This window comes from Henckelia pumila, chromosome 4 (assembly GCF_033568475.1).
Source record: "Henckelia pumila isolate YLH828 chromosome 4, ASM3356847v2, whole genome shotgun sequence".
NCBI classification, from domain to species: Eukaryota; Viridiplantae; Streptophyta; class Magnoliopsida; order Lamiales; family Gesneriaceae; genus Henckelia; species Henckelia pumila.
The window spans coordinates 206,873,769-206,945,857 of NC_133123.1; the positions used below are offsets into that span (position 1 = coordinate 206,873,769).

The 72,089-nt window shown below is 36.9% G+C and overlaps 5 protein-coding genes across 6 annotated transcripts; all 5 read right to left on the bottom strand.

Annotated features, from left to right (window-relative positions):
- Positions 1-3,245: 3,245 nt before the first annotated feature.
- Positions 3,246-4,975, bottom strand: LOC140867689 (WRKY transcription factor 22-like). The gene is made up of 3 exons (XM_073272732.1): positions 4,590-4,975; positions 4,404-4,517; positions 3,246-3,867 (listed from the first exon to the last, which is right to left on the bottom strand). The coding sequence occupies exons 1-3, from the start codon at positions 4,973-4,975 to the stop codon at positions 3,339-3,341; spliced, it is 1,029 nt and encodes a 342-aa protein (XP_073128833.1). The 3' UTR covers positions 3,246-3,338.
- A 9,773-nt stretch (positions 4,976-14,748) lies between these two features.
- LOC140862669 (uncharacterized) lies at positions 14,749-16,491 on the bottom strand. Its single transcript, XM_073265701.1, has 4 exons — positions 16,106-16,491; positions 15,353-15,602; positions 15,146-15,259; positions 14,749-14,988 (listed from the first exon to the last, which is right to left on the bottom strand). The coding sequence occupies exons 1-4, from the start codon at positions 16,489-16,491 to the stop codon at positions 14,749-14,751; spliced, it is 990 nt and encodes a 329-aa protein (XP_073121802.1).
- Positions 16,492-28,734: 12,243 nt separating this feature from the next.
- Positions 28,735-29,160, bottom strand: LOC140862670 (uncharacterized). Its single transcript, XM_073265702.1, has one exon. It carries the CDS (start codon positions 29,158-29,160, stop codon positions 28,735-28,737), a length of 426 nt encoding a protein of 141 aa, XP_073121803.1.
- A 29,494-nt stretch (positions 29,161-58,654) lies between these two features.
- On the bottom strand, positions 58,655-61,421 carry LOC140863861 (protein SAR DEFICIENT 4-like). The gene is made up of 2 exons (XM_073267611.1): positions 60,095-61,421; positions 58,655-59,008 (listed from the first exon to the last, which is right to left on the bottom strand). Exons 1-2 carry the CDS (start codon positions 61,106-61,108, stop codon positions 59,003-59,005), a joined length of 1,020 nt encoding a protein of 339 aa, XP_073123712.1. The 5' UTR covers positions 61,109-61,421; the 3' UTR covers positions 58,655-59,002.
- Positions 61,422-63,589: 2,168 nt separating this feature from the next.
- On the bottom strand, positions 63,590-66,864 carry LOC140863859 (uncharacterized). 2 transcript variants are annotated; one of them, XM_073267609.1, is made up of 9 exons: positions 66,694-66,864; positions 66,357-66,606; positions 66,139-66,285; positions 65,773-65,824; positions 65,429-65,603; positions 65,149-65,231; positions 64,660-64,869; positions 63,838-63,955; positions 63,590-63,718 (listed from the first exon to the last, which is right to left on the bottom strand). In XM_073267609.1, the coding sequence occupies exons 1-8, from the start codon at positions 66,746-66,748 to the stop codon at positions 63,845-63,847; spliced, it is 1,083 nt and encodes a 360-aa protein (XP_073123710.1). In that variant the 5' UTR covers positions 66,749-66,864; the 3' UTR covers positions 63,590-63,718; positions 63,838-63,844. The 2 variants fall into 2 exon arrangements, with proteins under 2 accessions (XP_073123710.1, XP_073123711.1); XM_073267610.1 differs by lacking the exon at positions 63,590-63,718 and having other exon boundaries at positions 63,877-63,955; positions 64,671-64,869; positions 65,149-65,324.
- Between the last annotated feature and the right edge of the window lie 5,225 nt (positions 66,865-72,089).

Here is a 72,089-nt window from a genome sequence, read left to right on the forward strand (position 1 = left end):
AAGGAGTCCTTATTTGGTGAAAATAAGTGGAAAATCAGATCCGAAACGTTCGAAAATGGTGGGGTAGGTCCCGGGGGTCCAAAAATAACTTCGAAAGGACCAAAATAGTTCGGAGCACACGGACCACTTTGGGCCCTCCGAACCCGAGTTCAGACCATCCGAACTCAGCAGAGATAGATGTCTTAAAGGCTCGGACAAGTGGCAGTTCGGACCGTCCGAACTTCGCCTATAAATAGGGGTTCAAAATCCTCATTTTCCGAACTTCGCCTATAAATAGGGGTCCAAAATCCTCATTTTGAAGGCATAATTTTCCTCTCCTCTCCCGGTAATTGCTCTATTTAAGGGCTTCGGGACTCTTTTTTTAAGAGTTGGAGTAGGAAATAGTATATTTTTTAGCGGACAGTGTCCGCAGTAGCAGCCAGGCGACGGAACTCTGGCGAGGCATCCAGGGGTCATAGCTAGGCTATGCCCAGGCTCTGGGGCATGCAACATCAGCGGGCTGACGACGGACGAAGGTATGGCTTTGGTTTCCTATAGTAAATAGGGAGTAGGCTATAGTTTAATTAAGGCTTTTAGACCCTAGTAGGTGATGTTTGGCATGCTAGGTAATGCATGGGTATTTATGTTGTAGTGTTGCATGGTAGGCTTGGACCTAGATGGAAGCTTCTAGGATCTGCCTTAGAAAGGTACGGAAGTATTATTCGAGATATCCAGATTGAGTATGCATGTATTATGTGTTTGCATGGATTATGTGATTGCATGTTTTATATGCCTTTATATACAGCATGTCATGACTGTATGATGCATACATGAGCATATTGAGCTTTTACCTTAGAGGTATCCTGTAGTAGGGCGCTCACCCTACGAGTTTGTGGATGGTTGGATACGTAAGTTTTGTGTCAGGTCACCGTGATGGTTGGACACATGTAATAGTATCAGGTCACCATTATCCACTAGGTATATGAGCCACCTCTTGATGCGACGGCGCAGCGTGCTATATACCCTGGGCCCGGTCTTTGAGCATGTTTCTTGACCTGAGAGTCTTGGTATCCAGATCACTTGCATACATGCACACATAACACCGTATACTCATACTCTCGTACTGAGTATGTTAGTCTCACTTCCGGTTATTTTCTGTTGGCTGGATGTCCTATTCCATGGGGCAGTTGCAGGTAGTTCTCCCGGAGACAGGGAGGTTAGGTGGTGACCAAGGCTGGATAGCAGGGTTGACCATTAGGTTTTGCTTACCTGGTATTGGACTTACTTTAATTCCGCAGTTACTCTGATTAAGATTATTTTATTGACTAATTGCATGCTTAAGTTCTGATTAGTAGTGATCACGGCGCGGGTCACTACAGCTTCATTCAAACTTCAACAACAAGGCGCAGATGCGCTAATTCAATTTTCTTCAATTTCTGCTATCTTCCATCTTTTTATCTTTTTTATCAACTTTTCTCCTCTGTTCCTATATCAAATTACAAACTACCATTAGGAACTATAAAACCAATTTAATCTCTCCAAATTCTATTAATCACTCCAATTAACTCAAATAAATATAGGAAAATATCACCACATCACTCCCATACCATAAAATCGTGAAAATATTTGGACCCAAATCCATGGAGTTATTTTGAGCTTGCATTTGTTTTTTTGTGGAGTTATTTTGATTGCATAGCAGACAGAACTTCTTCCAAAGTCATTGTTTGTTCTCTCCCATAAAGTAATGCATCTATGAAGTTCTCACATATTCTTGGGAGAGCATTTAAGAGGATTATTGTCTTATCGTCTTCGAGTTTCACTTCAATGTTCTCAAGATCATCCATTATCTTGGTGTATTTCTCTATTTGATCTTCAAGGTTTTTATCATCTCGAATTACAAAGGAATACAATCTCTGTTTCATATATAATCTGTTGGCTAATGACTTTGTCATATAAATGCTCTCAAGATTATTCCACACAGTAGCCGCAGACTTTTCCCGAGCAAGTACTTCTCGAAGTGGTCTATCACCTAACCAGAGTATTATGGCGTTGTGTCCTTCTTCAACATTTCATCATTGTCCTCGATCGCAACAGACATTTCTTAATTTTTCTTGAGAGATTCTACTAGCCCCTATTGAATCAAGATAGCTAGCGCGCGCATCTTGGTTCTCCAAAGTGAGAAGTCGCTCTTTAATTCCGGTGAACTTCTCTATATTGCTTTGTGTTTACCACAGATGGCACCAATTGCTGGTGATATGATATTGAAGATTACACAATTCTATTAAAGTACTCGACCAACCAGTAAATACAATCAAGAATAAAGCAACACAATAAGTACCAACTCAAAATCCAACCGCATTAACACTTCACAAAGTATGCAAATCAAGAATATAATCAAACCAATTAGTACAACACCTGTATTTACGTGGTTGAGCTTTTAATCCACACCTACTTCACGAGGGAAGAACAATACCTTCTTTTATTGATCAACAAGGTGATATACAAGAGTATTCTTTAAAAAGATTACAATCAAGCTTATTCCCTTGATTTCACCCTCTTTGTAACTTTCCTCTTGTATTATTCTTCTGTCTTTCTCCTTTTTTTTCTTCGAGTTGGTTATCTTGTCGTTTTTTTCTGAGTCCCGGTGTCTTCTTTGTTTTAAAACTAGTAGCCAATTAATACATGTATATCTTTACCATGCACGGGTTATATGCGGCAATCATCACCTGGTACTATTCCATCGCTTTTTTTAACGATGCTACAGATACAACGAAATTTGTACACCAAATTTTACATCACAAAATATTCAATATAATAATTTAATTTATCAAAATCTCACGATATATTAAATATAAAATCTCGCGATAAAATAACAAAATATCATGATATTATTATTATAAATATCATTGTACACGATATTTGTTTGTACCTCTAGCTAGCATTTTTCTTTTTTTTTTTTACAAACAACTTTAACAACCGTTATTGACATCTGGAGTCCTTGACCCAACTTTATATCCCACAAGACTTAAGGACATGGCTGCTAATTCTTATATACGAAGCCCAAATGAAGAGACACGTTAATTTGTAACATCTTCATTACATTTCAAATATTATTACAAGAGTTCTATAACTTTTAATAACATAGCTTTACATTAATATTAAACTGTGGACTTCGAATAACATAAAACTACAACCAAATTAAAATTAATGATATTATATAGTTCTATAATGTTATAAAAAAAAATTCCTTGTGATGGAGAGGGATACCCTCAGATGCAGCCTTAGCTTCTATAAAGGTGTAGAAGTACATAAAAATTAATCCTCCATTTTCCGGCGACTCAGGCACCTCTTCCTCCTCCTCATCCGCGAAATATTGAGGTGGTCGCGACGGAGTTGTTGGGAGCCCATGGGGGTGACAACATCAAGTCGCCGCCGCCCCCGAAGTCATGATCATCAGAATCTTGAACCATTAATGTGAAAAAATCTTCTTCGTCGTTCATCGAATCAGAAGGAATATCAGCATTGTTTTCTTCATCCTCATAGTCTCCGCCATCCTCCTCCCCCCTCGTCACCTCCGCAACATCGTTTTGAGCCACGGTTCCGCCTGACGGCAATGGAGTATTCTGAGAGAAGCCGGAAACAGAACCAGCTGGCGAAGAAGAAGAGAGCAAGGCATTTGGCTGCAGTAAAGACGTTGTGTTCTTGTTAGAGGCGGCGGCCGGAGAGATTTTGTTCCGAATACTTCCTGCATGTGAGCTCCGGTGAGTTGGCCGGGGATGAGTGTGTTCGCCGGTGTAAGAGACAATGAAAATGTTTGAATCATTTGGACTTCGCTCCACTTGTTTTCTAGCTGCACAACCTTTTGATGTGCTGCACCTGTAGTAGTTCCTGTAATATAATTTGGAAATCAATTATTAATGTTTTTCAATCAATTATATAGTGTTTACATAAATAATTTCTAGTTACTTTCAAAGTACAGAATAATTCATAAAAACAGTAAACTGAAATATGTTTGTTTATTAATTAACTTTAGACTTCGTGAAAAAAGTGATTATATATATAATGATTAGGATATGAAGTGATAAGTTATATATAAAAATGTCCACGAAGATTCAATCAATACATGATTTCCAACCCGTGGAAAAGTATTAGTTTTTATTATAAGTATAAATCAAACTTATTCATCTCACAAATATAGAGATCTATGTGTCTAATGACTCATTTACTCATAAATCTCATGTATACATGAGCTACCTATCTTAAGAAGATATTTATACAAAGAATTCAAATTTATTTTACGTTTGAGATACATCGTGTCATGTGTTCAAAGGAAGCTCAAAGAAATATATATAATCTTTTAAATATATCGGTCAAATGAAAGTTTTGTTGGATTTCTAAAAATGTAGAAGGCAAGAGAAGAAAACCTTGGATATGGGGAACCTTTTATTGGCTTTTGGCCGTACTTTCTCCATGCCCACGAGTCCGCCGAGAGCTCCTCCTGCGTCATCTCACGAACCATTTTCGCCTGCTGATTTTTCCTGTTCCATTCACATTTTGCATTTTAGTACTTCTGTTGTAACATTTAACACAAGAAAAACATCACATCACACCTTCTGCGGTGGTTTCGGATTGTCGGGGAATCAGCCGCCGGAATTATGAGAGAATGAGAAGAACAAGAAGAAGAAGCGCAGACAGAATTCATCTGCATAATTTCTTGAGGGTGGTTAGCCGCCGGAGCTGGCACTAAAGCGGAGGCGGCGGCGGCGGGTGGGGAGAACTGTTGGTCGACGCAATATTTTCTGTATATTTCATGTAAACCCTGAAAGGGGTCATCTCTGTCATCCACTAGATCATCAGAAAAAGCATATGAGTTTTCATCGTTATGTAAGGCCAAAGAAGTAGAACTAGGAAAAGGGCTGTCAGCGGCGGTGGTGTTGGTGGTTCCGGTGGTGGCGCAGCCTCTCACCACCGCCTGCAAATCCCAGTCATCATCCATCGGAATCAAAGCTAGCTAACCAAAAAAGAGAAATCAAGGGTTTCTTGTTTTCATGATCGAATATTGCTCGGATTTTCCTGTTATTGGCCAGAAAGGAGGGCCTACACCGGGCGCTGACTTTTGGTTAATATATACATTTATTTTATATACATATATCTATGTGTGTGTATAAACATATGGTTTACTTTGTGATATGGATAGTTCTATATAAATAAAGAAGTGGATATAGAGAGTGGAGCGCAGTATTTGGAGTTGATATTTTTTTTCCTTTTATCATTCTAGTGCAAGATTTGTTAATAATTCACACACAAGAAAAGCAAAGGTACTTGCCCCACACTATTCATAGGCAAAATGCAAGTGGTTTCTAGGGTTTAATGATTTCGGTGACTACCATCCGCGTTATATATAATAAATTTTTTTTACCATGTTCGAAAAAATACAAAAAATATTAAATTTTATACGCAACTTTTATAAAAATTAAAGAATTTTTTCGTCGATCATCGTAATTATATTTTATCGTAATTATTTTATTGATCCGTCCCAAGATTCTTGCATTGTTTAATTAATATTGACTTTGGAATAACGTCAATTGGGTGATTTTGCATGCAACTATTGCTATTCCTTTTCTTTAAAAGGGGTCCATTTTTTTTTTAACAATTTGACATAGTAAGTCATGATTATTGCCAATAAAACTTGCTTCGAATGGTTTCTATTCGGACTTTCATTGGATAGAATCTTCAAATATTTTTTGTAAAGAGTTTGATGTCATGAACTTAATTTTCTTGATCTAATTGGGATATTGTTGATCTATTATATCATTCCACATGTGGAAAAAGTTAGTGCTAGTATTTTTTTAAAACGTAATAATTATTCATGAATTCATTGATTTCTGTTCAAATTGCATATGAGATATTATGATAACTAAGTTGTCATTACTATATGTATATATATAGCACTAAATATGATAGTGCGAGCTATCAAATCAATGGGAAAAAAAGTAGATAAAATATATATTAGTACATGTGATAAGTGATAACTAAATAGTTTATTGTTCTAATATTTTACTATCTAGACTCACGGGGTTGTAAAAACCTTCAGATTATTGTTATAAATAATATATTTATATTATTATATATTATTAAAAATGATTTCATAAACAATTACTTTTTAATTTCTCCTTTAGAATAACATTAGAAGTTGAAATTTTATATATATATATATATATATATATATATATATATATATATGGTGGAGAAATTTCTCATCTAATCTCACTACTATCCAAACACGAGGATTTGAAACTAATACATGGGTTTTGAGGAATCATCGTTTCACTTTTGCTACTAGGCCAAGAAATCTTTCACAGCACTAATGTTATTTTAGGAAATTATAAAAAAATTTAGTACTGTGCGAACATCATAAAGATTCATATGTATGTGTGGGTGAGTGTGCGTGTTTGTTTAAAACAAGCACTGATGCACTACTTGGCTCGTGAGATTTGAAGATACATTGAAATATAAGAATAACATATCTATTTTTAATTCCAATTATTATAAATTTAAAAAAAATAAGATAAACACGAGATAAGGTATTGGATCTCAATAATCCATTATTTCAAATTTACAAGGATAACATAGCGACTTTTTTTTTTTTTTTTTGTACTACTCCACTCTAAATTATAAAGATTTTTTTTTTTGCGGTTTTTCAAGTATATAGTCATAGAATTTTTTTTCTTGTTTATTACTAATCTACTATACCCGCATTAATCAAGTTTTAGAAAACGTGAAACTATTTTTGAATTAATTAAATTAGTTTTTTTTTCACTGATTTCTCAATTTGTATGAAAAACGAACAAATCTATATCTTTGAGATGTAGGGAGTATGAATTAAGGCATTTCAAAATTTTAATGATTGGAATCATTGATCCATTATTTCATGTCCATTTTCCAAAATGAAATCTTTAGATTTCCAATACAGTAGGAAAATTGATTGTTCATGAAATCGCACTAGAGAGAGAGCTATCTTAGGTGTTCCACACAATGTGTTACACCCCCTCCATGTCAAAATAAATAATAAATAAAAATACATAAATAGAAAAGCACTAATTAAACACACTATACAATGTCTACAAGGAAGAATATTATATATATATATATATATATATATATATATAATGTGTGTCATGTCACAATCTTGGATATCTTTCCCAATATTTTTTTTGAAAAAAGTTTTTTCTTGCACAATCACTTAATTATCAATTTAAAAACACATGGAAAAACACAAATCCATGTACTGACTAATATCGAATGAAAAATTTGAAGGGTAAATTCACCTTGGTCAAAATAACCTTGGAATATTTAAATGTTTCAAACACAACGATATGGTCAAAATAACCTTGGAGGACCTTCAATGCAGTTGAGTTACAATGGTGGTAGGGGTGAGGAAAAATACTGAATTATCGAGGTTATCGTACCCTAAAAATACTGAATTTTTGGTATACCGAATATTTCTATACGGTACGATACGATACAGTAACAATATCGAAGATTTATATATGTACTGTAACGGTATGAAATTTGAAAATTTTGATATAAATCAAAATACTCAAATACGGAAATAATATATGAAACTTAAATATTATATAATAATTTTATATATATATAGTTATAAATTTTAAAAAAATATAAAGGTTTTTTTCAATATAAATTTGTATATAACGATATCGTACCGAAATATCGATATATCGTAAAATTTCGGTATGATTGATATGCTAGTTATATGTACCAAAAATTTCAGTATACCGAAAGTTTCAATACGGTATTAATATAAAATTTTCTTATACCTTATTTTTAGTATGATATATTGTATACGATTTTTGGTACGGAACTGTATGTATACCACCTCTAGGTGAGATAAAATTAACTTCATCTCATGCTGATATTAGTTTAATAACTTTATCTCACGTTTCTATAGGGTGAGATGATGTTAAAATATGTATTTTTGTGCAATTATTTTTTATTTACAAATATAATAATTTGCACATAATTATAATATTAAAATTACACATTAAAATTTAAAAACTTATATTCGATCTTAAAATATACGATTGGATTTAAAAAAATATATGGATGGATATATAATCGTCGGTGTTTCTAAAATACTAAGAAAAGACACATGTGACGTGACCGGCTAAATCGATATGATATAAATCTACTGGAAAGTGTATCAGGTCAAGTAATAGTAAAGTTGACAGAAAGACCAAGTATTGATCCCACAGGGACTGCAGTCAATTCTCAAGAATTAATTATTTAGCTTAATCTAGACAAAATCATAAAAATCAATGACTTAAATAAAATAAGAATTTAAAAAAAATTGATTAAGAAATAAGAATTAAAATACTTGAAAGAAAAATTTAATTAAAACGAGACAACCAAGACACACGTAGGTACCAATCAAATCATGTAACATGTAATTGATTCAGGACTCAGATTTAATCTTAGATCACGGGAATTCTCCTATCTTGTTTAAATGTCTATTTCTAGAACAATCAAACCTATTCAAATATTGACGGATTGATATTTCGTAATTCTAATCAAATTTGAATGCATTAAATATTTGTGAAAATTCAGTTTACACCCAAACCGCACACTGAAACCGAATTTTATTTCTAGTCGGTTTTACAATATGTTGATTATCAAAGTGATCGAAAGCAATCCCTCCTCTGTCGACTTGGAATCGATTAACATGCAAGCAAACAGTTGATCAGACTATTCACAAGACAAATATAAATCTGACAATCAATAAAATAAAATCAACTCTGAAAAATCCCAAACAAACATCCAAGTTTTCTACATAAATTTGTTCGGTCCAATCACGCCGTCTTGGTTGAATAAAAACTACTCAATAATTGAAACTAAAATTCAAAAATAAAATAAAGAAAGAAGAAGAAAAGGAAAAAGAAATCTTCTCTCCCAAGCCTTGTAGCCGCCTCCGTTGGGTTGTCTGCGATCTGGAACTTCTGAAACCCCTCAAAATATGATATATCATCTATTTATAGTGTCCGGATCTTGTACCAATTAATTTCCTTCACAAAATAGGAATCTTGAATAAATCTGACGCCGGAACACGCGCGCGCGCGAAAAAAGCCTCGCGCGTGTGCAAAACAAAAAAACAGATTTCTGGATCAGCAACTCGCGCGCGCGCAAGCTCAAATCTTGCTCGCACGCCACACAAAATTTCTGCTGCGAGCGACGATGTTGAAAAATTTATATCTCAAGATCTAGCCGTCGGATCGAGCTCAAAGTTTGACATAATCTTCAAAACATCTTGAACTTTATTATGAACAGTGGAGATCGGATTTGGATCAATTTAAATTAAATTTGATTTTTAGACCAAAGATACTCTGTAATTCACTCTTCAAAAATCCATTTTCTTACAAAATCAACCCGAGGAGTGAAATACACAAGCATGCACTAAAACACATAAAAACACATCAAAATAATATGAATGCACACAAGATAGACATAAACCTATCACGAAATAATGCACACAAAATGCACTTATCAACACCCCCATACTTAAACATTGCTCGCCCTCGAGCAAGAAATGCAAAAAATAATATGCACACAAAAACATAAGTAAGAATGAATCATGAACAACATAGCTCCGATAAGTTCAATCACAAAAACAAAATCACACACGCTCTCAACTTTTCATAATACACCTTCGGTTTAACGTGAACGTGTGTGTGAACTGTCATTCCAGTTTCATACAACTTAGACCGAATTCGTTTCAAAACTGCTTAGCGACCTATGACAAATCAGTGCAAGTTTCCCTCTTTAAGTTCTCATTACTTCCAACGACCTCTAGACAAAACCCACCTCCCTTGAGATAATGAATTACACACCTTCGGATTTTGCACCCGGTATTGCTTTAGCCCCAATAATTACCCGCTGACTTAGCTATAACTGGCTAGGATATGAATTTTTTTTTAATCCCCTCGTCTATAGCCCGGATGGAGCATCAACCCCATTTTACCCGCAAACTTAGCTATGGAACAATGATTAGGATTTCAATCATTGTCCAAGCCCGGATGGAGTTGTAAATTTTTTTTTTCTAGGTGCGCTTAAGATAATAAGTGTAAACTAGAGGCTCATCAAAATTCATAAAACACAATCAAGATCCACAAACCACCTATTGCCGTGCAATGGTCAAACAGACAGAAACGTCATCAAATCTTTCGTTACACTCCACTGGTCTAACACAAGTGCTTATAAATATTCACGGTTCAACCTACAGTTTCTCATGTCAAGTCAAGAGAAAATTTTTTCAAAAATCCAATTTTTTCAAATAAACTTCATCATCATTGGCTATTATGACTCATCCTATTTATGCAAGACAAAACAAACAACAACAAAAACAGACTAGATGCAAACAAACACAAAACATTACTAATGCAACAAAAACACAACAAACAATAAAATAAACTAGTCTACCCCCCATAATTATCCAAAGCATTGCCCTCAATGCTTCAGAAATAATGAACAGAATGCAAGAACAAACACACAAATGCAAACAAAAATAACACTCCCCTGGTTGCGTATTCGTCCTCTTTATTCTTGGCAGTAATAGCTGGGGCGGTAGCAGCAGGCTAGGTATATCAGTCAGGCACGACACACTGTAATTGGAAAGAAGAAAAAATTAAAATAAAGAGAAAAATTTAAACTAAGCAAAAAGAAACTAAAAAGCAAGGTAAAGAACACTGGGTTGCCTCCCAGTCAGCGCTAAGTTTATAGTCTACAGCCCGACTATGCAGAAGCAACCATCAAAGAGCGGCTGCCGTCCATAGTAAGAATCATACGACTCTACGTATGGGTTTTGATTTTCTTCGCCCTCAAGCTTGGCGTGATATATGCAGTTTAAGCTTGTCGGTCCAGCAATACTCGGCATGAATTTTTTCTTTTGGAAGGAGACTCCGAATCTAGGCTGAAGCTCATAGAGGATGCAATATTGTGGAGTTTGCGTCAATGGCAAGAACGAATCTTCTGATGGTGTACAAGTAAAAAACATTGACGATATCAAATATGTCTCCTTGTATGGTTATTTCTCCTCCACAGTCACGTTTGGCTCTTCTTCGCATCAAGATTCCTCAAAAAATATTTCCTCATGATTTGGCGCAATTACTTCATTCTCTTGGCAGATCTCAAAAATTGGTTCTCTAATAAACGCAATCTGTTCATCCAAAAGACTCAAAGACTTGATGCGGCTTTCTAAAAACTGATTTGTCTATGTCTGCCGTTGCACCATGTTCTCCAACTGAGCCACATGATCCTCAAAATGCCCTAAACACTCTTCTTGATTTGTGGAGTTTGTGGAGGATATTGGTGACTCCCACCCTGCAGTGAAGGATCACAATGCCAATGATAGTCGAAATCTGTCATATCATTTAAGTGCATCGCACTGTCGTAATCTCTGTTGAACAAGTGATTGCCAGTGGCCAAAGCTCCATAATCTACCCAATGTCTTGTTAGCTCATCCAAACCACCATAAAAAATTTGAACTAGAGTGTAGTTTGAAAAATCATGGCATCGAAATCTGTTCGTCAAATCATTGAATCTCCCCCAAGCATCATAGAAAGGCTCCGAGTATTGTTGGCCAAATCTTGTGAACACCTGTCGATGATCCATCTCCAAGTACCTCACAATTAAAAAAAATAAAATTAATAATAAAAAATAAATAACTAAAAAAAAAATATCTAGTCTCAAGCAAATAATCTTTCCTAATATTAACTAAACAGTCCCCGGCAACGGCACCAAAAACTTGACCGACTAAATCGGTGTGATATAAATCTACTGGCAAGCGTACCAGGTCAAGTAATAGTAAAGTGGACAGAGAGTCCAAGTATCGATCTCACAGGGACTGCAGTCAATTCTCAGGAATTAATTATTTAGCTTAATCTAGACAAAATCATAAAAATCAATTTGACTTAAATAAAATAAGAATTTAAAAATAAAAATTGATTAAGAAATAAGAATTAAAATACTTGAAAAGAAAATTTAATTAAAACGAGACAACTAAGACACACGTAGGTACCAAACAAATCATGTAACATGTAGTTGATTCAGGATTCAAATTTAATCTTAGATCACAGGAATTATCCTATCTTGTATAAAGGTCTATTTTTAGAATAATCAAACCTATTTAAATATTGACGGATTAATCTTTTGTAATTCTAATCAAATTTGAATGCATTAAATATTTGTGAAAATTCAGTTTACACCCAAACCGCACACTGAAACCGAATTCTATTTCTAGTCGGTTTTACAATATGTTGATTATCAAAGTGATCGAAATCAATCCCTCCTCTGTCGACTTGGAATCAATTAACATGCAAGCAAACAGTTGATCAGACTATTCAGAAGAAAAATATAAATCTGACAATCAATAAAATAAAATCAACTCTGAAAAATCCCAAACAAGCATCCAAGTTTTCTACATAAATTTGTTCGGCTCAATCACGCCGTCTTGGTTGAATAAAAACTACTCAATAATTGAAACTAGAATTCAAAAATAAAATAAAGAAAGAAGAAGAAAAGAAAAGAAAAACCTTCTCTCCCAAGCCTTGTAGCCGCCTCCCTTGTGTTTTCTGCGATCTGGAACTTCTGAAACCCTTCAAAATATGATATATCATCTATTTATAGTGTCCGAATCTTGTACCAATTAATTTTCTTCACAAAATAGGATTCTCGAATAAATCTGACGCCAGAACACGTGCGCGCGCGCCTTGAAGAAGCCTCACGCGCGCGCAGAACAAAAAAACAGATTTCTGGATCAGCAACTCGCGCGCCACACAAAATTTCTGCTGCGAGCGACGATTTTGAAAAATTCATATCTCAAGATCTAGCCGTCGGATCGAGCTGAAATTTGAACAACAACTTCAAAACATCTTGATATTCATTTTAAACGGTGAAGATTGGATTTGAGTCAATCAAAAAGTAAATTTGATTTTTAGACCAAAGCTACTCCGTAATTCACTCTTCAAAAATCCATTTTCCTACAAAATCAACCTGAGGAGTGAAATACACAAGCATGCACTTAAACACATCAAAACAATATGAATGCACACAAGATAGACATAAACCTATCACAAAATAATGCACACAAAATGCACTTATCATGACGCACATGAGAACATACTTCTATTGTCGATGAGAATTGTTTTAATAAAATAGTTGAGAAGAGATTAATTTGCAGCAGATTAATGATTTTCATATTATTTTATTCAATAGTAAATTCAGTGTAATATAATTTCTATAGCAGGTATATATTATAAAATACGTGCAAATGATGTTCGTTAAAAAAACTTGTGTTACAAATACAAATGAATTTATAATTTATTAAAAACATATTGGTAATCAATTTTATAATTTTGCATAAATTAAACATTTTGAAAATATGATATAAATTAAACATATTGGTAATCCATAGTATTGACAACTTATTTTATCCCTACTGATTTATGAAAAATAAAAATATAATATAGACAATGCATTCTAAAACTTAAATTAAATTACTCATGTGCCAAATGCTTTTTTCATTATGTTTGGATTTTTATCTCTTTCACGATTTTTTCATTTGTAATCTGTATTTTGTTCTTTGCAAAAAAAGCATATTCTCATCATCTTAAATAACAATTTTTATGGTATTGTCGTCATCATTTATATTTATGTATCTTTATTCTTTGATTCTTTTGTTGGACGACATTTCTCATTTTTTTTTTGTTAGGATCGGGTGATTGGTTATCACTGACTATGCTCAACGGCACACCATGTAAACGCACAATCTCCTGATGTACTCTACCTTGACATGCGATCAATAGTGAACACGCGGTTATATGAAAGAAAATGTGCAAACTTGGACAATCTAGGGATGGCAACGGGGCGGGTCTAGGGCGGGTTTGGCTAAACCCGGGACCCACCTCTCCTCCCTTTGGACCCTCCCCGCCCATCCCTGCGAACTCGACGGGTCCAATCCGGGTTAGACCCGTTGAACCAGCCAAAAATTAAATAGTTTTAAAATTATTAAATTAAAAAATTTAAAAGTTTAAAAATTAATAAAAACCATTAAATTTAAATATATATTGATAATATTTAAGACAAAAAAAATATTCTCACAATTTAAAATTTATCAATTTGTAATTAACTAATAATTATTAATCAAAAAACATTATAATGATACATTTTTATACTAAACCTATTATAATAAAATTGATTCATTTCAATCCAATAATATTATTATACACTAAAATTATGGATAATATATTAATTATTTAGTACAAAAATATAATTTTATATTACTAATATTATATATATATTTTTATATTTATATATATACATGTATATTTTAAATTTATATATATATATATATATATATATATATATATATACTTTGGTGGGCTGGGTCCAAGGCGGGTTTGGCTAAATCCGAGACCCACACCGGACCCGCTTATGGACCCGTTTAGGCGGGTCTCGGGGCGGGTTTGATACGGAATCGGATTTAGACCCGACCAATTGTCATCTCTAGGACAATCTGTCCACAACAACCAAATATGGTTGCATTGCCTGGGGGACAGCGGCAAGTGAGTGACAAAATCCATCGTCACATGCTCCTACTTCCACTATAGAATCTCTAAACTATGCATCAGACCACCCAGTCTACGATACTCAGCCTTGACCTGCTGACAAACCAAACATCGAGATACAAATTGATAAACACTATGCTTCATATCTTTCTACCAGAATCTCACGTAGATCCTTGTACATCTTTTTACTGCTCGAGTGCAGGGTGAATCTACTACGATGAGTCTGAGACAAAATCTCATCACACAAAGTCAAATCGTCAAGCACAACTACTCTACCAGACAAACACAACCATCCATACGTCTGAAAATGGAAACTATATGTGTTGTCTCCCTGAGCAAGCCTGACTAACTTTTGCGTTTTCATATCTGAATACTAAATTGTCGGATACAGGAAAACAATCATAGCTCATCTAACACTGAAAATACTCGGATTCCTTGTCGTTCTTTCTTGTGTCTAAACATGAAGTCCAAAGAACAAATTCTTAAACTGCACTGGATACTGAACTGGTGCGTAGAGCGCTAACATAAACCTTACGGCTAAGCGCGTCTGCAGCTGGATTCGCAGAACCTAGATGGTATTTAATCTCACAATCATAATCCTTGAGAATATCCATCCAACAACATTTTCTCATGTTCAACTCTGCCTGAGTGAACAAATACTTCAAACTCTTATGGTCAGAATAGATCTCAAAGAACTCACCGTAAAAGTAATGTCGCCAGATCTTGAGTGCAAAGACAATCCTTGCAAGCTCTAGATCATGCACTGGATAATTTCCTTTATAGGTCTTCAACTGTCGAGAAGCATAGACAATGACATACCCATTTTGTGTCAACACACAACCCAAACCCTGAAGAGATGCATCGGTGTACACAACGTAACCTCCGGAACCATAAAGTAAATAAAGTACAGGCGCGATAGTCAGTCCACTCCTCAACTCATCAAAGCTTTGCTCACACTCAACCGAACAGATAAAAAGAACATCCTTCCTAGTAAACTATGTCAGTGTTCTAGCAATCCATGAGAAATTCTCGATGAATCGTCGATAGTACCACCCTGCTAAACCCAAGAAGCTATGAATCTCTAAAGCTGTTGTAGGACACAACCAGTTCAATGTAGCTTTTGTCTTACTAGGTCCAATGAAACACCATCTCGAGAAATTACATGACCAAGAAACACTATCCGGTCAATCCAAAACTCGCACTTACTAAACTTGGAATACAACTGCTTCTCATGGAGAATCTTCAGTACAATCCTCAAGAACCGCACATGTTCATCAATACAACACGTGTAGATTAAAATGTCGTCAATAAACATCACGACAAATTTTTCCAAATAACTTTAGAAAACTCTGTTCAACAAATCAACAAACACTGCAAGTGCATTCTACAATCCGAAAGGCATCACTAAAAACTCGTAGTGACCATATCTCGTACGAAACATAGTCTTCAAAACATCGTCATCTCGAACTCGCAACTGATGATACCCTAACCTCAAGTCAATCTTGGAATATACAGAAGTAATCTGAAGCTGGTCAAACAGATCATCAATGCGTGGAAAAGGATACTTGTTCTTTATCGTTACTTGATTCAACTGTCTGTATTCGATACAAAGACGCATAGAACCATCTGTCTTCTTGACGAATAATACTGGTGCTCCCCAAGGTGAAACGCTCGATCGGATGTATACTTTATCCAACAAATCCTGCAACTGCTGCTGCAACTCCCTCATCTCTGACGGCGCTAGATGATAAGGTGCATGAGAAATCAGAGTCATCCTTGGCACAAGCTCAATCCCTCGGACCAGAGGAAACCATGGGATCTCATCAGGAAAAACATCTGAATATTCGCAAATCACTGGAAACTCCACAATAGCCATGCTCCCTGTTGACGTCTCAATCTCATAGATAAGTTAGCATTCTCTGCCCACCTCCAAAGCCCGACAAGCTCTCAGAGCTGATACCAAAGACATAGGGATTCAAGCTCCCTCACCATAGAAAAACCAACTATAGTCCTCAATAGGACAAAACTTAACAATCTTTTGGTAACAGCACACAATAGCTCGAGAAGAACTCAAAATGTCGATACCCACATTACAATCGAAATCATCCATCGCTAAGATCATAAGGTTCGCCAATAACTCAAAGCCCTCAAACTCTAAAGAGCTACCCAAATCTACATTTTTGGGCAAAGCCTAATGGACGGTCGGGTAGATATAAATAAAAATTTATTAAAAGGGGCAGCCTACAACAGCCCGTGGGCGGCCCAAAATGACCCCAAAAAAATTTTCAAAACATCCCATAAGTAGATGGAAATGATTTTCTCATGCGTTTAAAAATTGACCTCAACATAATATTCAACAAATGCTACACAATAAAGATCAACCTAGGATCAAGATACCACTTGTTGGATCGGTTCTCTTGTGCTCGAAAACGCAGTGGAAGTTTAAAATTTTAAAAAAAACAACGAGAACATGTGTAGCATTCAAAAACATTAAACATCCATAGGGTGTTTAAGAAATTTTTACCTATCAATCTCAAAAAATTGATTTATGGCTCCAACCAAGTTGTGAATAACTTAACTCTTGAAATGGTAGACAATATCTACAAGCTTCCAAGAGCACACTGATGTGGTTATATTTTTCTATATTTATTTTAGTTAATTTGTATGATTAGTAGAATTTGCATTGATAAATTCATTTTATAGTTCCTAATCATTGTTTGTGTTTTGATATAGAAAAATAGAAAAATGGAGCAAAATAATTGAAGAAAAGAGCAAAGAAAGGAGACGGAAAAAGTAGAGTTGTTATTTAGAGCAACAGCTCTAACGAAGGGCTCTACCTAGAGAAAGAGAAAGAAAAGAAAATGAAGCGCTATCGCGCTTGTGAAGGGCTCTACCTAAAGGAGAGAAAGGAGTGAAGCGCGATAGCACTAATGAAGAGCGTTGTTGTGTATGCGGACAGAGTTTCGGGCAGAGAAGCTTTCGCTCGATCGGTAACTTTTTACCGATCGAGCGGGAGAAGAGATGGAAAGAAAAGTTGCGGAACAGAGCAAGGCTCGCTCAAGCGGCAGATTTTCACCGATCGAGAGCGGCGGAAGTTCGGGAAAATTTAATTTGAAAAGAAAAATTTCTTGAGAAGGACTCTAGCCTTGATTATAATATATTATCTCAAAAAATACCTATCTTGTAACCATCTTTGGACGGCTGAACTTGAGAGAAACATCTGGAGGCTAGGTTTTATCTTTCTTGTTCTTAGATTTAATTTCTTTCTTCAATTCTTCTAAGTTTTAGTTCTTGGTAGAGGAAGACGAATCCTTGCAGTTTATTTATCTCGTGAGATTTTAATTTTTATTGTTTAATTTTTATTTGAGTATCAAGAATTGTTTGGAATTGATTGTTATGCTTGTGTGTTTGATTATTGGATGATTATCTATTAATTTTCTCATACAATCTAAAGCTAAATTAGATATAAAATCCGTAATTATTTGATCCCTCTAATTTGCGAAGCAACTATGATTAATAATTTCCTCTTGTAAATTTATTAGTTCGTAGGAACAACAATTGAATAGATTAAATACAACCGCTTGTGCTTGTATTATCTAGCTTCATCAATTTCACTATTTTGCATGTTATCTTGAGTTTAAACATTAATCGCTTGTATTTGGTTTAATTCATTGGTAAGGGTTAATTTAGAATGCTTGTGTCTAATTAACTAAAATTAAGGTGAGATATGAATTAAATTTTCAATGATGAATATTCAATAAGAATTAATTATTTTTAGAGAATCGATGATCGAGTGAATAACTTCAAGGGTGTAGTCGACCGATACCAAGGTTTGTTAATTAATTACATTTCCATAATTTTAATTCTTGCATGCTAGTAAATAAAATTTATTTTAAATTGCTTCTAATTAGTGGTAGTTAAATTCAAATTCAAAAACCCCCTTTTCATTTATTTTCAGTATTTTTAAGAACACAATAAATTGCACCTTTCTCGTGGGAATGATCCCTAATCTCGCTACTACATTTTTATTTAGTTAAACTGAGTTGGGTTAATTTGGACGTGATACGACTAAGCGCTACCAAATTTTGGCTCCGTTGCCGGGAAAGGCGTTTAATTTATTTGTGTTTTTTTTGTTTTTATTTTACTCATCGTTTTCTAATCTATTTTTGCAAGAATTCATATGGTGTAACACTTCGAGATGCCAAATCCGCAAGTATTCACAATTTTTCTCCAGCAACACGGAGAGCCATTCTACGCAGCATGAAAGAGATTCAAGGATTTGGCAACCATCTTCCGGTATCATGATTTTTCTAAATATTCTCTCCTTACATTTTTTCTTGAGGGTTTGGATGCAGTGACAAGAAGATGGGTAATTGATGGAGCTTTCACAACCGGTACTCCACTATTTTGTCGAGATGATGATAGTATGATACACCCGTTGGATGATATGGCAGAATTTGACTATTATCGATATTGGGATCTTACACCACAGGTATGGAGCCACCAATACCCACAGGATACTCAATACCCGAATTTTACAGACCAACCATTCGAGCTTCAAAAGGAGGAGGAAAGTTGTTCTCAATTGATCTTACATCCGCTAGAGGATATAATGAGCAAGTTTGTGGCATCGAATGAGGCAGCTATAGAAGATCTAATCAATTCTAGATGCCACCTTGTGGAGAAAATAGAAAATATCAAGAGATTAATTCTCCATGAACACCAAGAATAGGAAGTGAAACAAGATACTCAAGCAGTAACCAACCCAATTTGGTTCGATGATGATGACTCAGAGAACCAGGATTGGGAGTGCGAATAAAATCATGCTGAAGATTTAGAGGTGTTTGAGTCTTCCCCTCTTATTGAACCTCAGTCGAAAGATGTTCTGGAAGAAATAGAGTATGATGGAAATATGTTTCCACTCAAGTTTGAGGATGACGGAGTTCAAGAGTCTATCGATTTGAGCTCATCGATAGTATTATCATACACACATTCCCACGATCCTTCCCTTCCATCAATACCAGTTTCAAAATATGTTGGCTTCCGAGAGCCCACAGAGATGTTCTCTTCCCATTTTTACTAGCTGCTATGGAGTGTTGTTAGGGTGACGAGCTTAAACTGTATACATCTAGCCAAGCTTGAGAGCACATGAAACAAAAACCCATTTTTGGTGTCATATGACACTTATTTTGGGCGTCAGCTGCTCTTTGAGGAGTGCTTATGAGGGTCAAGATGAAGACTAAAAATCAAGTGCTGCTTGGGAGGCAACCCAATGAGAGTATTTTCTTTTCATTCTTAGTATTTATTTTTGTTTTGCATTTGTACTTACATTGGGGACAATGTAAGATTTTAAGTATGGGGGAGAGGACTTAGCCAGTCATTGAGAGGATTCTGCGGGTTTTTGAAAGAAATTTTTTTTAAGAGCTCATAGTAAGTAGGATGATGATTGATAGCCGATGATGATATGAAATTGGAAAAATGAAATTTTGTGAAAATTTTTTCTCTTGATTGGATATGAAAAACCGTAGGTGGAGTAGTGAATATTTTAAGCACACATGTTTGACTAGTGATATTTAGCAATGTATTGGATAATGTTTGTGTCTGTTGTACCATTACACGACAATAGGTGTTTGTGGAGCCTGATAGTGTTGTTAAATCCTAATGATTTTTTTTGACATTGCATATACGATCTTGGGCTCACCTGTTAAAATATTTTTTTAATGAAAATTTTGTGAAAATGAAATTAACTCCATCCGGGTTATTAGCAAGAGATTGAAATCCTAATCATCTTATTTTTGACTAAGTATGCGGATTGAATGGGGTTAAAATTTTGAAAATTTTGAAATAACAATTCCATCCGGGCTTGGAAAGTGATTGAAATTCTATTCAATATGCCATAGCTAAGTTTGCGGATTCCATTGGACAGTAGCTCCATCCGGGATATATACAAGAGGATTGAAATTCGAATCCTATCTTAGTTATAGCTAATTATGCGAGTAATTATTGGGGATTAAGAAAAACCGGATACAAAATTCGAAGGTGCGTAATTATATATCAAGAGAGTTGTGTTTGTTTAAGGATTGTTGGGAGGAAGGAGCTTTTGATGGTGATACATACACTGAAGTGTCATAGGTCGACGAACAGTCTTAAAACTATGTCTTTTGAAGTTGCATCTAGCTGGAATAACATGACACGCACGCACGTTCACACTTAACTGGAGGTGTATTGTGGAAAATCAAGAGTATTCGTAAGCTTTTTTTTGTAAGTTAAAACTTCTCTGAGGCTACGTTGTTCATGATTTGTCCTTGCTTATGTTTTTATTTACTTATTGTTTTTGCTTGACTTTGCTCGAGGGCGAACAAAGGTTAAGTATGGGGGAGTTTGATGTGGTTATATTTTCCTATATTTATTTGAGTTAATTTGTATGATTAGGTTGATTAAATTCATTTTATAGTTCCAAATCATTGTTTTTAATTGTTTTGATTTAGGAAAATAGAAAAATGGAGTAAAAGCATTGAAGAAAAGATCAAATAAAGAAGATGAAAAAAGCAGAGCTGTTATTTTGAGCAACAGCTCTAACGAACAGCTCTAACGAAGGGCTCTACCTAGAGAAAGAGAAAGAAGAGAAAATGAAGCGCTATCGCGCTTGTGAAGGGCTCTACCTAAAAGAGAAAGGATTGAAGCGCGATAACACTAATGAAGAGCGTTGCTGTGTATGCGGACAGAGTTTTGGGCAGAAAAGCTTTCGCTCGATCGGTAACTTTTTACCGATCGAGTGGGAGAAGAGATGGAAAGAAAAGTTGCAGAACAGAGCAAGGCTCGCTCGAGCGACAAATTCACCGATCGAGCGCGACGGAAGTTCGGGAAAATTTAATTTAGAAAGGAAACTTTCTTGGGAAGGACTCTAGCCTTGATTATAATATATTATCTCAAAAAATACCTATCTTGTAACCATCTTTGGACGACTGGACGTGAGAGAAACATCTGGCGGCTAGGTTTTATCTTCCTTGTTATTAAATTTAATTTCTTCCTTCAATTCTTCTAAGTTTTAGTTCTTGGTAGAGGAAGGCAAATCCTTGAAATTTATTTATCTCGTGAGATTTTGATTTTCATTGTTTAATTTTTATTTGAGTATCAAGAGTTGTTTGGAATTGATTGTTATGCTTGTGTGTTTGATTATTGACTGATTATCTAATAATTTTCTCATACAACTAAAGCTAAATTAGATATCAAATCTGTAATTGTTTGATCCCTTTAATTTGCGAAGCAACTATGATTAATAATTTTCTCTTGTGAATTTGTTAATTCTTAGGAACAACAATTGAATAGATTAAATACAATCGCTTGTTCTTGTGTTATCTAGATTCATCAAATTCACTAGTTTGCATGCTATCTTGAGTTTAAACCTTAATCGCTTGTATTTGAGCTAATTCATTGTTAAGGGTTAATTTAGAACGCTTGTGTTTAATTAACTAAAATTAAGGTGAGATAGGAATTAAATTTCCAATGAAGAATACTCAATGAGAATTTATTATTTTGAGAGAATCGATGATCGAGTGAATAACTTCAAGAGTGTAGTCGACCGATACTAAGGTTTGTTAATTAATTAATTTTCGATAATTTTAATTATTTCATGCTAGTCAATAAAATTTATTTTAAATTGCTTTTAATTAGTGGTAGTTAAATTCAAATTCAAAAACCCCCTTTTCATTTATTTTCAGTATTTTAAGAACACAATAAATTGCACCTTCCTCGTCGGAATGATCCCTACTCTCGCTACTACATGTTTATTTAGTTAATCTGAGTTGGGTTAATTTGGGCGTTATACGACTAAGCGCTACCAATAGCACTAATGAAGAGCGCTGCTGTGTATGCAGACAGAGTTTCGGGCAGGGAAGCTTTTGCTGGATCGGTAACTTTTTACCGATCGAGCGGGAGAAGAGATGGAAAGAAAAGTTGCGGAACAGAGCAAGGCTCGCTTGAGCAACAAATTTTCACCGATCGAGCGCGACGAAAGTTCGGAAAAATTTAATTTAAAAAGGAAACTTTCTTGGGAAGGACTATAGCCTTGATTATAATATATTATCTCAAAAAATACCTATCTTGTAACCATCTTTGGACGACTGAACGTGAGAGAAACATCTGGCGGCTAGGTTTTATCTTTCTTGTTATTAGATTTAATTTCTTCCTTCAATTCTTCTAAGTTTTAGTTCTTGGTAGAGGAAGACGAATCCTTGAAATTTATTTATCTCGTGAGATTTTGATTTTCATTGTTTAATTTTTATTTGAGTATTAAGAGTTGTTTGGAATTGATTGTTATGCGTGTGTGTTTGATTATTGACTGATTATCTAATAATTTTCTCATACAATCTAAAGCTAAATTAGATATCAAATCTGTAACTGTTTTTTCCCTTTAATTTGGGAAGCAACTATGATTAATAATTTTCTCTTTTGAATTTGTTAATTCTTAGGAACAAAAATTGAATATATTAAATACAACCGCTTGTTCTTGTGTCTCATCAAATTCACTAGTTTGCATGTTATCTTGAGTTTAAACCTTAATCGCTTGTATTTGGGCTAATTCATTGGTAAGGGTTAATTTAGAACGCTTGTGTTTAATGAACTAAAATTAAGGTGAGATAGGAATTAAATTTCCAATAATGAATACTCAATGAGAATTTATTATTTTTAGAGAATCGATGATCGAGTGAATAACTTCAAGGGTGTAGTCGACCAATACCAAGGTTTGTTAATTAATTACTTTTCCATAATTTTAATTCTTGCATACTAGTCAATAAATTTATTTTAAATTGCTTTTAATTAGTGGTAGTTAAATTCAAATTCAAAAACCTCCTTTTCATTTATTTTCAGTATTTTTAAGAACACAATAAATTGTACCTTCCTCATGAGAATGATCCATAATCTCGCTACTACATGTTTATTTAGTTGAACTGAGTTAGGTTAATTTGGGCGTGATACGACTAAGCGCTACCACACACCTTGCTCAAAAATGAAACAAGCATCCAAGAACACTCCTTGTTCAAAAATGGCCTCCATTTCAAATTAGGTTCACGACTAGTCATACTAGATACACTCTAAATATGCACTAGAATATTTAGGGCATCTTTCATTGAGAATTTCTTTGTATTTTCTCCTAAAATAAAAGAAAAAAATTGGATAAAAAATGTAATGAAGTTTTCGGCCATATTAAGTTGGAGAGAAGGGAATATTGCTTGTATTGGTACATAAAAAGTGTGTTATGACAAAAAACAAAGCATGCATAGAAAAGTGTGCATTTTGTCTTTTAACTCTTTATATTCACTCTCTCTCATGTATTGTATGTATTATATGTCAAACATATACATACATGGCCCATGAACTTAATAATTAATTAATTATCAAACTTAAACCCATTTAAATTCAATCAATTAATTAAATCTAAGTTGAACTCATTCAAGCCCACTAATAGAATAATTATTCAACACTATTTTTATTTGGGCTCTATAAGACCCAATAGTGTTTAATTAATTCAACACTTGAATTAATTTAATTATTTGGACTCTACAAGGTCCACTAGTATTTAATTAATCAACACTTTAATTAATTTAATTATTTCATAATAATAATAATAATAATAGTTTTGTAAATCACATTTACAAAAACTGATTATTTATTCAAGTCAAATTTTAATCTTGGAATACATTCACAAATTAAAAGTTACTTCTCATTTATTCTCCTTTAGAAGTCATACCTCTAATTTATTTCACTTATAAACACCTTTATAAGCCGTTCAACACATTGAACTAATTTTATTCTCAACGAGATCTAGAAAGCTAGTACTTGTGTGACCCTCAATGGTTCAATGATACAACTAGCAGTGGTTTCACACCTCTATGTGATTCGGGATCAATAAGTCCCTTATATGAGCATATCCTATATAGCTCCATTCTTATTTATCAACTCCTTGACAATAAGAACGTCAGAAAACTCAAGTCTGATGGTACCCAACCAATCATGTTAAACATCTAGAAGCATCACTTACATGAATCCCTAGGTATCAAATGATAGTGTCTACAAGAACCATTCAATTATGGTTAGCGTACAGTACGGTTCCTTAAACTTATATATCCCGGCCGATTCGACAGCCATTGGTTTATCGAGAGTTGTCATTGAATCGATAACTATGTGTCATGTCGTAGGTGCATCGAAGGTGTAATTCAAGAAACCCTTTTCTTAATTACCACCTACTCTGATCAGAGATTTCAAGCTACATATGCATGAAATCACATAGGATATCCATACCCAAAGGTAAGCGGTGAATCCCCAACTACAATGCATAGACTCCTATATATTTTTCGTCACAACACCAAACATTGCCACCTGATGACCCTAGTTGAGTTGGTAAACAAGTCAAAGTGAAGCGCTAGCATATAGAGTCTCCATGTTACCAACAAGTCAAAGTGAAGCGCTAGCATATAGAGTCTCCATGTTGTCCTGGGTCTTAAGGACTAATGGTGTACAACCATAAAATAGGACATTTTCACTCGATAAGTGAAAACCACTTTGAAAGTTCTTTAGAGAGGGTTGTTCAGTGCACTATACAAAGAGCACCTATTTGCATGCTTGGACATCACCATGTCCCCTACCAATGAAACATGTACTAGTCTCAAGCTCGAGCGACCTTTATCCTTCTTTGTAGCGGCTGAATCGACTAGGAACGATTTAGAATATACAGTATTCCAAATATGAGTTTCATGATAGTCATCACATTTTCATCTCATATTCTTTCTACTATTTTTATATTCAAGGGTTTTATCTATGCAGCTAGCATGAGTATACAGATAAAGGTGTGCCAAATTAAATAATTTCAAATATTATTAAAATAAATATTGTCATACAAGAGTTCTCTCAAGGACCATCGGCCAACACTTGGCTCGACGGGCACCTACTCTTACAATTTCCCACTTGCACTAGAGCCAACTACCCATATGCTTCAAACCCATTGATTCGCGATGCTTTTTGAATAATGGTCTTGGCAAAGGCTTAGTTAGTGGATCAACAACATTATCTACGGAGGCGACTTTGTCTAATGAGACGTCTCCTCTTTCCACAATCTCTCGGATGATGTGGTATTTTCTCAGTACATGTTTGGATTTTTTATGAAACCTCGGATCCTTCACCTGAGCAATAACGCCCGTGTTGTCGCAGAACACCGGGACTGGATCAAATCCATTAGGAATAACGCCCAAATCTTGGACGAAATTCCTTATCCAAACAGCTTCCTTTGCTGCTCTGATGCAGCAATGTATTCTACCTCAGTGGTGGAATCCGCAGGGCTGTTTTGCTTGGAACTCTTCCAAGAAATAGCAGCACCATTGAGCATGAATACAAAATCAAAAGTTTACTTTGAATCATTAATATCGCTTTGTAAGTTAGAGTCGGTATAGCCTTCCAATTTCAGTTATCCATCCCCATAGACCAAGAACAAATTCATAGTACTTCTCAAGTACTTGAGGATGTCTTTCACAACTTTCCAGTGTGGAAGACCGGGGTTCGATTGATATCTACTTGCAACACTCAGTGCAAATTCCACGTCAGGACATGTAGATATCATCCCATACATGATACTACCAATAGCAGATGCATATGGAATGTGTGTCATCGCCTCTATATCTGCATCGATCTTGGGAGACATGGACTTGGATAGGGACACGCCATGACACATTGGTATCAATGTATGAAGATCTATTGGGAGACATGGACTTGGACTCTTTCATCGAGAACCTCTTCACGATGGTATCAATGTGTGCAGAATGGGTGAGACCAAGCAATCTTTTCGATCTATCCCGATAGATCTGTATTCCCAATACAAAAGATGTTTCACCCAAGTCTTGCATCGAGAACTTACTCGCTAACCATACTTTAGTTGATTGCAACATTTCTACATCATTTTCAATGAGTAAAATGTCATCATCATAAAGTACCAAGAATGTCACATCACTCCCACTGACTTTCTTATACACGCAAAGTTCCTCAGGATTTTTAGTAAAACCAAACTCTTTGATTGTTCCGTCAAATCTGAGGTTCCAGCTCCTAGATGCCTGCTTGAGACCATAAATAGATATCTGAAGTTTTCATAATATATGCTCACTTCTGATACATGCAAACCCTTCAGGCTGAGACATGTAAATCTCTTCTTTAATATCCGAATTAAGAAAGGCCGTCTTCACATCCATATGCCATATTTCATAGTCATATCATGCTACTATGGCTAGTAGTATACTTATAGACTTGAACATTGCGACTGAAGAAAAAGTTTCCTCAAAATCAACTCCTTGTCTTTGAGTATAACCTTTTGCTACCAATCACCCCTTGAAGGTCACCACCTTCCCATCCGCCCCAAGTTTCCTCTTGTAAATACATTTACACAGGAACAATTCCCTCAGGTGGATCTACAAGATTCCACACTTGGTTCGAATGCATGGAATTCATCTCAGATTCCATAGCTTCGAGCCACTTGGATGAATCAACATCAGATAATGCTTCCTTGAAGGTCCTTGGATCACATCCATGGTCAGACTCATCATGGCCTTCTTCAAGAAGCAGACCATACCTCATAGGTGGTCTCGAGACCCTATTGGATCTCCTAGGATCTTGTATCTCCTTTCTTGATTGTTCGGGTATGGGCTCTACAACCGTGGGTGTTTCTCGAACCTCTTCGAGTTCTATCATCTCCCATTTTCTATCCAATAGAAATTCATTCTCTAAGAAGTTTGCATTCCTAGAAACAAACACCTTTGTTTCTTTGGGATGATAGAAATAATATCCAACCGAATTCTTTGGATATCCCACAAAGTAGCATAAAATGGATCTATCCTACAATTTATCTCCCACTGTCTGCTTCACATAAGCAGGGAATCCCATATTCTAAGATAAGAATACTTAGGAGGCTTTTCTATCCATATCTCATATGGTGTCTTATTAGCTGCCTTTGAATGGACATTGTTCAATAACAGTGCCGCTGTTTCAAGCGCATATCCCCAAAAGGATGGCGGCAACTCCGTGAACCCCATCATAGACCGAATCATGTCCATCAAAATCCGGTTACAACGTTCTGAAACACCATTCAAATGAGGTGTAGCGGGCGGAGTCCACTGCAAGAGAATATCATTCTCCCTAAGATACTCTTGGAATTCAGCACTCAAGTACTCACCACCTCGATCCGATCGAAGTGTCTTGATGCTTCGTCCCAATTGTTTCTCTACTTCATTTCTGAATTCTTTGAACCTTTCAAAAGCTTCATATTTGTATTTAATCAAATACACATACTCATACCTTGAGAAATCATCGGTAAAGGTGATGAAGTAAGAATGTCCATGCTTAGTGGTGATGCTAAGTGGACCTCACACATCTGTATGGATCAAATCCAACAGTCCTTTGGCTCGCTCCACATGGCCCTTAAAGGGAATTTTGGTCATCTTTTCTTTTAGACAAGGTTCACAAGTAGTAAGAGAATTAATATCAGACATATCAAACATGTCTTCTCCCACTAGCTTGTTCATCCTTCTTAGGGAAATATGACCAAATCCAGCATGACACAAGTGTGTCGGATTTAGAGTATCTTGTTTTCGCTTGTGTGTTGTTGATATTGCTTGGACATTATTCAATGGAATATCTTTCAATTTTAAATTATAGAGATCGTTTTCCAATTTGCCTGTACCAATTAAACATTCATTCTTGTAAATATTGCAAACACATTTGCCAAATGAACAAGAATATCCATCTTTATCAAGCATAGAAATGAAAACAATGTTTTTCACCAAATGTGTTACAAACAAAACATCTCTCAATACTAATTTAAAATCATTGTTCAACAATAAGTAAACATCTCCCACGTTTTTGGCAGCAACTCTTGCTCCATTGCCCATCCTCAAGAAGGTCTCACCTTTCCTAAGTTTTCTACTTCTTGTCATCACCTGCAATCATTACAGATATGTGAGCCACAGCCGGTATCCAATACCCAAAAAGAAGAGTTAATTGAAATGTTTAATTCAATGTAGAACATACCCTTTCCAGAACCATTCTGGTCCAGATATTTCTTGCAGTTACGCCTCCAATGTCAAGGATTCTTGCAGTAATGACAAACGTCACAAGTCTTGCCATCCTTAATTGGTGTGGCTGCCACAACGGGACTCAGAGCTTTCCTATTCAAGGGCACGTTTTTCTTGGGAGGAGGAACATAAGGCTTCTCTCCATTCCCACGTGGTCTTTTCTTTGCACCAGATGAAGAACCCACATAAAGAACCGGCTTCTCTTTCTTGATTGTGGACTCGTACCTAACAAGAATGTGAACCAACTCCTCAAGTGTCGGTTCCATCTTGTTCATGTTGAAGTTCACCACAAAATAATCAAACGAGCTTGGCAGTAACAAGAGTAACATGTCCGTGGTCAACTCGACTGGCAACACAAGATCCATGACAACGAGTTTTTCCACAAGCCCAATAATCCTCACACCATTCTCATGGACCGAAGCCCTATCTCGCATGCGCAAAGTGATCAGCTCCTTGACTGTCGCATGTATAAGGGGTCATCTTTGCTCACCAAAGAGATCTTTGAGATGCAAATGAATGTCAGCAGCATGCTTTGCACTCTCAAAACTCCTCTGCAGCTCATCATTCATAAAAGTCTGCATATAACACTTGGCTTTCAAGTCATGGTCACACCAATCCTTGTAAGTCTGTAGCTCCTCAGGGCTACATCCAGTCAGAGACTCAGCAGAGTCCGACTCATCAAGTGTATATGCAATCCTTTCCGAGTTCAAGACGTACTGAAAAATAATAACAGATATATTTTAATGACTATTTTAAAATATTTAGTAATATATAATGTATGGACTTTTACTTTATAAATTTTTTATCCCACTGTTTTGACATTTCCACTACCCTCTAGTGAAAATGGGAAACTCCTTTCCTCAGTAGGTACGTAAGGTCTAATTAGCCAATAATGATCCCGAATAATATCAGTCATTCCTAAAAGATAGTTTCCAATTGCATCTTCATGCAACCCTTACGTAAACTTTTGTCTCACGCTTTATTAGGACCCAATAATATGACGTCGTTCATCTTTACGTGTCAAGTCTTACCCATCGATATTGAACCTTAATGGACGGTCGCCATGAGTTCCCCGAATAATATGAGCCAAAATCATGGGAGTTTCACGTAGTTCACAACACTATGTCAATGAATGTCACAGCTTTCCGGCGTCCAAACCCCCCACCCCCCCCCCCCCGCACCCCCAATATTATGAGCCGAGCATGCGGGTAGCGTTTATCATGCACCCATTGTCGATGGAAGACATGTAAATTATTAACAATGTTATAATTCACCCTTTCGGGCTTGATATAAATTTTGAATCTAATTCAAAATGAGGGTTTTTAATTTTGAAATTGTCTCATCATTAATTTTAAAAGCTCGCCATGTTTGTTCGTATGTTTGCCGGATTCATGCAACTTTGTTATTATAAAATAATAACGCACATACTCATTATTTATAATATATCATGCATATATTATAAATAGTAAATTAACAAGATGATCAATCGCCCCAATACTATTTTGGCCCGTGTGAGCCAAACACAGGCCTAGGTCCAATCCTAGGAAATGCATGAGATGCAAATTCAACAATTACATAAGCTTCCAATATTTACATGTCTTGGATCTTCATAATTCATCATGGCCCACCATATTCCAATCTTGATCTTCCACTATAAAATATTTTATAATAAAATATTCATGGCAAATAGGGATACATCTCATGAGGTGAAAATGGGCTATAAATCAAGCCCACTTTAAATTTGATAATTATTACAACTCATTCAACACAAAATATTCTAGCATACACCTAGAAAATTGGGCTTGGGCTAGTGATCATCCTTCTTGCATAATATCACATATCATACACATCAATTAATTATCACAATAATCAATTGATAAAATATTATATATCTTGGTCCAATCACTAACCGCCACAATTATAAACTAAATTAACAAAATAAACAAACACTTTTGTTTAATTTCTAATTAATTTATTTATAACCGAATTTATGGCTCCAACCAAGTTGTGAACAACTTAGCTCTTGAAATGGTAGACACTATCTACAAGCTTCCAAGAGAACACCTTGCTCAAAAATGGTACAAGCCTCTAAGAACACTCCTTGTTCGAAAATGGCCTCCTCTTCAAATTAGGTCCACGATTATTCAAACTAGATCCACTCTAAATATGCACTAGAATATTTAGAGCATTTTTCATTGAGAATTCTTTGTCTTTTCTCCCAAGATGAACGACAAAAATTGAAGAAAAAATGTAATGAAGTGTTCGGCCATATTGAGTTGGAGAGAAGGGAATATTGCTTGTATTGGTACTTAAAAAGTGTGTTACGACAAAAGACAAAGCATGCATAGAAAAGTGTGCATTTTGTCTTTTAACTCTTCATATTCACTCTCTCTCATGTATTGTATGTATTATATGTCAAACATATATATACATGACCCATGAACTTAATATTTAATTAATTATCAAACTTAAACCCATTTAAATTCAATCAATTAATTAAATCCAAACCTGAACTCATTCAAGACCACTAGTAGAATAATTATTCAATACTATTTTTATTTGGCTCTACAAGACCCACTAGTGTTTAATTAATTCAACACTTGAATTAATTTAACTATTTGGACTCTACAAGGTTCACTAGTGTTTAATTAATTCAATACTTGAATTAATTTAATTAAGTTCATAATAATAATAATAGTTTTGTAAATCACATTTACAAAAACTAATTATTTATTCAAGCCAACTTTTAATCTTGGAATACATCACAAATTAAAAGTTACTTTCCCATTTATTCTCCTTTAGAAGTCATATTTCTAATTTATTTCACTTATAAACTCTTTTATAAGCCGTTCAACACATTAAACTAATTTTATTCTCAACGGGATCTAGAAAGCTAGTACTTGTGTGACCCTCAATGGTTCAATGATACAACTAGCAGTGGGTTCACATCTCCATGTGATTCATGATCAACAAGTACCTTATATTACCATATCCTATATAGCTCCATTCTTATTTATCAACTCATTGACAATAAGAACGTCAGAAAATTCAAGTCTGATGGTACCCAACCAATCATGTTAAACGTCTAGAAGCATCACTTACATGACTCCCTAGATATCAAATGATAGTGCCAACAAGAACCATTCAATTATGGTTAGCGTACAGTATGGTCCCTTCAACTCATATATCCCGACCGATTCGAAAACCATTGATTTATCGAGAGTTTCCATTGAATCGATAACTATGTGTCATGTCGTAGTTGCATCGAAGGTGTAATTCAAGAAACCCCTTTCTTAATTACCACCTATTCTGATCAGAGATTTCAAGCTACATATGCATGAGATCACATAGGATATCCATACCCAAAGGTAAGCGGTGAATCTCTTACTACAATGCATCGACTCATATATGTTTCGACACAACACCCAACATTGCCACCTGATTACCTAGTTGAGTTGGTAAATAAGTCAAAGTGAAGCGATAGCATATAAAGTCTCCATGTTGTCTCGAGTCATAAGGACTAATGGTGTACAACCATAAACTAGGACATTTCCACTCAATAAGTGAGAACCACTTGAAAAGTCCTTTAGGAAGGGTTGTTCAGTCCATTCTACAAGGAGCACCTATTTGTATGTTTGGACATCACCATGTTCCCTACCAATGAAACATGGTACTTACATCGCAAATACTAGTCTCAAGCTCGAGCGACCTTTATCCTTCTTTGTGGTGGCTGAATCGACTAGGAACGGTTTAAAATATACAATATTACAAATATGAGTTTCATGATAGTCATCACATGACCACTCATATTCTTTCTACTATTTGTATATTCAAGGGCTTTATCTATGCAGCTAGCATGGGTATACAGAAAAAGGTGTGCCAAATTAAATAATTTCAAATATTATTAAAATAAAAATTGTCATACAAGAGTTCTCTCAAAGACCATCGGCCAACACTTGGCTCGACAGGCACCTAATCTAACATACAACCAGTATCTAAATCAACAGAAATAACTGATATACAACCTGATATAAAGACAATACTAAAAATCCACAAACGAATACCTGGTACGAAAACAATCCCAACACCGCTGTAGTTCAACAACTGCTACCTCTCAGTTTGTCCAACCTAAGCCCTGCCCCGTGGAATTGGGTGTTTAGAACCAAAAACCAAGGACATGAGCTAACAATGTTCAATACTAAAGTATGAGTATACACATGCTATGAATCCTAATGAAAATGAATGGATACCAAAAACCTAACACGGTATAAACACTACTCAATCAAAGACGTCATGGTATGTGGCACGCTGGGCCGTCGCATCAGAAGGTGGCTCACACACCAGAATAAAAATGTGGATATAGGCGATCTGATCTCGTTACCAAACGGATCCAAACTTCCACTCAAGAACTCGAGGTTGAGTGACCCCTCTACATGTTATATCAAGGTATCGGCTCAACATGATAAATGCATGCAGCGTAATAATCATGACATAATATTGATAAGTGTGATTTCATGCATTATTTTGTGTTAGTTTTTGAGTCCATTTTTCATGCATTCGTGTTGTGTTAGTGTCATTTAAGTTTAATTTTATTCTTATTCATGCATATTGTCTTCATTTCACTTTCTTTGGTTTAATTTTAGGAATTAAAGAATAAAATTAAAATTTTAGACACAAAAGAAGAGCCTAAGAAAAAGAAGAGTCACAAGAAGGAATTACGAAGCAGCAATTGTCCAAAAATTACTTATGATGCTTAATAGATCCAAATTTAATCTCCACCGTTCATAATATATTTTGAGGTGTTTTGAAGCTTCTTTCCAAATTTTGGCTCGATCCGATGGCTAGAACTTTAGATATAATTTTTCCAAGAATTATGCGCGAAGAAAAAAGGACCCAGGGCCCCCCCCTATGCCCTGTAGAAAGAAAATGACGCACTCGAGCGGGACTTTTATGCGCTCGAGCACGAAAGGAAGAAATTTTTTTCTTGTACAGAGAGTTTGGTGCTCGAGCGGGGGTTTTATGCGCTCGAGCGCGATCGCGGACAAGTTTTTTATTTTTTCGGACTTTGTCAAAAAGGAAACACAATTGATTTAATTTGGGGCATGTATATATATGAAAAACACAGCAGGGAATGGGAACTTGATGCATAGATCAAAGGCGGTGGCTAAGTATTGGAAGAATTAGAAGAACCTTCATATTTTCATCTTTTTCTTCTTAAGTTTTTTTTCTTTTTATGATTTGAAACTACTTTTTGAATATTGTTCTTGTTTATTGATTAGTTTTCTTTAACCAAAACCACGAGATTGGATCGAAACTGATTTATGTTTGTGAGTTGGTTAAATGTTTGTTATATTTTGAATATTTCCGATTATTGATTGATGTTAGATTAATATTTCTTGTGAATAGTCACATGCGTGTTGATTAATCACGAATCGAAAGAGGTTGATTAAAGATAGTTTCAAAGATGCCAATCAACATATGGTTAAACCGATTAGAAATATTATTCGGTTTCAGTATGAGGTTTTAGCTGAAAACTGAATTTTCATAAATATTTAATGCGTTTGAGTTTGATTAGAATTAATTAGAAATAACTAATCCATCTAACTTGAATAGGTTTAGCAAGTCTAGAAATATTTCAGTATGTGCCATGTTGATCATAAATTAGTTCGATACCTTCGTGTGCTTGGTTGTCTCGTTTTAATTAAATTTATCCTTGAGCTATTTTAATTCTTTTTTTTTATGGTAATTGAATTTTTATTCAACTCATTGCACCCTTTTTATTATTTTGTCTAGATTAAGTAAAATAAATAAATCTTGAGCATTAACTGCAGTCTCTGTGGGATCAATGCTTGGACTCGTTGTCCATTTACTATTACTTGACCTAGTCCACTTGCTAGATTTATTCATAACCTAAATTTGTCGGTCAAATTTTTGGCGCCGTTGCCGGGGACTGTTTAGTTAATATTAGGATAGATTATGTGCTTGAGACTTGACATATTGTTATTTATTTTTTTTCTTCTTTTGGTTATTTATTGATTTATTTATTTTTACTTGTGAGGTACTTGGAGATGGATGATCGACAGGTGTTCACAAGGTTTGCCCAACTGTACTCGAAACCATTCTATGTCACATGGGAGAGATTCAATGATTTGGCAAAACAAATTTTGATGCAATGATTTTTCAACCTACACTCTAATCCAGATTTTTTTATGTTGTTCTGGATGAGACAATAAGAATTTGGGTGAATTATGGAGCTTTGAAAACTGGCAGTCACTTGTTTCATAGAGATTACGACAGTGCGATGCACTTGTTAAATGATATGACATATTTCGACTGGCAGATTTCGACTACCATTGGCATTGTGATCCTTCACTTCATGGTTGGAGTCACAATTATCCTCCAGTATTCAACTCCACCAATTTTGCGTACCAACCACTTGAGTATCAAGAAGAGTGTATTACGCATTTTGAAGATAATGTGGCTCAGTTGGAGAACATTGTAAAAAAATAGACAGAGATAAATAAATTCTTAGAAATTCACATCAACTCTTTGAGTTTCTTGGATGTGCATATTGAGCATCTTAGAGATCCATTATCTGAGATTAACCAAGATAATGAAGCGATTTTTATTGATCAATTAGCATGTGAATGTGATCGCGCAGCAATAATTGAGCCAGATCAAGTGGAAATATTATTTGAAGAATCTTCATGCAAAGATGAGCCAAAAGTGACATTGGAGGGTGAAGAAACATACCAGGCGAATTATTTGAACTCGTCAATGATCTTCACATGTGCACCACTAGAAGATCCATTCTTTCCATGGCGTCAATTCCAAAATATTACATCCTCTATGAGCTTCAGCCTAGATTCGAAGTCTTTTCACAAAATAATCAGTTCATGTCGTGTGTTTTTGGAGTGACGAGATTACAATTTCAATATCACGTAAAGCTTGAGGGCGTATAAAATCAAGACTCATACGTAGATTCGTATGATTCTTACTATGAGCAACAACCGTTCTTTGATGGTTGCTACTGAAAATTCGGGCGATAGACTATAAATTTAGCGCTGACTGGGAGGCAACCCAGTGTTTTATTGTTCTTTAATTTTTATTTTTATTATCTTTTGCTAATCCAATGCCTTACCCGTCGTTTTCCATGTTTCGTAGGTTGCCCCGCCAAGAGATATTCATTTTGGTGCTTCACAGCTAGAGGAAAATGACGGAGATAAACCAGGGGAGTGCTAATTTCCTTTTCTTGTTTTTGTATTTTGTGTCTTTTTGTGTTTGAAGAATTGGGGGAAATACTTTGAATAAGTATGGGGGAGATTAAGTTAGTTTTTAGTTTAATTCATTTTATTTGGCATGTTCTTATGTTTGTGAATTAGTTTGCATCTCAATGTGTTAGTTTTATCATGCATGTGTGTCGAGTTAGGATAATGAACGAGAGCCGATGATGATTGTGGAGTTAGAAAATTGAATTTTTTTGAAAATGTTTGCCCTTGACTTGAAATGAGAAACCTTAGATTGAACCGTGAATATTTTTATGCACTACAATTAAACTAGTGAATGGTTGTGAAAAAAATTGATGAAGTTTTTGACTGCTTGACTATTGCACGGCACTAGGTGTTTAGTGATCTCAATTGTATCTTGTGAATTTCGGTGATCTTTTAACATTGCACTTATGATCTTGGGCGCACCATTTTTTAAAAATGATAAATTTTTTGAAAAACTCAACTCCATCCGGGTCATGGACGAGGAATTGAAATCCTAATTCCTAAGTCCAAGGCTAAGTATGCGGATTAAATGGGGTTGCTTTCCTAATAAAAAGATAAAAAATTTATTTTGAAGAAAAAAATAATACAACTCCATCTGGGTTTCGGACAAGGGATTGAAATTCTAATTCCCAAGTCCAAGGCTACGTATGCGGATGCAATGGTGTTAATGCTCCATCCGGGCTATATACGAGGGGATTGAAATCCGAATCTTATCTTAGTTGTAGCTAAGTTTGCGGGTAATTTATGAAACTTATGAAAGCTGTGTGAAAAATTTTGGTGGTGCGTAATAATAAAATCTCGAGGGAAGTGTGTTTGTTAGAGGTATCTGGAAGGAATGGATGCATGAAAGTAATACTTGCACTAATGTGTTATTAGGTCTCTAAGCAGTCGTATAAATGGATTTTTTTTAAGTTGCATGTAACTGGAATATCACACACACACGTTCACGCAAAATCGAGGGTGTATTGTGAAGATTTAAGGGTATTTTTTGGGGCGTGGATTGTAATTAGACTTCACTGAGGTGATTACTTTCCCATGGAATTATCCTAATTTCATTTTTTGTCATTGTGTTTATGTTTTTTTGTCATTTATTCTTGCTCGAGGGCGAGCAAGAGTTAAGTGTGGGGCAATTTATAAGTGTGTTTTCATGTATTATTTTGTGTTTATTTTTGAGTCCATTTTGCATGCAATCGTGTTGTGTTAGGTCATTTAAGTTTAATTTTATTCTTATTCATGCATATTGTCTTCATTTCACTTTATTTGGTTTACTTGTAGGAATTAAAGAAGAAAACTCAAATTTTAGACACAAAAGAATAGCCTAAGCAAAAGAAGAGCCACAAGAAGGAATTACAAAGCATCAATTGTCCAAAACTTACGTATGATTCTGGAGAGATACAAATCCAATCTTCACCGTTCATAATGTATTTTGAGGTGTTGTGAAGCTGCTATCTAAATTTCGGCTTGATCCGACGGCTAAAATTTCAGATATGATTTTTCCAATAATTATGCGCGAAAAAGAAAGGACCCAGGGTGCCCCTGCAACCTGAGAGGGCGCACCCGCGCCCTGTAGAAAGAAAATGATGCGCTCGAGCAAGACTTTTATGCGCTCGAGCGTGAAACAAAGAAATATTTAGCTTGGACAGAGAGTTTGGCACTCGAGCAGGGGTTTTATGCGCTCGAGCGCGAATGCGGACAAGTTTTTTATTTTTTCGGACTCTGTCGAAAAGGAAACATAATTGATTTAATTTGGGGCATGTATATATATGAAAAACACAGCAGGGAATGAGGACTTGACGCATAGATCAAAGGCGGCGGCTAGGGATTGGAAGAATTGGAAGAACCTTCATCTTTTCTTCTTCTTCTTAAGTTTTTCTTCCTTTTATGATTTAAAACTACTTTTTGAATATTTTTCTTGTTTATTGAGTAGTTTTCTTTAACCAAGACTACGAGATTGGATCGAAACTGATTTATGTTTGAGACTTGGTTACAAGTTTGTTATATTTTGAATATTTCCGATTATTGATTGATGTTAGATTAATATTTCTTGTGAATATCCTGGTCACCTAGTCACATGTGTGTTGATTAATCACGAATCGAAAGAGGATTAATTAAAGATAGCTTCAAAGATGTCAATCAACATATGGTTAAACCGACTAGAAATAGTATTCGGTTTCAGTATGCGATTTTATGTGAAAACTAAATTTTCATAAATATTGAATGTGTTTGAGTTTGATTAAAATTAATTAAAAATAATTAATCCGTCTAACTTGAATAGGTTTAGCAAGTCTAGAAATAGATTGTTTTATAAGATAGGAAAATTCACCGTAATTGGAATAAACATGATTTTCAGTATGTGCCATGTTGATCATAAATTAGTTCGATATCTTCGTGTATCTTGGTTGTCTCATTTTAATTAAATTTATCCTTGAGCTATTTTAATTGTTTTTGTTTTTATGGTAATTGAATGTTTATTCAACTCATTGCACCCTTTAATTATTTTGTCTAGATTAAGTAAAATAATTAAATTTTGAGCAATAACTTCAGTTTCTGTTGGATCGATACTTGAACTCGTTGTCCATTTTACTATTACTTGACCTAGTCCACTTGCTAGATTTATTCATAACCAAAATTTGTTGGTCAAATGTACACACATAAGTCATGCCATATAAACATGCAAACATAGAACATGCATACTCAACTAAGATATCTTGGATAGTACGTATGCACCTCAATACAAGTGATGTGATGATATTTTCATATATTTATTTGAGTTAATTGGTATGATTAAGAGAATTTTGATTGATTAAATTCATTTTATAGTTCCTAGTCATTGTTTGAGATTTGATGTAGGAAAAGAGAAGAAGTTGAGCAAAGGATGAACGAAAAAGCGCCGAAAGTGAAGAAATTAAATGACTCAGACAGGAAGTTGCTCGCTCGAGCGCGACTTTCTGCCGCTCGAGCGAGAACAAAATAAGAAGAAAAAAATTGTTGGACAGAAAGTTGCTCGCTCGAGCGCGACTTTCTGTCGCTCGAGCGAGCGCAAGAAAAGAAGAGAAAAGAATCGGCGAACATCACTTCTGCGATGTTGAAGAGGTGCAGCTGTGCCTTGGTGAAGAAGGAGAGAAGCGCTGCTGTGCATTGTGGAGCGCATCTGCGCAACAAGGGAAATTTAAGAACAGCGCATCTGCGCTTGTGATGGCGCTTCTGCGCTAGCTGTTGTGCGAGGAAATTTATTTCTTTGGCAAAGAATTTCTCGCTCGAGCGAGACTTTATTCCGCTCGAGCGAAACGAAAATTCGGGGAATTATATTTTAAAAAGAAAACTTACTTGGGAAGGACTCTAGACTTTAAATATCTTCTAGAACTAGAAATTTTCTATCTTTTGACGGCAAAAGAAGGAGAATACTCTTGGGCGGCTAGGTTTTCATCTTTATTCTTAGATTAATTTTTTTTTCCTTCTTTTGCCGTCCAAAGATAGAAAATTTCGAGTTCTAGAAGATATTTAAAGTCTAGAGTCCTTCCCAAGTATTCCCCAAATTTTCGTCTCGCTCGAGCGAGACATTCTCTGCCCAAGAAATAAATTTTCTCGCACAACAGCTAGCACAGAAGAGCCATCACAAGCGCAGATGCGCTGTTCTTAAATTTATCTTGTTGCGCAGATGCGCTCCACAACGCGCAGCAGCACTTCTCTCCTTTTTTACCAAGGCGCAGCTGCGCCTCTTCAATAGCGCAGAAGCGCTGTTTGCCGATTCTTTTCTCTTCTTTTCTTGCGCTCGCTCGAGCGGCAGAAATTTGCGCTCGAGCGAGCAACTTTCTATCCAAAAATTTATTTCTTCTTATTTTGTGCTCGCTCGAGCGGCAGAAAGTCGCGCTCGAGCGAGCAACTTTCTGTCCGAGTCATTTAATTTCTTCACTTTCGGCACTTTTTCTTTCATCCTTTGCTCAACTTCTTCTCTTTTCCTACATCAAATCACAAACAATGATTAGGAACTATAAAATGAATTTAATCAATCAAAATTCTCTTAATCATACCAATTAACTCAAATAAATATAGGAAAATATCATCACATCAACAAGCAACCTAGCAACAGTACCAGCTCTCTAATCCAAGCCTATAAACAGATAATCACCATATCACTTAATGCCTACTGAAAGCCTTAACTATACTAATAGCTACTTACAGAAGCTAATCAAAGTCTATAATTATACATGTGTCCGTCGTTAGCCCTTTTATGGTGATGAACTCAAACTCAAGGCACAACTCCGCTACGATCCTGGTAGCACATCACTATCGACTGGCCTTTAAGACGACGTCTGGAAGCCCTCCGAATCAACAAGAAATGAGAGAGAGAATTCTGAATTGGCAATTGAAAATGAAACTCTCGGCCTCTATTTATAGGCAATGATCGGAACTACCAATCCCATGTTCGAAGCTTCCGATCTCTAGCCACGAACGCGTGTCCCTGATTGGACAACACACGCTGTCGGCGGAGTTCGGTTCTGAACAGGGGTTCGGAGCTCCTGACCTATCTCATGTCAGTGCACCAATCAAAAAGCACATACTTTCTTATCCAAAAGCAATCGGACCTTCCAATCGTGAGTTTGGGGCTTCCGAACTCACCTTTTGGCTCCGAAGTACATCGTTGTTTCCGAACCAGTTTGGTGTTTCCGAACTAATTTTCGGAGCTTCCAAATTGTCCAATAATCTTGAAGCCCTTGAAACTATTTCCGATCATTCTGAATCCAATTGGAAACCCCTTATGTTTTTGCTAAATTAACATGTTTAGATAGATGATTAACTTAATTAGGACTCAGGCTTCTACATTTTTCCAAGTCAATTAAGACCATAATGTTTCAAAATTATATCCAGGCATGTTGGCCTATTGGATCAACAACCTGCGATGGGTATTTTTGACCTAAAAATAGATAATTTAATTAATTTGGAGGCCAACTAATTAATGTCTAAATCATTTTTTTCAATGATATTAATCTGCAATTTCAATCTTAATTTAGGACAAAAAGTTAACTAACCAGTTCGAGGAACCTTAGGTACACGAGGAACTAGCTTGAGGAACTAAGTCGAGACAAAGGAGAAGACCAGGTCAAAGAAGTTGCAAGCTAGTGAAGTGGAGTTGGGCACTCGGAAACCATGTCGAGGAACTAATCGGAGACAAATGAGATAACAAGACTAGGTCAAAGAATTTTCAAGAAAGTGGGATGGTTAGTGGTGCAAATGGGTTGGCGCATGTAGTAGCCCGGTTTCATTTTACAAGATTAAGTGATTTTAAACATGTTAGAAAATGATATATAATTTTAAAAATGTCAAAACATGTTTAAGGAGTCATTATTTGGTGAAAATAAGTGTAAAATCAGATCAGGAACATCCAAAAATGGTAGGAAAGGTCCCGAAGATCTCAGCAGTCCAAAAACAGCCAAACGAGTTTGGAAGGCCCGATGTAGTTCAGAGAATGCGGACCAGTTCGGACCGTCCAAACTCAGCAGAGTCCAGGTGTCAAAAATGGCTCGGAAAAGTGGCAGTTCGGACCATCCGATCCTAGTTCGGACCGTCCAAACTCCCCTCCAGATTGAGGTGTCAAAATGCACTCTACGCGTGGAATTCATGCCAGTATCGGAGCCTTCAAACCCAGTTCGGACCGTCTGATCCCAGGACTATAAAAAGGGGTTCGAGGCTCTCATTTTGAATATCCAATTTCCTCTCCTCTCCCTGTAATGGCTCTATTTTAAGGGCTTCGGTACTCTTTATTTAAGAGTTGGAGTAGGAAATAGTATTTTTATAGCAGACAGTGTTCGCAGTAGCAGCCAGACGGCGAAGTTCTGGCGAGGCGTTCATGAGTTGTAGCTAGGCTATGCCCAGGCTCTGGGGAATGCGACATCAGCGGGCTAACGATGGACGAAGGTATGGATTTGGTTCCCTATAGTAGATAGGGAGTACGCTATAGTTTAATTAAGGCTTTTAGAGCCTAGTAGGTGATGTTTGGCATGCTAGATAATGCATGGTTATTTATGTTGTAGTGCTTCTTGGTAGTCTTGGAACTAGATGGGAGCTTCTAGGATCTGGCTTAGTAAGGTACGAAAGTATTATTCGAGATATCCAGATTTAGTATGCATGTATTATGTGTTTTCATGGATTATGTGATATGCCTTTATATGCAGCATGTCATGATTGTATGTTGCATACATGAGCATATTGAGCCTTTACCTTAGAGGTATCCTGTAGTAGGGTGCTCACCCTACGAGTTGTGGATGGTTGGATACGTAATTCTTGTGTCAGGTCACCGTGATGGTTGGACACATGTACTAGTATCAGGTCACCATTATCCACTGGTTATATGAGCCACCTCCTGAGGCGATGGCGCAATGTGCTATATATCTTAGGCCCGGTCTATAAGCTAGTTTCTTGACCTGAGTGTCTTGGTACCAAGTTCATTTGCATTCATGCGCATATAATAGTGTATACTCATACTCTTGTACTGAGCATGTTAGGCTCACTTTCGGTTGTTTTTTGTTGGTTGGATGCCCTATTCCATGGGTCAGTTGCAGGTAGTTCTCCCGGGGACAAGGAAGTTAGGTGGTGACCAAGGCTGGATAGCAGGGTTGACCACTAGGTTTTTCTTACCTGGTATTTGACTTACTTTAATTCCGCAGTTACTCTGATTAAGATTATTTTATTGATTAATTGCATGCTTAAGTTCTGATTAGTAGATGATCACGGAGAGGGTCACTACATTTATTGTATCAGAGCATGCATTAAGATTCTTTAGGACATAGTATTGATTTTTGGTTATCCTATCAGAGCATGCAATAAGATTCTTTGGGACATAGTATTGATTTTGGGTTATCCTTGTAGTATTGCAAGTTGGATTCATTGACGATAGCAGTATCTGGATTTGAAATTGCAGGATATCTAGGATTTTCCAAGATCTTCATTGCCAAGGTTGGCAGCAGAAGTTCGTATTATGTGGATCCCAGCAGAATGTAGCTGGAAGAGAAGATCCAGTTTTCAACGTCAGGTGCTTCTCAGGGTTGAATGGAATGTGTGACATGTAGTCATCCATTCGACTTCGACCAAGAAATCCACCCCGAAATACTCTCCGCTAGTAGTTGGAGAGATTGTCAGAAGAATCTTGTCTTATCTACCAGATTAGGAACCCAACAATATTGGAAAGATCTATAGATTAGCAATATTTTATTCTTTTAGATCTTGCGAGGTAGAAGGTCTGCTGACATGAGTGGCAGACAGGAAACTTCATGTTCAAGTTCAGTAGACGGAATGAAAGACTTTCGCAGGAGTTTAAATACTGTATTTTGTTGTAAACAGTATTTTAGTTGTAATCAGATGTATTAAAGATTTCAGTATTTGATGTACTCATTTATTGTTGTATTGTACATCTTTCAGTGTACTCCTTTGATTAAGTTATGTATTACATGTGTTTGTAATAAAGATTGTATTAGAACCTGGATTTGTGATTCAATTATTGTAATCATTTAAGATTAACTTGGTTATTTTTGAATAAAAGATTGATCATTTGTTCAAATGAATACTTGGGGCTTTGCATGTTTCAGATGAATAGTTCTAGATGTTTTACCTAGAATATTCTAGTAAACCAAGAGTTTGCCAGGGATGATGTGATTCATTAGGAGGCATGAATGTTTGTTCTAGACGGATTTCCTTAGAACAGTTGGTTGTTTTGATCTTTTTAGGTTGTTACCTAGTGATGATGGATTTTCATCAGGATGACAAGAAAGAAATACCAAGAGTTGTGGACTGTAATCAGGACTAGACGTGAGAAAGCGTGTAATGCCCCAAATTTATTTTAATTGGGTTTATTTGAGATAATCGAATATTACAGAATTCAAGAGCCGATTTGATTTTGATCAGGGTCTGTTTTGCAATTTTCAGAAATTTCAGGGACTAAAACGCAAATAAGGGATTTTATATATTATCTACCACTTGTTTGACTTGGAATTAGTCTTCACCCTTCCCTTCCATCGTGATTCCTCCATTAAAGCTTGGGAAACATTTCTTCAAGCTTTTAGATCCCAGTTTTCGGTCGATCCGTCCATTAGAATTTTAATCCGAAGGCAGATTAGCGATCATGGCAGCGAGAGCTTTGTTCTATCGTAAGTATTTCTCTGATCAGTTATAATTTTATTTTTGGATGTTGTTAGAATTGATTGAGTTTTAGTTTTGTTGTTCTTGAGCTATTTTTTATCGTTTATTCTCAGTCGGTTTTGAAATAGAGCGACGTTCGGATTTGTTATGATTTTCGGAAGCATAATTCAAAAATGGAGATTTTGAGATGTGTTGGATTTGAATTGTTTTTGATGTTTTAGCATTGATTTGAGTTGTTTGCAATGCTATACTGCTGTTTGTGTTTCCGGTTTGATCAGTTTATAGTCATTATGCCGTCGGTTTGAGTTTTGGTATTTTGAACCGTTTGAGTTGATGGACTTTGGCTATTGAGTTTGTTCGTCGTTGTTGATCTTTTTTTGTATCCGTACAGATTCGTTTGAAGTGTGTTGAGCCCAGAGTTAGCAGAAGTCGATCGTCGAAGAGTTGGACGAAGAGCGGTAAAGAGTTTACATTAAGCATTGTTATTGTTTAGGTTTTATAGTTTTTGATATAACCTCTTTTGTAGTGTATCCAAAGTTGGAGATAATTGCATCAAAAAGTACAAGCAGTCATCGTGTTAGCAGGATAGCACACTCGAGACAGTTGGTTCTTGAGTTTCCCTTAAATCACATGCTTGCATCAATACTTGTTCTAGAATGGGGAACTTGTATTTTGTTGTTTGAGCTTTTGGTTATATGGCTAAATGCTTTATGTTTTCTTATGCATTCATCTCGAGCCTAAATCTTTGATTTTCAGCGGGCTGTACGCCCTTTTTGTTAGACATTTTGGGGGCTATAATGGAGTGGCCTGGGTGTAGAAATTCACCTAGTGTCAGCATACTCCTTGTATTCGCACCAAAGTCTAGAGGATGGAGATACGTGGCACCACCTCGATCGGGAGAGTCGGTGAGTTGTTACGTGAGCTCATCCTTGGGATCCCAAAAGCATAGCAACAATCCCTTGTTTATCAGAGTTGATATCCCGATTTTAAAGACATGCATTTTATTCGTATTAGCATTGAATATGTTGTTTGTATTTCATGTTATTGAGATATTACTTGTTATTGCATGTTGCTTTTACTGGGAATATCATTCTCATCGGAGTTATCCGGATGTTGCTTTGTTTTGTATGTGTACTTGGCGATAGGTGGGGCAGGATCAAGTCAGAGGCAACATGCTAGGGGTTGAGTTGAGTAGAAGTGAGGACTCGGTGTTTTTAGAAGTTGAATTGTAATTCGAACTTGTTTTGTATTCGGATTGTAAGCTAGAACCGAAGCATGTTCTACTTGTTTGAATAATGTACAACTCTAGATCTACCTTGTACTATTTATGCATGTTTTATGAGTTTGTAGCATTGTGGAATTGAACAATTGGATTGTGTTAGCATGGAATTGTTCTGATGAAGCTTTACTTTTTCTGGTGCAGCAGGGCACGGACCCCGTGCCACGTCCGTGCAAGGGTCCGTGTCCCCTCGCAAGCTTTGGGAGTATGCTTTTTTTGAGTGCACGGACCCCGTGCCACCTCCGGGTGAGGGTGCGTGTGTTCAGGCAGAAACTCAGTTTTTTAGTGCATTGATTCCGCACAAACCCGGACACAGAGGTGGTTCGGGGTCCGTGTGCTCTTCAGTTAAATGCACGAACCCGTGCACGGATATGTGCACAGGGTCCGGGCATGTTCTTTTAAAAAAAATAAAAAATTTCTTGTATGCTTAATTATTGTTTAATTCGAGATTAGATGTTTAGAACCGATGTCTCACAAAGCGCGACCCTTAGTCGGTATTACTCTGGAAGTTTTCATACTTCAGAGGTTGTTATGGAAGCCTTTGTGCTCCAAAGACTATATAGGGAAGGCTACTCAGTCTGGAAGTTTGGCAACAGTCACAGCAGGGTATGACTTTGGATAGGACAGATACCATGTGTGGTATCAAGGTATAATTATCGTCTGTTAAGGATACAGATGTCCCATTGTCAGAACAGTCTTGGAATAGATTTTCCTTGACAAGTAATTGTTCTGAGTAGATAAGTTTCGATTTTGATTTGTGATTTTGGGATTTAATCCAAGAGTTTAGTTGAATTGGTATTCAACGGGATTTAACTGTCAGATGTTTGCAGATTGGGGATTTGAGTTGTTCTTATGTAGAGAATTTTCCTTGACCAGTGATTTTGGTTCAGATAGGAATGTTGCATAATATCAGAGACTCGGGGATGAGTTATGCCAGGATGCTGATGATTGTCGGGTTTCGAGATGGTATAATAAGTGCGACCTTATGCCGGTGTACTCTAGAAGGATTCTTTTATTCCAGTTTGGAATTATAGGAAGACTTACCTTAGTATCGTTGTATGCACAGTCATATCAATGGGTATAACTATCAGGAGAATATTCAGGAATTATTTGAGTCTTCTGAAATTATTCTTGGTATTGGGTTAGTGCCAAGGGATTTTATTAGATATCATCTGACTTCATCAGAGATACAGACTTTGGTTTCCATGGAAAGAATAGTCTTGGAGAGGATTCCTTGACAAGTGAATATTCTGGGCAGATAGTTCTCGCACGTGATACTGGGGAAAAACCAGGAGGATTGACCAAGTATTTTTTGATTCTATCAGAAGTATAACTAGTGATCTGGGTCTTGATTACTATAGGAACAGGAAATTCTAAGTGATGAGTTTACTTAGGTAAGTTTTCCTGTAAGAATTGGAATTTGATTGATGGGTTATCAAGCAAAGATGAGTTTTATTAGGACACTGGGTTGACTTATACTGGAAGACGTAAACTATAATCATTGCAACAGTTACGTTAAAGTATAATTTGGTGTCAGTTTGATAACCTTGAAAATATACTCGATTCTATTGAAAGATGTCATGAGTCTGCTAAGTTACAGCATGGATACGACAATATAAGAATTCATTTGGATAGTGGAAAGATGAGCACTTAGGTGTTCATGTATGTTTTGAAATGGTCAGCTAAACTGGTGCAAGTTTGGTGCCCAGTGACTATTTGCAACTATTTATCTGTGGTAGATACAGATGTTGTAACCCCGTGATGGGGGGGGGAATGGTCTTGTAGAAGAACGATAGAAATTGATCTTTCAAGTGTTTAAATTTCAATTGATACTAACATGATAGCATCAAGTGTTTAGACACGGAAAAAGGACAGCAGCTGAGATCTAAGGTTACTAGATCTAGAAAAATTGATATCACTGATTTTCCGGATGTCTATTGGATGCATTAGGCCATTGATATGTTCGATTCAATGAGATCGAGTCAGGGAATTAGCTAGATTGTATTGATTTAAGGACTTTCCGAAGAAGGATGAAAAAGTTTTGTTCAACTAGTAGCGCAAGTCAGAATTCAGCAAAGGAATTATTATCCGTGGCAGGATAATCATTATTCTCATTTTTAGGTGTTATCTCAAGTTATGAGATAGATGTCAATATATATTGGCACTAGAGATTGTACTAATTGATTTGTGAATCAACAAAATAATTGTATTGATATTTCCAAGAAGAGAACCTGAGGGGTTTAGAAAATCAAGAATTGTGGACAACGACGTTGTCACGGGTGTTATGACAAGTGTTAGTCCTAAAGTATGAGAATCCTTTCGGTGTACAAAGATTTTCCTACGAGGTTCTTTTGGTGGAAAGGAATGAAGAAAAATGTGTATCATTATATTTCTAGATGTTTGGTGTATCAGTAGGTCAAGGCAAAACACCGACGACCTGGAGGATTGCTTCACAGTTTATCCATTCCTGAGTGGAAATGGGAGTTGATCATGATGGACTTCGTGACCCATTTACCGGTGAGCTCGAGGAATTGAGATGCTATCTGGGTTGTGGTGGACCGACTCACCAAATCAGCACACTTCATTCCTTATAACCAAGAATACAGTTTTGATAGGATGGCACGGTTGTACATCCAGGAGATTGTTCGATTCCACAGAGTGCCTGTGAGAATAGTCAGCGATCAAGATCTCAGGTTTACATCCAGGTTTTGGGGGAGACTTCAGCGCGCTATGGGTACTAATCTTAGCTTGAGTACATCATATCACCCAGAGACTGACGGATAGTCAGAGCGCACGATTTTGACTATTGAAGATAAGTTGCGAGTATTGTTATTTGGACTTTGGTCCAGCTTGGCAAGATCAGTTGCCATTGATTGAGTTTGAAAACAACAGTTACCATCGCAGTATTGGGATGGCTCCGTTTGAGGCGTTGTATGGGCAACGATGCCGTACTCCACTTGTAGTGACCCGTATCCACAATTAATGATTAATTACTATATTAATCGTGTGATCATGTTTTGAATTATTAATACATGATTAAGGAAATTCCAAATGGATTAACGGAGTCCAGAAATGGATCCAGGACACTCAAAGATGGGGGGTAAGGTTCGGGAGGTTCGGACACTCCGAACTTGAGTTCGGAGGATCCGAACATGGACGGAGCCCGGCTTCGGAGGCTCTGAAGGCTTCGGACGATCCGAAGTGAGTTCGGATGACCCAAACACCTGCGGTCTGCTGTCCCAAAATATTATGTCATTGGTGACGTCATCCGGGCAAGTTCGGACGATCCGAAGGTGCAGAACAGAGGATCCGATCTGTAGTCCCGGACAGGTGTATGGTTGCATGTGTGCGTGTTGACACGTGGCAGGATTCGGACGGCCCAAAGAAGAGATTGGAGGATCCGATCGGGTTCGGACGATCCGAAGACGAGTTCGGAAGATCCGAACGTGTTCTATAAATATGAGGTCCGAGCTCCTCATTTGGTGCAAATTCCAAAATCCTCTCCTTCGCCCACGTGGCTCTATTTTAGGGCTTTGGGTACTCTTATTTTAGAGTCGGAGTATGAAATATATTTTAGTATAGTCAGACAGTGTCTGACATAGTATCGGAGCAGTGCTCATGTAGCAGAGCCGTGCTCAAGGTTGTGGAGCTGCAACAGGGGTGTACTCCTAGTTACGGGATAGTCGTCATCAGTGGGCTGACGACGGACGCAGGTATAACTATGACCTACTTAAATTATTTAGGAGTATGCAATAGCTTAGTTAAGTCTTTTAGAGCTTAATTAATGATGCATGGGTATTTGCATTGTAGAGCTGATGTAGGCTTGGAACCTAGAGTGGGACTGCTAGGAACTGCCTGTATAAAGGTACGCAAGTACTGACTGAGATAGCCAGCGGATTTTGCATGCTTATATATTGCATTTGTGTGTCATATTATTATGCAGCATGTGCATATCATATTGTGTTTGTCCATCTTTTGGGATGAGCCATGTAGGGCCGCTCAGCCCTGTTTGGACGGTTGATGTATAGTGCCCAATGATCGACGGGTTATGGGTTACTAGTATCTGGGTGACACGGTCCACGTCCTCTAGGAATGAGCAGTGTACACAGGGTTTGCTCCCCGGGCTGTACCACTCATGTCCTAGGCGCCATTACTGAGCAGTTGTATATAGTTATCCCAGATATGGATACCCTGTCATTTGCATGCATCATGTTTGTATGTTTTACCCGTGCTTTCGTATTGAGCTTTGAGCTCACGTCCAGTCTTTTTTGTGTATCTGGACACCCCATTCGACGGGGCAGGTGTAGGTGCAAGATTGAGCACCAGGATCTTGGAGTAGCCAGTGACCAGTGAAGACAGCAGGATTAGCTGTAGGTTTTCCCCTTTAGGCTTATTTATTCGATTGGGTTGTATAATCAAATTTGTTTAACCGTTTGTATTCTGCCGGTCTTCTTTTATTTAAGTCTTTTGCAGCGATTTATTTAATGCATGCTTAATTATGCTCTTAACTCTGATTAGGTAGTGGATCCGGGTTGGGTCGCTATATTTATTGGTATCAGAGCGTATGCATGCAAGAGACTTGGGATATAGTATTAAAACTTTGGTTTATCCTTATAGGATTAATGAGACCTTGGAAGAGGTGATGATGCGGCGATTAGATTGCCCGAAGACTATCATCATCGGCAGGATTTCTGAAGATTTGGCTTATGGGATTCCAGCAAGTGCGTACAGGAGCGAGGAATCTTGTCCGAGTTTTCAAGACTTCTACTCATGTGGATCCTAGCTTTGGATCGAGTACCGGATGCCAGAGGCAGTGACAGAGGATTGGTTGGGACGCACTTGATGTTTGCATCTGTACAGTCCATACCATGATGACACTACTCTGAAGATTCTCCAGTCATAGTTGGAGAGATTGTCAGATAGACCTTTACCAAGGAATGTCTCGATTGTCTAAGGCATGACAGGTTTCAAGCGTAAGGTCATTAAACTCATGCAGAACATAGTTTTGCCGGTATGCTTGTATCGATACGTTCGGTAGGCAAACGGGAAACTTCATGTTCAAAAGCATGATTTGGTTACAAGAAGAAAGCTGACAGTAGATCGTGAGCAGAAGAGGTCGACTTACATGCACTGACGCAGAGCATAGCTGGTTAGCTAGCACGAGTCATTTCTCCGGAGTTCTTCGCGGGAGGACATGTAGAGAGACTTGGACGGGAGTACGCTTGCATCCATGCGTGTTTCTATTAGAAGCTTCATGCTCAAGAAACGAAGAATAGTATGATGATTTAAATATTGAATTGTTGTAGTTGTAAACAGTATTTCAGTTGTAAAGAATCATCATACTTTGGTTTTATCTTTTCAAGTTCGGTTGTACATTTCATTGTATTTTGAATACTGTAATTGTATTACATGGAATTGTAATAAAGAGAATTGTACATAACTTGAAGCAATGATACATATTTTATTTATCCAGCAATTCGTGAATGATTGCAAGTGATATTGCTAAAGGTTGGCTTGGTTTTAGTTGATTAGTGTTCAACTATTGTAGCTCATGGGATTTGAGTGGGCCGACTGTAACTGTTTGACTTATGGTTAGTCTAGGTGTTTTTTTAGGATTGACCTAGTTAGTCAGAAGACTAAGATAGTTCCAGCGATGAGTAGACTCATCTAGAGGCATAAGATTATTGTTCGGTTTAGAACATTTGGGCTTTGTTCTAGGTTGTTTCCTTAGAACAGTAGGCTGCCTGACCTTCGTTAGGTTGAGACTTGTGATGATGGGTTTTCATCGAGATTCCAGGTCCAGTATATGCCGAGAGTTGGGGACTATGACCATGACTAGACATGATGGGGCGCGACCCTATGCCAGTGTTACTATGGGAGTCTTTGTACTTCAGAGGTTACCTAGGAGCCTTCGTGTTTCAGGATTGGAAATGGGAAGACTATTCAGTCTAGGGATTTGGTAGCAGTCACGACAGGGTATGACCTTGGATTGGATATCAGGTTTGATATCATTGTCTAGGTATCGTCTAATTTTGTCAGAGATATAGGTTGAGTATTCTGCTATGGAAACCAGTCTTGGAGGGATTTCCTTGACGAGTGTGTATTTTGAGCAGATAAGTTTTAACCTTTAAAGTTACTGCTAGACGTGTGGATCTAGTAGGTAGACGAATTTCTACCAGCGATGACTAGGGATTGTTATCAGAGTTGTGGTTAGAGTTTTCCTGCGATAGGAGTCATCCAAGAACTTGGATGGGATATTGTTTTAAGACTTCGACTCGAATACGAGGACTATTCCTTGATGATTGGCTTCATCATTATTGGATTATATCAAATGTTGGGGATTGTACAGGATATTTGAGATGTGAGGGAAGCATGACCTATGACAGTGAAGCCTTGGTGGTTGTCCAGGTGGGTTATTGAGGTAAGCTACCTTAGTCTTGAATTGTTGCACAATCTTAACAAGGGATATGATCAGAAGAGTGTCCGAAGAATTGTGGAAATCTTTGGGGTTCGTTAGTTATTCTTCTTGGAATTGACAAATCGTGATGTTCATCTTGAATGAACGAGGCAAGGACAGTGAGTCTAGTGTTTGCGCTAAGTACTGTCTGATATTTTCAGATGTTGAGCGTAGGATTTTCCATGAGATGGAAATGGTCTAGGTTGATAGATCGCGATGCAAATCTTGGGCTTAGTTCGTCTTGATGTTCGCCTGGGGTGAACAAAACAGCGATTAGTAGTGTTGATGTGGCACGGGATTTGTGCTAATGACTACAAGTGGCTATTGGCTAACTCTGTCAGAGTTAGGTTGATTAAGTTCAGTATATGAGGTAGCTGTCAGTAGTAAGGCACGAGATTGTGTCGATAGGCTACTAATAGCTATTGTCTGGATTATCAAGTATGGGTGTGTTGAAACCAGAGCGATTTGGGTATTCCAAGTGGTTGGAAATAGTTCTTTGTGGCAGCTGAGTCATGGATTTTGACCGAGCCATGTAGGTTGGATGATCAGTGGTGGTCTGATCTGATGAGTGCAAGTCTAAGTAGATCAACGAGTTTGATTGGTTGAGCCAATCAACTATGATCGAGGTGTATCAATTAAGAAATACATGGGATGGTATTTTTCTATTAGTGCTTAGGAGATGAGTACTTGGTACAATCTCAGAGAATTCGGCAAATTGGATGATTTAGAGTCTCTAGGTTTGCCAGAGATGAATCATCTACCAAAAGATTACAATTGACTTGTATGGTCAAGTTAGGTGTTAACTTGACGGTGGAGACAAGCGAAGGAATTGGTAACTCCCTGGATAATGTTCTTGTGATGATGTCATAGTATACCGTTGGGTTTGAGATCCAACAAGAATTGTGTTACCGTATGGACATCAGTTATATGATCGTGAGGTGTGACATTAGCTAGGATCTAGTTATCGAGATCCAGCAGTTTGTGTCATTAATCTTTCAGCGAGTGATGTGCGATATCTCTGAGGTGACTGAGATAGTCAAGGATCGACTTAGTAGCCAACGAGGTTTGCCTTTGGAGTCGAAGATTTCGCAAGATCGTGACGGATCGAATTTGTTCTTTCGAGTCAGTTAGTCACATCCATGCAGACTGTTTGTCAAAGATATTGCGTTTTAGCAATGAACGACAATCAGAGGTGTTTTGTGTGACAAGTTACTTCGAGCATAAGTGTTTCCCTTGAATGACTAGGGAATAGATGAATTAATCCTTTCAGGGCTAAGGCTGATGTTTTCAGCAAAGGAGCGATTTGACTGTTGAGAATTTGTTCGGATTTAGTTTCCAGAATCTTTATGTTCAACCGTGGTAGGTTGGGACGAGCGATGATGGTATCACCAGAGACTCCGAGTTGAGTTATACCAGGCGCATGTAACTGTTGAGATTCGAGATGGAATAGGAAGAGTTTCCATATGTCGGTGTACTGTGGGATGTCCCAGTTGGGCATATTGGTGGGAGCTTGCCTTAGTCTTGATGTGTGTACAGTGATTGCGAGTGTGTATAACTATCAGGAGGATGTCTATCGATTGAATTCATGGGTGAATAACCTATGGTTGAGATGATGTAGATCATCAGAAGTGTAATAACTTCTATTGCAATGTATGCGTGGTTTTGCAGGCCAATGGCTAGGAGATGACTTAGTGTCATTATCGGTGAATGATGTTAGTTTTCATCAAGGCATAGTATTCAGTATACTAAGAAACGTGAAATGTGATTCGCACTGGACATGGTATTGAATTCCCAGTATTGCTTGGGAAGCTCATTGCTTCGATAAGGCATGGGAAGGATGACCAGTCTGGGAATCGTGATAAGCAGTTATGTTGAAGTATGACTTTGTGGCAACTAGATTCTCCTGAGGATAAATTCGGGCTTTGTTGTGTCAGCACAGTGTTGGGATTGGTGTTTCCTGACTAGAGGTGTTGAGCACCGAGAACTGTTGGGAACCATTAGATGTTTAGATCTAGTTTGGTGATTCGACGAATGCAGTAAAACCAGTCAGGTTATGACTTGGTCTTCGTCAGTCTAAGATATCCCTTGGGACGATGATCTCGATCAAGTGGGTGTTAGTGTCCTTCGTGATCAGCGAGATCGTGGTCAGAATGGAAGATGTACCAGTGTTGTGATACGCTAGTGCTAGAAGAGTTCTACTGTCGAACAGTCGCACAGTAATCTTCAGTCAGAAGAATGTTAATGCGGTTCAGCATTAATGGAGCTTACCGGGAATTCAACAAGAGTCTGAGTGTGTCGGAAGCTATTTCGACCAGACACTCGAGCAAAGGTTTTTAATACGTTCTCAAGGTTTTACCCTAGATTTTGAGGACGAAATCTTTTAAGGGGGGGAGAATGTAGTGACCCGTATCCGCAATTAACGATTAATGACTATATTAATCGTGTGATCATGTTTTGAATTATTAATACATGATTAAGGAAATTCCAAATGGATTAACGGAGTCCAGAAATGGATCCAGGGCACTCAAAAATGGGGGGTAAGGTTCGGGAGGTTCGGACGCTCCGAACTTGAGTTCGGAGGATCCGAACATGGACGGAGCCAGGCTTCGGAGGCTCTGAAGGCTTCGGACGATCCGAAGTGAGTTCGGACGACCCGAACACCTGCGGCCAGCTGTCCCAAAATATTATGTCATTGGTGACGTCATCCAGGCAGAGTTCGGACGATCCGAAGTGCAGAACGGAGGCTCCGATCTGTATTCCCAGACAAGTGTATGGTTGCATGTGTGAGTGTTGACACGTGGCAGGCTTCGGACGGCCCGAAGAAGAGATCGGAGGATCCGATCGAGTTCGGACGATCTGAAGACGAGTTCGGACGATCCGAAAGTGTTCTATAAATATGAGGTCCGAGCTCCTCATTTGGTGCAAATTCCGAAATCCTCTCTTTCGCCCACGTGGCTCTATTTTAGGGCTTTGGGTACTCTTATTTTAGAGTCGGAGTAGGAAATATATTTTAGTATAGTCAGACAGTGTCTGACATAGTATCGGAGCAGTGCTCGTGTAGCAGAGCCGTGCTCAAGGTTGTGGAGCTTCAACAGGGGTGTACTCCTAGTTACGGGATAGTCGCCATCAGTGGGCTGACGACGGACGCAGGTATAGCTATGGTCTTCTTAAATTATTTAGGAGTATGCAATAGCTTAGTTAAGGCTTTTAGAGCTTAATTAATGATGCATGGGTATTTGCATTGTAGAGCTGATGTAGGCTTAAAACCTAGAGTGGGACTGCTAGGAACTGCCTGTATAAAGGTACGCAAGTACTGACTGAGATAGCCAGCGGGTTTTTCATGCTTATATGTTGCATTTGTGTGTCATATTATTATGCAGCATGTGCATATCATATTGTGTATGTCCATCGTTTGAGATGAGCCATGTAGGGCCGCTCAGCCCTGTTTGTACGGTTGATGTATAGTGCCCAATGACCGACGGATTGTGGGTTACTAGCATCTGGGTGACACGGTCCACGTCCTATAGGAATGAGCAGTGTACACAGGGTTTGCTCTCCGGGTTGTATCACTCATGTCCTAGGCGCCATTACTGAGCAGTTGTATACAGTTATCCCAGATATGGATACCCTGTCATTTGCATGCATCATGTTTGTATGTTTTACCCATGCTTTCGTATTGAGCTTAGAGCTCACGTCCAGTCTTTTCTGTGTATCTGGACACCCCATTTGACGGGGCAAGGTGTAGGTGCAGGATTGAGCACCAGGAGCTTGGAGTAGCCAGTGACCAGTAAAGAAAGCAGGATTAGCTGTAGGTTTTGCCCTTTAGGCTTATTTATTCGATTGGGTTGTATAATCGAATTTGTTTAACCGGTTGTATTCTGCCGGTGTTCTTTTATTTAAGTATTCCGCAGCAATTTATTTAATGCATGCTTAATTATGCTCTTAACTCTGATTAGGTAGTGGATCCAGGTTGGGTCGCTACACCACTGTTCTGGGAAGAATTGGGGGAGCGATAGATAGAGGGACCAGAGTTAGTCCAACAGGCTGCTGATATTTTTGGACAGATCAAGAAGAGAATTAAGACTGCTCGGGATCGGTAGGCTAGCTATGCGAATGTCAAGCGCAGACCTTTGCAATTCGAAGTGGGAGAGAAAGTGTTCCTGAAAGTCTCCCCATTTCGCAGAATTCTGAGATTTGGTCTCAAGGGTAAGTTATCTCCTAGGTACTTTGGTTCATTCGAGATTCTGGAAAGTGTTAGAGATTTGGTTTACAGGTTGGCTTTACCGCCGTATTTGTCTAGTATTCACGACGTATTCCATGTTTCACTGTTGCGACGGTATGTGGCAGATGAGTCTCATATCTTACAGCCGTCTGAGGTACAGTTGGACTCGGATTTGACATACGTGGAGATACCTTTGCATATCATAGGTCATAAGGATAAGGCGTTACGCAACAAGACTATTCCTCTTGTTCTAATTCGGTGGCAACGCCGAGGCACTGAAGAGGTCACTTGAAAACTTGAGAGTCGTATGCGTACAGATTATCTAGAGCTATTTTGAATTGTTGTATTTTCAGATTTTAACTTGTAAAATGAATCAGTTTGAATAAAAGATGTTTATTCAGTATTTTATTGCATTCAGTACTTAAGATTGTTCGAGGACGAAATATCTTAAGTAGGGAAAGAATGTAGTAGCCCGGTTCCATTTTTACAAGATTAAGTGATTTTAAACATGTTAGAAAATGACATATAATTTTAAAAGTGTCAAAACATGTTTAAGGAGTCATTATTTGATGAAAATAAGTGGAAAATCAGATCCGGAACGTCCAAAAATGGTAGAAAGGGTGTCCCAAGGGTCTCAGACAGTCCAAAAACAGACAAACGAGTTCGGAAGGCCCGAAGTAGTTTGGAGCATGCGGACCAGTTTGGACTGTCTAAACTCAGCAGAGTCTAATTGTCAAAAGTGGCTCGAAAAAGTGGCAGTTCGGACCGTCCGAACTCCCCGCCAGATTGAGGTGTCAAAATGCACTCTACACGTGGAATTCATGCCAGTATCGAAACCTCCGAGCCCAGTTCGGACCGTCCGAACCCCGGTCTATAAAAAGGGGTCCGAGGCTCTCATTTTGAATATCCAATTTCCTCTTCTCTCCCTGTAATGGCTCTATTTTAAGGGTTTCGGGACTCTTTCTTTAAGAGTTGGAGTAGAAAATAGTATTTTTATAGCGGACAGTGTCCGCAGTAGCACCAGGCGGCGGAATTTTGGCGAGGCATCCAGGGATCGTAGCTAGGCTATGCCAAGGCTCTGGGGCATGCGACATCAGCGGGCTGTCGATGAATGACGGTATGGCTTTGGTTTCCTATAGTAGATAGGGAGTAGGCAATAGTTTAATTAAGGCTTTTAGAGCCTAGTGGGTGATGTTTGGCATGCTAGGTAATGCATGGTTATTTATGTTGTAGTGCTGCATGGTAGGCTTGAACCTAGATGGGAGATTCTAGGATCTGCCTTAGTAAGGTACGAAAGTATTATTCGAGATATCCAGATTGAATATGCATATATTATGTATTTTCATGGATTATGTGATTGCATGTTTTATATGTCTTTATATACATCATGTCATGACTGTATGTTGCATACATGAGCATATTGAGCATTTACCTTAGAGGTATTCTATAGTAGGGTGCTCACCCTACGAGTTGTGGATGGTTGGATACGTAAGTCTTGTGTCAGGTCACCGTGATGGTTGAACACATGTACTAGTATCAGGTCACCATTATCCACTAGGTATATGAGCCACCTCCTGAGGCGACGGCGCAACGTGCTATATACCCTAGGCCCTGTCTATAAGCTAGTTTCTTGACCTGAGTGTCTTGGTATCCAGTTCATTTGCATTCATGCGCATATAATAGTGTATACTCATAATCTCGTACTGAGCATGTTAGGCTCACTTCCGTTTGTTTTTCTGTTGGCTGGATGCCCTATTTCATGGGGCAGTTGCAGGTAGTTCTCCCGAGGACAGGGAGGTTAGGTGATGACCAAGGCTGGATAGCAGGGTTGACCACTAGGTTTTGCTTACCTGCTATTTGACTTTAATTTCGCAGTTACTCTGATTAAGATTATTTATTGATTAATTGCATGCTTAAGTTCTGATTAGTAGGTTATCACGGCGCGGGTCACTACAGCGCATCAACTCGAGGCACTGGACAATAAAGCAAGATATCATAATATTTTTAATGTAGGCCAGGACTGGGAAATTACCATTGCATATCAAGTCAAACGAAACTCGAGAGGTAACATGACCCATGTTGCTGAATTTGTGGAATGACAGTTGGAAGGAACTGCCAGGTTAAAAGGAATAAAGGAAAGCATAAACAAGGACTCTTGCAATCAAACAAAACAAGCTCAAAAGTTCTCAATTTTACGACTACTTCATCTAAAGAATCACCAGAGTAAAACTTTGTTGTTACAATATTTAGGTAGTGTTTGGGAGAACTTTTAGGAAGTACTTCAAAAATTTTTCTTTACAAAATTTTGAAATTTTGTGAATTTTTGTGAAAAGGAAAGGTTGAGAAATGTTTCCTACAAGTTATCTCAAATACTACCTTAATAAACTTGAATTCATTCACTAGAGGTCTGATCTAGCGCACCAAGCGGTTTGCAAATGAGAGGTAAAGTAAAGCACGGTACTGGATTCATTCAAACTACAAAAATAAATATCAAATAAGTTAAATTAAGCTTTAATTGTGTGGAAGTAAGTACAATCTAGTCCTTAATGTCCTTTTTGTTGAGGTACTTTGGCCGTCTTATGTTGTTGTAGCTGTCTTTAATGAGTGTGTTCCCCGCGAGTCATAACACTGGGACATGGAGCAACTTGTAGGAGGAAACCAGTAGATGGCTGGATTGTGGGCTTCTTTTGCAATCAATCAAATCCCATTTCTAGTCCTCATTAGTTTGTATCAATCAATCTTTCACTTTCCAATCCCATATCTATTTGAGTGCTCCATACTAAAATGCACACTCCCACCATCATGTATTCATCATGAATGATACAGATCATTCTACCATGTTTTTATCTTGGAACAAAATAGACCGTTGAATTTGAAACAAACATTTGAAAAAGCTATCCATCATGTGACCCACTTATTTCTGGACATATATATCAAACATGAGTAAAGCACCTTGTATTAACAACAAAAACTAATCTTTTATATCCAAAATATGAGAATAAAATATATACTTCCAGATATATGGCTTCCAGATGCGGAACTCACATATTTTAGTGCATCCAATAATGTGTTATATTTGAAGTTCTTATCATGCTTCAATATGAACTAAAATCGCAGAACGATATAATCCAAATGAGTTTCCAAGCCTCTCTCCACGCATAAGCACCAAAGCTGAAAGGAAACAGGTACACTCCCAAAGAATGAAGCTGAAGGCAAAGAAAGATGATCCTCAGGTTGAGAGTTGCGAAAATTTATATTTTGAGGTTGGCAATTTCATTCTTTGTTGTGCCTAACCATATCTTGAAACACTTAAACCTTGAGTGTTCAAGCAAATGAAACATGGAAGATTAACCAAAAGCCTCAACGTGGAAATGTGTTGGCACCGCAAAAACAGGGAGCGTGATTCAGAAAAACACAATACATGGCGGGACGATTTTCGTGGTGCCTTAAAAAATGATGGTATAATTCCACAACAATTTCATAAAAGTGGAATACGTGTTTCACGTATAACTTCCAAAAGTCCTCGTACCCCGACCTTAAAAGCAATGTCACAAAATTCAATCTAAACAACAGATCAGTGTAGATTCAAGAAATAATGTGCTTGAAAAGTTAATTTATCAAGGTTTTTAGGTGTTTCTTAAAAAAAAAAAAAAAAGCCACTGCTCCTTTGCCAGAAGGTTCATCATCCAATGAGTGAGGTCGGAATCGAAACCACTAAAACTTACACAAGGAAAACAATGTGCATGATACTTGACGGCTCAACGCCATGCTTCCATAACTCGGCTGTGCTCAAACCTACCAAGAGTCTCATTTGGTATCCTTTATGGATACCTTTTCATGCTTTAGGACACGAATTCAACATCACAATATCAAAAACAACCAGGAAACAAAAATGCAAATACACAATTTGTTCAATATGCACACAAGATGGTTATACATTATTGCGTTTGAACCAAATCTTGATTTGTAATCAACAACCAAACCTTAAAGATCATTTTTTATAAACCTGATTATTCAAGCAGCATTCATAAACAATCTGCGCACTCAACAGATCAACAACAGCAGAACCTACTGATTTAAAAACAGTGATCTCATCCAAATCCATCCTCCCACGTTTCTCCCCTTTGATCAACTCCACCAAATCCCCCACTATCTCATCCTTCATTATCACCCCTCTCTCCAATGCACCGACTAATTCCCCGGCCTCCACAACCGCCGCCTCATTATCAATATATATCCTACCCCTCCTCAATGCCTCATCATCGCACTCCCTCATTGACCGAGTAAACGACCCCACCAAATCTAAATGTGCCCCTGCCTTCAAATCCAACCCCTTTACCAGTGGTGTTTCTGAATTCGTAGCACAAGAGATGATGTCCCCCAGTTTCACCGTTTCTTCCAAACACCCATTACTCTCAAAACAGACCCCTTGAAATCTATCACCCTCTTTCGTCAATTCATCAACCAAAGTGCTTGCCTTTTCAAGAGTTCTATTCCACACCACAACTCTTTTCAAACTTGGCCTCATAATCAAATGTGCCTTGATCAAATGTGGAGCTAAAGAACCAGCTCCGATCATCACAAGAGTTTCGACGTCGTCTCTCGACAAGTAAAACGAAGCCAAGGCAGAAACACAGGCGGTGCGGAAGGGTGTGAGCCCGGTGGCATCCATGGATACCAAGGGCTGGCCTGTGAGAGAGTTAAAGAGAACATAAACTGCTTGTACACCAGGCAAGTTGAGTGTCGAGTTGTTGGGGAAGTAGGTGACAAGCTTGACACCCATATAGGGCAGAGATGGTGAATTGCACCAAGAAGGCATGAGGAGGAGGGAGGACGAAGGGCTTGTTTGATGGGTGTGGCGGAGAGGGGAGTTGATGGTGGCGGAGTGGGATGGTAGGGTGGATTGGAGGTGGCGTATGAGGGATTTATGGGTGATGAGAGAGTTGAGTGCGGTGGTGGAGAGGAAGACTGGCGGCGGTGTGGTGGCGACGTTGACTTGATCTTCTTTGGTCGTTGCCATAATCGGATTCTGGAATTTGAGGTGTACACTAGCATAAACAATGACCTTCACGTTAATTGAACAAGTTTCAAAATAATGATATTTCCGCAATAAACTGCTTCATTAACTTATAATCACTTAATTGTCGATATAAAAAACAATTAATTTCATAGCTCGATTGAAACACCCAAGTAACATATAATTATGACTAGCAACTTTGGTATGCGTGTACACAAAATATAAAATATGAACTATTTTTTTAATAAATAAATATAATTCTATAATTATTTATAATTGTGACGGAATAAATTCAAACATTCTTTCACTAAATTAAAAAAATATTAAAATAAATAAATTAAAAAAAGTAAATCAAATTTGAATTAAAAAAACTAAAAAACACAACAAATTAAGGGTATATTTGAAATATAAAAAAGGCTCACCAAAAATAGTTATTATTAGTCTCTCTCCCTTTATTAATAGTATAGATTAATAGTATAGATATGACAAATCTTTTAATACAAAAATTGGTTAAACTTTAAAAAAATTCCAAACAATAAAAACTGTGCAGACACCTAACACGTTCATGTTGCTAATTTTACTTCAAACTTACAGTTTAAACCCCAACATTTTTGAATGGATAAAAATTATTAGTGAAGTGCAACATGCAAACCTCGTGAACAGATTAATACATTAGAATTTGTTAATTTTAAAATTTTCACAAAAATTTATTAGTGAATGAAGAAAACTGACCGGGCAGGCGCTCCAAATTTTGGTCAAACAAATCTTCCACAATTGCTAATGTTGTCGAACGTAGGCTAATTCTGTTTGGGATGCACTGTCTTCAGCAACCATCCACCAGTTTTCATCATCTTCAAATGCTTCGTCCTGTTAAACACCGACGAAGCGGGATGCCACTTCATATAAATGTATGATACAAAATAAAGAAGATATGGAAAACTACTCGAAACTAATAAGGCGTCCATTAATACAGATGAGTGACGTTAGTCTGCCTGTTGCATCTTTTGTTGGATCAAATATTTGTTGTGCATCATTGTGTATATAGTTTTAGAAATTGGAGGTTCCAAGTTTTACAAAATGTCAAGTTCCTGTGTAAGGGCTCTCGAGTTGAGAAGATCTTTGGCGATTTGAAACAGTGTTTTCATGCTACACGTTACATGACAAACACTTTGGCAGAGCCAAGGGAACAAGAAAACATCTTGGCATGCATGCAAGACACAAGCCAAATATCTAATCGGTATAGCAACTAATCTTGCGGTAAACGCAATTTGTGTGCAGCAAGTAAGCAACTGTCACATTTGGAGAATCTACTGAATATGGCTGGAACAGATTCGTAGGAGTTGGAAAGAAAGATTAATGAATCAGAACAGCATAGTCCGGATACGAAAGAAATATGCAAAAGCAACTTCGGGTTAGAAAACTTGGTAAATCGAGTGAGACTAACCACCCGAGTAAGGTCCAGTGCTTTCTGAAGATTTTCGACCTGGTCAGCAACTTTGGTGACTTCATGCCACCACTCTTCTTTCTCACAGTTACCTGTGTTACTTTCACCACCGGATGAACTGGCATGTCCATGATCATTACTGTCTCTAGCATGATCGAAAGTAAAGGAAGGATCTGGACAAAGATCATCAGGGATTGGACGCAAAGGAGATCGATAACCTAGAAAATTCAACCAGCCAAATAAACCCTTTTGAACAATATTGAAATGTTTTCAAATATGGGAGGAGAAATGTTAGCAGTGCTTACCTCTGCAATCAGGATCATGGCACTTTTGATAATAAACAGCCCTTTTGATATCAATAACATAAATAACTGAAACAAAAAGATCTTACGTGTTAATCCACATCAGTTTATGATTATCTAAAAAAAAATGTATTCTCTGTTCCTGAATAAATAACGACGATGAGAAAAAAATTTGAAATATGAATAACTGAAACCAGACCCGAGAGATCCAATAATCAAGTAAAGGAAAGGAATGTGTGTCAACTGATCCGTAAATTCATCATTATGAATGATCCTAAGCTACCCCTTGAATCGCCAAAGATCCTTTTTTCAACTATATCAATAAACCAATGGACAACCACGGATGTCATCTTGTTTACAATTGCTATCTAATTAAGTTTAGCTACAGGAGAGCAATATATGAAACACAAGATTCATGAAGGATAATAATCGATAGAGTTCAGAAATAGATACCATGATTGCTTTTATGCTCTCGGCCAATTCGTTCACAATATCGATTTCTAGACATGCTATAAACCAGCAATCCACATTCTGAGAGCCAGTACCAGCTACGAATTTTTCCTGGCACCAGTTCAGCTGTGAATGAGAATTTGTTTTCAAGGCAGAAAGACCAAGGGCACCGAACTCTTCATAATATACGATAACAACTCAAACAAAAAGAAATGTGCCAAGTTCCTTCACACAAAAAAATGTTTGGACCATCTTAGCACCTGATACGTTTCCGTGAGAAGCGATGGTTTCAACAAAATCATCCAAAGCTGGAAATGGAGATTTCCCCATTAAATAAGTCATTGAAGCATAACTTGTAAAAACATTTGTGTCAAACTTTCTAGGAAAGCCGGAAAGTTTTTGGGTATTACTGGTATTCTGCAACAAATAATTTAAAGATTTTCAATAATTGGAAGCATTAACTGTGTAAGCGAGAGTGCATTGGTGACTGTGGCAGTAGAATTTACAAGGAAAAGGGTGTAGATAGGTTAAGATACCTCAGTGTCAAAGTGCAATTCCTTCACACAGTCTAAAATCCATTTTGCAAATCAAAAGCTTCTCACAGTCGGAGTCCATGTTGCAAATCAAGGATGCCATGAAAACTTCTTCATCGTTCTGACACATATTTTGATAAGATCATATCAGATACAATGGCAACTTTGAGAATTAAAAGGGAACTGTCGATGTAATTGAATGGATTATGGCAGATTACGAATCAAGTTTTGAAATTTATTTCCATTTATGAAAATTTCCAGACATTAGTCTATAGTATACGAGCATCCTGACACAAGCAATAGGATCAGATGAGAGCTCCGTAAAATTCTAAAGGAGGTTCATGATTGAGATCACGGTATCAGCGGGATCACGTAATCACTTGATTCATGTTTAGCAATGAGATTTAATATGCGTGTCTACAAAAATAAATGAGAAAAAATAATGAGTAGTGATCCATGGTTTTAATTGAAAAACTTTAACTGAAAGACTCTGGGATAACTTCCTGCACTCCTCCGACCATAGCAAAAGGAAAAGAACAGAAAAACTCTGCTTAATCACCTTATGACACAACTTACTAAAGAATTGCATGGTTCAGTTCTTAATTCTTATATATTGTTATTGACTCCACGGTTATTCTCAAACCACTATTTTAGAATACAATGTCTGTTGACCTTCAGTTCCAATTATCTGCGTATGTCATTATTCAATGAACATAGAAGGTGCTGCAGTAAAGTAATATTAGCCAATTCTCGTTTGACAAGAGATGCAGCTAAGACTTTGAAATACATAGTGAGCTATAGAAGTTGGGTAAAAACACTGCTCACCATATCCTTACATTTAAAGCGTCCACTAGCAAGAAGAACTGATTTCTTCCCCGCTTTAGATGATAAGTACAGTCGAAAGCAACGATTCCTAGAATAGACGGCAGTATCCACAAAAGGCTGGTGTTGACTATCAGAACTCGAATCCTTGGATACAAACAGTTTCTGAAAATTTTCATCCCTTTCTTTGTAACTGTAAATGCGTGAACAAATCTGGCCATAACACATGAAAAGATGCAGCTTTCACATCATTCTCTAGTAAATATATATCAAGTGAAAAACATATATTAAGATACCTACATTTTAAAACACCACACGAGATGCACATGTTTGATCTTTATCTTTAAGCATAACAATTTATTGCAAGAAAAAGGTTGTAAATGTATGCAGAACAAGAAAATTCTCACTCTTTCCTTAAACATGTAAATGAGCAGATGGTGTGGCTATCAATTTATATCGGGGTACCAAAATGCTCTTATGTGGTTTAAATACCTCAGCTACAAATGCACCAACATGTGAGTTGTCTTTGAAAGCAGTCTTCGGCAAGCGGATTATTAAATGTCGAGAGAACTTTTCTGCCAATAATAAGACAGAGAGAGCATATGAGCATGTAAAAAAAGCAGGCAAATTTTCATTCCTATAGGCCCTCTCCTGCAGATCCTCTATGTCTGTATAAAATAATAACAATGTTCAGGCTCGTGCCTTAAGTTTAATAAAAAAAGAAATGAATCATTCTAAAGATGCCAAGTGTGATACCTCGCAAGCATCTTACCTTCAGTAGATGAATCAAGCTCTACCACCATATCATGGTTTCCTTGAAAAGAATACTTCTCCAGTAGCGCATCAAAGGTGACAATTAGCAGGAGATCTACCATCTCATCTCCATTTCTACCAGCATTCTCTCTCTTATTGAACTCCAAATCAAAATATAAATGGCACGGTAGTCCCTAAATATATGACAATAGTCAGCAAGACAGCTTTAAGTGCCCCATCTCCATCCAGGAAAAACAAGGGTGAAGGTGCACTTATAATAGTTTTTCCACCAAAAAAAATAAGTCTGATCAGTGGAACCAATTGAGCTTAGCTCCAAAAAAGCGTGAAGGATGAAGTTATTACCTCTTGAATTACTTCATAATGATGTCGAAATTGAGAAATCATACCTTTATACCTACAAAGATCGAAACAAACAACCGATAACACAATTCAGATGCAAGAGGCACGAGCAATTACGATTCCATATACAAACATGGACGGAAATGAGATCTGTTTGAATATAGATTCATTCAGGAAGGAAAATTTATGAAAAACACTACTGGCATTTTCATTCTCAAAAAAATGAGCACAAATTTAGACAGAATAGTTCCAAATCCTGCATTGTGCTATAAAACTAAACAGAGTAAGCAACTTCTTTGCACTTTCTCCATCTCCCAACTCCAAATCAAACAAAAGTTAAAAAGATACAACAGATATGCAAACACTTGCCTTTGCCAAAACTCCTTATATTTCGAAACAAGGAACCTTCTCACACCATTCACGTGATCCTGGTAACTAAATACTCGAGCATCTGCATGCTGTTTCGCCAATTTTATTGCTTCTTCCTGTCTTGGAAATGTTTTCCATATCTCCACCCTGAAACAAACTCATTCAATCATCCAAAAATGATAGTATCAATTTCCACAAAACTGAACTTATCTTTCTACCTCAATTTATTTTGTTCAGCGAGATCAGCACGAATCTCATGCAGCAATCGCAACAAGCGAGCCGGCCTTTTCGGAGGGACTGCGTGCGGGGAGCCGTAAAACACAACTGGAGAGAATTGTTTACTAATGTTTCTCGACTCTGCACATATTTTCGCCGTTTGAGTGTCAGTACATGGGGATGCTTCTTGTCGTGGTGAAACCTGTTGCTTTAATTTTCGTTTCTCTTTCCTTCTTTCTCTGATAGCAGACTCTGAAACACAGAACAATGGACCTGTAAATTTGAATGAATTCTTACATAATCAACGAAAATGGGGGTAAATGTAGAGAGAAAAGGTACGAGGAGGAGTGATTCCACATTTGAAGCATTGGAACAACCGATCGACGTCGTCCATATAGTCTTTTGGTATCCGGCGGAGCGGCTAGGGTCCACGGCGGCACGCGGAGGTGGTTTTGTGCGCTGACGATTTCCAGGTTGTAGGCTCGGGCGGGAGTTTGATTTTGGGATAGAGCGTGCAATTGAAATTTTGAAGCACCGCGGCTACTTCCCTTCCACACTATGAAATGATATACTTACAAAATAATATTGGTTAAACAGTTAACCTCTAGATGACTAAAGGAAGTGTCCAAGAGATTTTATACAATAAGTTTTCGGCTTATTTCCCAAAATTTTGAAATTTAAAATGTTGTTTAGTTTTTTTTCATAAAATTTTGAAATTTTGTGAAAGAAAAGTTGAGAAGTGCTTTCTGCTCTACCAAACACTACATAAATCCAAATCTTAAAATTTTATTTAAAAAAACACAATTTTTATAAATTTCACAATCCTAAACCCAAAATACAACTTTTTATGATCCCACTAATCATTTTTATACAACATCCTACAATTTTTATTTATTATCTATATTTATAATCTTAATTTTTATAATATAATAAATATATTTATTTTAAATAATTCTTAATTATGTAAATTAATTTGATTAATAATTTTTTAATATTTTTATTTAATTAATTAATCTTTAATAAAAAATTAATAAATAATATTAAATTATTGTATGTATAAAATTAATAATTCCATATCTGAAAAAAAAATTAAATTTTATTTTATTTTATTGATATGTAATTATAATCGTATACAAAATTAAAATTTAAGGCATTATAATGATTTAATAAAATAAAACACAACATAATTAAAACATTCATAATCTTTTACAATTTATTAAGGGTGAGCATACTATAATAACTAATTGGTGTCTTGGTTTTTTTTTAAAAATATCTAAACTATCATCACTCCACTTCTCTACATTTTTACGTTCTTTATTTCTCACACAAATCTCAAACACATTCATTCTTCTTTCTTTTATATCACACACATTGTGTGTTCTTATTTGCTAGTTAATAATAAAGTTTGAATCGATTAATCCCATCCGTAGACAACTAATAAAAACCAACATAAATTTAAAAAAAAAAAGCACACACATAAACGTATACAAGTAACAAAGACCAAGATAAATTTAAAAAATATAAACGTACACAACCGAGAAATTGCATGATAATAATTTATTTCTCACTAATCGCCTCTGTACCGTGCCCAGATGTGTTCAACCAAGTCGGCTCGAAGTTAGTAATGTGCTTCTATGTCACGTAGATCGCTATAATTCTGGAGATATTCTCGGAATTCTTGGGTAGAGCCCATGACAATTCGTGCTAGTGGACGAGGGTCTTGATCCAATCAGTTGACTGATTCATCTCCCTCGTCCTCAATAATCATGTTGTGCAAAATAATGCACGTATACATGATATTTTTTATATCATTCTTTTAATAAGGTCGTGCAGGACCTCTAACTATTGCCCAACGAGCGTGGAGCACTCCAAATTCCCACCCCACGTCCTTTCTTGCAAATTCTTTGTCTTTCCTTCAATTTCTTCCTCTTGAGGTCCTCAGAGCACAAAAAGCTCTTGATGAAAGCAGCCTATTCTGGGTAGATCTCATCTGTAAGATAATATCCTTTTGTATAATGTTTCGTTCACCGTAAAATGAAAATTCGGATAATTTCTTTATAGGACGGCGTTGAATAACGTTGTTTCAGAATATTTATATCATTACACAGCCCTGCGACGCCGAAAAAACATGACATAGCCACAAGTCTATAGACGCGACAACTTCAAGAATTATTGTTGGGACTTCATATCGCCTCTATTATATTGTTCTTTTCGAGCTACGGGACAATTCTTCCACTCTCAATGCATGCAATCAAGGATGTCCAATATTCCAGGGAAGCCTTGTTTCTCTTCATGCATTTGAAGTAATCGTTGAGTGTCCGCGTCATTGGATATTCTCAAGTATCGTGCCCCAAACATAGCAATCACACATTGACGGAAGTTTACCAAGCAGTCCAAGACAGTTATTTCACCCATCTGTACGTACTCATCGAGAGACTCGACAGGGGCTGCATGCCTGCATATGCCAAACTTTGTCTTCCAACAGCGTCTCTCCTCCATTGAAATTACTTTGAATGATTTGTAAGGGCATCGACTATGCAAACGAATAAATCTCTGTGCTTTGAAATCACCTCCGAAATACTTCATCGTGGAATGTAGGATTTTTGGAGAAATAATTTTTGACAAGGCAAGAATGTCTGTCTTCATATCTCAATTCACATATTTCATTAAATTTCTAGATCGTGCATTCTTTCAGGCTGTTTGGAGTCTCTGATCTTCCTTTTCAAATAGCTTAATCATCATTCGATCTGCATTATCTTCCGCATCTTCTCACATCTCATTTTGCCAATATTCACGAACGATTCATAGCACGACGTGGATCTTCAGACATTTTTATTGTAAGTGTTGAGAAGTTGAAAATATTGAATGACAGAAATGAAAGTTTCAGACCATATTTGTAAAATAAAAATTGAGATTTTATAATATCCATTGCTTGCAATTCAATGTTATACTATCTATTGCACACAATTTGACGTTACTTTATCTATTGCACATACTTCAATGATATACTATACGTAAAACACAAATCAATGTTATAATATTCGTTGCACTATATTGATTTTTTATCTAAATAATCTTTTTGTTTATTTTATTTTCAGTTCACAACTAATTAAAAAAATTATGAATTAAAGCATTAAATTATAATAAAATAAAACACTACATTATTAAAATATTAATAGTTAATAATAAAGAACAACATAATTAATCGCATCCATACACAACCAAAAAAGACCAACAAAAAATTAATTAAAAAAAACATAAAAGTACACAAACAACAGAGACCAACATAACTTATAACTAAATAAACGAACAAATGATACATCTAATACACGCCACGTCTCTTTGAAATTGATTCAACTATTTTCATGTGGTAGTGAATATGGGCCTCCTTCATTTCACTTGTATCCTTCATAAGTATAGAATAATAATCTTTTTGTTCCAATTTGATTTCTTTCTGTAGCGTCTTGGCATCATTATGCCAAATCTCAGCTTCTTTTATTGTCAATTTTTCTCTTTGATATTCCTGCATTTGTTTCCATTTCAATATGATTTCTCCGTCATCTGTAACCATGTCTTTGTTCTTTATTTTGGTAATCTGTTGCCCTATTGGACGTGATCAAATTTCAAATTTTTCATCGGTGTCAGGATTGGTTGAAGAAGTGTGTGCCCCTGACTCGAAAGTCATCAACTTCTTGTTAACGTGATGTTCAAGTGATTAGGGAGTCCATTTCTCGCACTTCATTACAATCTTTCACATGTTTTCGCACTTGAATGCCTTATTTTCATGTGACGCTTTCCACATATTATGTGCAGTAGCTAAAATATCAGCATCACTTTGATCACTAGCCCCAATTGTTGAGCAAATTGTTGTATCATCTCAAGAACTTATCATCAGGCATAACCCGATGGTATGTCTTTATTGCATTTCATTCTCTCATTGGTGTTTCCACGGGCCGATTATCATTATATTATGTGGTTTTACTTTGCCAAAAATGCTTTTTTTTGCGTTACCAACTTTTGGGTCGTTAATTGTAGTGACCCGCGCCGTGATCACCTACCAATCAGAAACTTAAGCATGCAATTAAATTAATCAATAAAAACATCAAAAAATCAGTGGAAAAGCATAAACAATGATTAAATATTGTTATACAACTAAATCGAATAACTCCAAATGTATCAACCCAAATACATCAAAACATAAGCCTAGACAATAATCCTGCTGGCCCTACACTGCCTAAGCTCTCCTGGAACCACCTGCCTCATCCAGCCGCAGACCTGCCCCATGGAATAGGGTGTCCAGATACAACAAAGTACGGAACGTGAGCATAACAAGCTCAGTAAGAGAGTATCAGTATACGAAATTATACGTGCATGTATGCAAGTGAAACTGGGTACCAAGATTCTCAGGTCAAGAAATGCTCATAAACCGGGCCCAAAGTATATAGCACGATGCGCCGTCACCTCAAGAGGTGGCTCCTATACCCAGTGGATATTGGTGACCTGATACTAGTACATGTGTCCAACCAATCATGGTGACCTGACACAAGACTCACGTATCCAACCATCCACGACTCGTAGGGTGAGCTCCCTACTACAGGTTACCTCTAAGGTAATAAAGCTCAATATGCATATGAATGCAACATACAGTCATGACATGTTGTATCATATAAATCATGCAATCACATAATACATGCAAACACATAATACATGCATACTTGAAAGTAATTTTAATTCCTTGATATTCTCGATCTTAATTAATAATTAATATTTGATTTTGCTTTCTAGACAAGTTACAATATTTGGCAAATATCTTGCATATATTTCAAATATCTTATGAAATATATTTGTCATACTTAAATTATATCTTGATAAGGTATTTATTAGATATATTAAGTATTCGATATTATCAACATATGATTTAATATATTTGATAGAGTTTTATTTCTACTTAATAATGTTTCCTTATTCTTGTAGGACTTTATCTAAGGAAACCTTCAAGACTTGGATTCTAATCTATAAAAGAAAGTTTTCACGCACAAGAAAGATGGTACTTCAGACGTCAATGCTCAGAGCATATATCGAAGTATTCGCAGTGAATAATTGAAGAACTCTGAAGACGGTTTTGCAATCTTTGTCATTGCGTGTCCCCGTATTGTCGTTCGTGTTGAAGATATCAGAGACAACACTGTGGGAACTGTGTTGTTTGAAGATTTGTTGTGGTTCTTCAATTTAGGCTACGGGAGTTGCATTTTATTGTTTTTACTCTGATCTATTTAGGATGCAAGTTTGATTTCTTAACTTGTTGAGAAATTTAGGATTTATTGATTTTTCGTAAAATCACTAGTATTGCTTTGTAAGACTGATCTTAAGTTTTCTAGTTATATTTAGCCCTAAGGCACCCGCACGAGTTTTTATACTCGTGCAAAATTATTTATTTGTGTTTTATTTATGCTTTAAATTTCCGCTGCACTGTGTTGGTGTTGGTGTTATAATACCAAGTACAACACTGTCTGTTTCACATAACAAACCACGTACACCATTTCTTTCATGTGCCATCAGAGCCACCACTTGACTTTACTAAGTGCGTTCCTGGTTTTTGTTACAGGTTTGTTATGGATACTCCTGAAACAACCCTAACTACTTCTTAATATTAAACTAAATAAAATATGGATTTTTCAAAATTTCGGCATAACCTATCTATTTAAATCACAAACCACTAGGGGTGTGCAATCGAT

Bases quoted from the DNA above. Each gene is read 5' to 3' on its own strand.
- LOC140867689 (XM_073272732.1), bottom strand. From the start codon at position 4,975: ATGGATGATGACTGGGATTTGCAGGCGGTGGTGAGAGGCTGCGCCACC. The intron at 4,518-4,589 runs GTGTGATGTGAT...TGAATGGAACAG, and splicing joins ATCCGAAACCACCGCAGAAG to GAAAAATCAGCAGGCGAAAA. The intron at 3,868-4,403 runs GTTTTCTTCTCT...ATTATATTACAG, and splicing joins AAAGGTTCCCCATATCCAAG to GAACTACTACAGGTGCAGCA.
- LOC140862669 (XM_073265701.1), bottom strand. From the start codon at position 16,491: ATGGCTATTGTGGAGTTTCCAGTGATTTGCGAATATTCAGATGTTTTT. The intron at 15,603-16,105 runs GTTAGGGTATCA...ATAGTTTACTAG, and splicing joins TATTCCAAGATTGACTTGAG to GAAGGATGTTCTTTTTATCT. The intron at 14,989-15,145 runs GTTTATGTTAGC...CCGACAATTTAG, and splicing joins CAGACGCGCTTAGCCGTAAG to TATTCAGATATGAAAACGCA.
- LOC140862670 (XM_073265702.1), bottom strand. From the start codon at position 29,160: ATGCGAGATAGGGCTTCGGTCCATGAGAATGGTGTGAGGATTATTGGG.
- LOC140863861 (XM_073267611.1), bottom strand. From the start codon at position 61,108: ATGGCAACGACCAAAGAAGATCAAGTCAACGTCGCCACCACACCGCCG.
- LOC140863859 (XM_073267609.1), bottom strand. From the start codon at position 66,748: ATGGACGACGTCGATCGGTTGTTCCAATGCTTCAAATGTGGAATCACT. The intron at 64,870-65,148 runs GTATTTAAACCA...TGTTATGGCCAG, and splicing joins TTGGTGCATTTGTAGCTGAG to ATTTGTTCACGCATTTACAG. The intron at 63,956-64,659 runs GTGAGCAGTGTT...AATATGTGTCAG, and splicing joins GCTTTAAATGTAAGGATATG to AACGATGAAGAAGTTTTCAT.